Source organism: Zalophus californianus, chromosome 4 (assembly GCF_009762305.2).
Source record: "Zalophus californianus isolate mZalCal1 chromosome 4, mZalCal1.pri.v2, whole genome shotgun sequence".
Classification (NCBI taxonomy): domain Eukaryota; kingdom Metazoa; phylum Chordata; class Mammalia; order Carnivora; family Otariidae; genus Zalophus; species Zalophus californianus.
Genome location: NC_045598.1, coordinates 23,951,329 through 24,006,015, shown reverse-complemented (window position 1 = coordinate 24,006,015; position 54,687 = coordinate 23,951,329). Strand labels below are relative to the sequence as shown.

The 54,687-nt window shown below is 59.7% G+C and overlaps 1 protein-coding gene across 9 annotated transcripts; it reads left to right on the top strand.

The window, feature by feature from the left end:
* The first annotated feature begins 13,126 nt into the window (after positions 1-13,126).
* Positions 13,127-49,728, top strand: ADGRB2 (adhesion G protein-coupled receptor B2). Of its 9 annotated transcripts, none has more exons than XM_027582017.1 (30): positions 13,127-13,355; positions 20,100-20,916; positions 32,024-32,107; positions 32,368-32,532; positions 33,701-33,865; positions 34,471-34,635; positions 34,717-34,884; positions 34,960-35,061; positions 35,230-35,336; positions 36,129-36,323; positions 36,486-36,554; positions 36,632-36,740; positions 37,074-37,404; positions 37,752-37,857; positions 38,031-38,074; positions 38,322-38,448; positions 38,903-39,006; positions 39,101-39,203; positions 39,900-40,050; positions 40,233-40,302; positions 40,689-40,755; positions 40,908-40,993; positions 41,286-41,384; positions 43,489-43,660; positions 44,019-44,114; positions 44,482-44,521; positions 45,183-45,799; positions 48,116-48,151; positions 48,598-48,696; positions 49,263-49,728. In XM_027582017.1, exons 2-30 carry the CDS (start codon positions 20,115-20,117, stop codon positions 49,446-49,448), a joined length of 4,665 nt encoding a protein of 1,554 aa, XP_027437818.1. In that variant the 5' UTR covers positions 13,127-13,355; positions 20,100-20,114; the 3' UTR covers positions 49,449-49,728. The 9 variants fall into 9 exon arrangements, with proteins under 9 accessions (XP_027437818.1, XP_027437837.1, XP_027437845.1 ...); XM_027582023.1 differs by lacking the exon at positions 13,127-13,355 and adding an exon at positions 16,454-16,474; XM_027582036.1 differs by lacking the exon at positions 32,368-32,532.
* Positions 49,729-54,687: the final 4,959 nt, after the last annotated feature.

The following is a 54,687-nucleotide window of genomic DNA, read 5'->3' as shown; positions in this document are numbered from 1 at the left end:
TTCTCCTTAGGGTGATCATTTGGGGGCAAATACAGACGGGGGATGAGGGGCAGGAAAAGTGGGTTCCAGTGATGTTAAGAGGGGAGACTCGAGGGGACCCCATGGCGGCTGTAGGTGGGATGGGTGGTTGCTGGTGGCCCAAGGTCGGGACCCGGCATGAGTCTCCGCATAGTCTCCTCCTCCTCCCCTGAGCACCCAGGGGCTCCCAGGCCTCCAGGAGCATGCTTCATGGGCTGTAATGGCTTTCCCTGGCTGGCCTTACCCACCTCTACAGCCTCAGCCCTCCCACCCCCCTGCAGGAGCCTGTGTTCTCGTCTAACTGCTTTCTCCATGGGTCCTGAGCTCATATGAGCCGCTCAAGCTTCCACGCCTTTAGCCCGTGAACTCCCGTCCCTCATTCCTCCCCACTTCCTCAGTGAAGGTGGCCCTGTTTGCCTCAGCTCCTCTCTCCCTACTATCCACCCTTCCTCCCCCTCCTCTCTACTCTTCTCTTAGCAAAGGCCTGGGCAGACCCTGTCATCAACATAAACAGTGCTTAAAGATCCTTAAAGGGGAAAAAAAAAATCCTTAAAGGAGAACTGCAGACTTTGGCCCAGGTCTGGGGCGGAGAGCCCGCAGCTCCTGACCTCCGGGGCTCCAGCAGGGCCAGGCCGGGTGAACAGTCTTGTCTACAGCTGTCTTGCCTCGGCCAGTGGAACTGTCGTTATTGCTCCAAATTAGGCACCAATTTGCCCGTGTAATTGTTTGCTAATTGGCATGAAATCCTAATGTAATTAGTTGGGCCCCTTATCGGGGAGCCTGGGGAGCCAGAGGCGGTGGGGGGCCGCTGGAGCAGGGAGGGTCTAGGAGGCTGGGGAAATGTTCTGAGAGAGGAGGCCCCAAGTTGCCATCAGGGCTGAGATAAGGAATGATAGAAATGGCAGAATCTCACAGCTCGAAGGGCCTTTGGAGAGCCTGCGGTTGCTGCCTATCTCACAGATGGAGATACTGAAGACAGGTCAGGAGGGGCAAGCCCTGGGAGCTGGCGTCAGAGCAGGCCAGATACCCACGTGATCTGTCTATAATGACCGCAGCCACGGCCTGGCTGTGGGTCAGGGCGGCATAGCCCATGGCTGTCTGGCCTCGGTTTCCAAAAGAAAAGAGGGTCCCTCTGAGAGGGAGGCTGGAAAATGGGTGAGGGCTGTGGATACCAGTCCAGCTTTTGTAGGAGATGCAATGGGTAGAGGCCTAGGAAGGATGTCACATGGTTAAAGTCAGAGGAGCAATGGGGGCAGACCAGAGGCTCTGGCCTCTTCCTGGAGTAGAGAGGGAAGATGGGCGTAGCTAGAAAGCCCAGTTTTTTCCTGCCACTAGCACATACCCCCAAGCCCTGCCCAGACTTTTTGCCTCTCTTCCATCTCTCAGAAAAGTGTCTGGTAAAGGTGCTGAAACAGCTCATACCAGTTTATGAGAGTCCATTGTTAAATGGTTTGGAATTTGCCAGCCAGTTGACTTCACGTTAGTTGTTTAAATTGACCATCATGGGAGGATTTACACCATGGAAAGTGGCAAATGCTACAGATCAAGGCTATGCCTCCCCAGTCCCTCCCCAGAGCCAGTTGTTCAACAGTTAAAACACACCAACGAAACCATTTGAAATGTGATGAAAGAGCCTCAGAAATTCTGATCCTGGTAGGACCTGAAGGTCCTGCTAAGGCATTGTCCCTTCAAATCCCAACACAGGCGGAAACGGAGGCTCAGAAGCCACCTAGGACGTCTGTGGCCCTCTAGACTCTCAGTCCAGGCTCCCCTGCTCCCCAGGACTGAGTTACCTGAGGACTCATCCTTAGGTGAGAGGAAATAAGCTCTAAAGGTGGACAGGTTGGCTCTGGTGGCCAGGACAGCGGCAGAGGGAGCCCAGGGGACCTCCTTGTGGAAAGGGGCTCCTGTCAACACCCTCACCTGTTTCCTTGGCTCTCTCCCATGCAGCAGGGTAGACTGGCAAGTGAGGAGAGACTGTGGCCCCAGGGGCATGGGGAGGAGGGGAAGCTAGTACCAGGACCACTGTGGGGGGTGCCATTTTGGTCACATGGTCCCCATCCCTGCTACCCATCCCTAGCAGCCACTCTCCCCAAAATGGACTCCTCACACCGTGGGCTGCTCCCCATTCTCCTCCCTGCCTGCCATCTATCCTTAATCTCTCCTGCGGCAGCCGTGCCAGGGCTTCCATTCTCCCTCGTCTCTATCTTTACCCACATCTCTCCTATTTCCTGGGCCCTGTCCCTGGATGTCCTGAAGGCACCTCAATGCAGCTTGTCCAAAATAGAAATCATCGACTTCCCGGAAGTCTTTCCCCATGTGAGTGAATGGCGCACTCCTCCTCAAGACCTGTGCACTTACAACTGCCCCTGTATGGACTGCTCTTCCTCTACGTATCCCTCACCTCCTTCAGGTCTCTGCTCAGATAGTACCTTCTCAGAGACACCTTTCCTGACCACCTCGCCTAGAATCGCCCCCTGTTCTCCTCTAACACCCCTGCCTCCTTATCTAACGCTATTTCCCTTCTTTGAACTTATCAACACTAACGTTCCATGTATTTATGCTTTTGTGTCTGCCTCCCCTCCCCCACTAGAAGGTGAACCCCACATAAGCTCAGCAGTTAAGTGGTCAGGTTCTAGAAATTCCTTGAGGACCTAGATTGTATCCATTTTACCCCTTCTGTGCCGGACAGCTCTACGCCCAACGTGGGGCTTGAACTCACCACCCAGAGATCAAGAGTCACATGCTTCACCGACTGAGCCAGCCAGGCGCCCCAGTGCTAGACACTTTTAGTAAGCTCTCATATTTGTTGAATGAATAAATGAATGATTGAAAGAAAGAGTGAGCCTCTCACCATTCCTCTTCTCCAATCCTGGATTCCTCAAATCCACCTTCCAGTTGCCCAGCTGTTTCTCCTTACACAAACTTGACTATGATTCTTTCCTATCCAGAACGCTCCATAGAACTCTGTTGCTTTCAGAATAAAACCTACTTCTGGTTTAGCTTACAAGGCCCCCGGTGCTGTGCTTCCAGTCTCACCTCCAGCTTCCTGTGTGCTCCCCCCAAACATAAGTACACACGTGCGTGCTCACACACACGCACACAGAGCCGTGAGGAGAGCCTGGATATACTATTTCTGCCTCTGTATGGTGCTCTTTCAGCCCTTAAGTGGTCCTCCACATTCTCTGACTCATTTATTTCTTTTTTAAATTTAGTTAATAGTGTTTTTGGAGCAGTCCCTTGGTGCCAGGCCCCTTGCTGAGCCTTACTGGGAGGAGTCAGCCCCTACCCCTTCTCAAAATGCTCCCAATCCTGCAGAGAAGGAGAACCTGAAACCATCATCCCAACCCTAGTTCCTAATTTGTTGTCCTCTGGGCATCCTGACAGCACCTGGAGGACCTCCCGTGAGAAGGCAGCCACTGGCTCTTGCCTGCCTCCGGCTGTGGGATGGCACCCTATGGGAATGACCGGGAACAATTGGATTTGGGGTCTTTGTGCCTGTGCCTCCCCCAAGCTTCTGAGAGGTAGGATGCTGGGTGAGCCACCCCCGTCAGGGCCCAACCCAGAGCCCGACAGAGTAAAGGGAACACGAAGTGACTCAGGCTGCCCCTTTTCCCTAGGGGCTTCTGAGCTTCCCCCCTCTTCACCCCCAACAGGGTCCAAAACCCAGGGAGGGGGGTTTGTTCCAGTGAGTGCGAGATGTGCCCACGAACCTGCCTGTGTCTCTGGATGTGTGTGTGTGTGTGTGTGTGTGTGTGTGTGTGGGTGTGGGCACCCATATGCGTGCCTTCCTGGCTCTGCACCAGTGGGTCTGACCCCTGAGTTGGTGTCGGTGGCCTAGCCCACACTCCTGTGTGTGTTGAGTGTGCCCGGGAATGTGCCCCGGTGTGTCTGAGTTGGGGTCCGTGTGTGCCAGTGCCTGTTAGATGGCTCGGCCCGGGGCCCCCGGCGGTCCTTCCCAGCCTCTAGCTTGAGTCTCCAGTGCGGCCACAGGGCGGCAGCGATCTCTCAGCGGCGCAGGCCGGTCGCCCCGCAACGGAGGAGCTGCCCCCAGGCCCTCGGAGGAAGGAGAGCCTGAACCGAGCGCCGCTCCGCCCCTCGGGCTAACGGCCCATCCTCTCCGGCCACTGCCTCCCGAGAGCCCATTGAGCGCCCGCGGGTCGGCGAGCGGGGCCGCTGCAGGGGCGGGGGGGGGGGCGGGCGAGGGGGGGCGCCCTCCCTACTCCCCTACCCTCCTCCCCACTCCCCGGCTCCCCCACCCCTGCCCGGCGCCCGGCCGCCGCACACTCGCGCAGACACCCGCTCTCGGCGGCGCCAGCGCTGGAAGACACACGGAGACACAGACCCCCCGGCACGCGGACGCACGGACACACTCGCGGCCTCACGCAGGGGCTGGGACGCGGGCTCAGACGGACACGCGTTCCTACAGACAGACGCCCACACGGACTCACAGGGGCAAACGCGCCTCCACACGCGGGCACAGACACGCGGACACACCCTCGCAGCCCTGCGGACGTCCACTCCGTGACACAGACCCGAGCGCCCAAACGCGCGGCCACGCTCGCAGCCACACGCAGGTCCTGGAGCGCGGACACACACACGCGCGCGCGCGCACACACACACACACACACACACACACACACACACACACGGTGGTGCAGACTCGTCCTAAAAATACACACTCGCACATGCAACGCCGGCCCGCAAGCACGCAGACACGCCGCTGTGGACGATCACACGGTGACAGAGACCCCCCGGCTGCTCAGGCTCCCCGACACTCGCACTCGCAGCCCACGCGGGGGCTCGCACGCGCCTTTCAGAGGCACACTCACAAAACACGCTCACCAAGACACACGCCACACACGCAGGCGCGCCTGGGCCGACACACCAGCGCCGCACACACAATCGCACAACGCAGACGCACTTGGGCCCCAGCTGCCTTTGAAATTCAAATCCGCGCTCCCTTCCTCAGCTCGGCGACCCCGCGGCCCCGCACCTCGCCGCCGCCCTGCTGGCTCCAGCCTCATGACGGCCGCCCACCCCGAGCGGAAATTAAAATTCATTTCAGGGGAGACCAGGGCAGGGCGAGGGGAGCGCGGGGGCGGCCTCGCCGGTAGGGCCCTTTGTGAGAGAGGAGGGGTGCGGGGCGCCCTAGGAGAAAGAGCCCCTGCGCTTTCTGCCATGCGACCTTGACCCATGGCCGGCAGTTTCTGGGTTCCTTTAACCGCCCCCCCCCCCCCGCCCAACCCCTCTCGCCCCGCAAGGCAAGTGCAGAGCTGGCCGAGGTGATTGGGAGTGGAGAGCGTGGCCCGAGATCTCAGCCTTGGGGGAGGAGGAGGCTTCCTGGGAGGCATTCACGTAAAAAGTGCCCGAAGAGGAGAATAACAATGTCATCCATACAGATCTGCAGACACACAGTACACACCAATCTATACCCCTCATCTAGGCACATATAGAGGGAACCCAGGGTCACAACCACCCATAGTCACACACCAAATAGTAGTATTATCCACGATGCCTACCCCCCACACCACGGGAAGGCCTGCCGACACCCCCCAGTACATTCAGGGAGACACACCGCGGGGCTGGCACGGATGCCTTCCAAACACTGACACACAGAGACCTGAAAATGCCATATGCCCTGACTCATACCCCACCAAAAGGCACAGACACAGGCCTGAAAACACTTCCCCCACACATACACACACACACAGGCTCAGGCATGGAACACAAAGAAATACCACATACTGGTTGCACACAAACGCCAACAACGCTAATCCCAGCCCTGTCAACACACTCCACGTTCACCCAGACACCGAGCGGATACACAGACCCCGGCATCACATGCCTGTATGCACTATATGCCATACACATAAACAAACAGAAAAATTATGCATGAAACACCACACACCCTGTGTACAAAGACAAAGACACACAAACACACACAGAGCAGAGATCCCAGAGCCAGGCCCAGGCTTCTGACGTACAAGGCCTAGGCAGACACATACAAAACCTGCGCACAGGCACACCATATACACACACACAGACTCTCCCCACGCATTGACGCACACAACCACCCACACGTGTACCCGAGCTCAGCCCCACTCACTCCCACTCTGACATGCAGAACACCGGCTGGCGATGCACCCCGGGGCCTCTCCCCTCCAACCACAACACTCGGAGCCTTCTCCCCCAACCCCCTGCCCCATCCACAGGCCCGGCCCCCAGGCCTGGGACCCCCAGAGATCAGAGTTGTGTCAGGTTTGGCATTGAGATCGAAGGCCCACCCTCTCATCCAGTGGTGATGGTTTTGCTGCCAGCCTGAGATGATGTATGTTCTAGCAAAGGGGATGTCCTCCTGAGGTGTGTCAGCAAGGAGTGTGGCTGTGCCCACCAGGGAGGTGTGTATGAGTCAGTGGTCCTGTGAGATGTCCTTCCCAGCACCCTCAGCAACTCCGGTTGCCTCCCCCAAATCCAGGAGTCCTGCTTCAGCCTTTCCTCACAGGGACAGGCCCTGGGAGTCAGACCCCTTCAGATCTCTCATCCTGAGGGAGCTGGTTCTCCCTGGAAGATCAGCTGTAATCCTGAAATAAATTGTTTTCCACAGCCTGCGCTTGGTCTGTCCTCCAGCGGGGAGGGGGTGACGGGGGCGGGGGGACAAGGCAGAGGCAAAACTAAGGCAGGGCCTTTCTGAATGACGGGGGGTTGGGCTCTCTGCCTCCCTCTAAGCCATGTTCCTCATCTGGGAAATGGGGGTGACCATACCGGTGTCAGGGTTTGTTGTGACAATAAGTTAAAAGTAGCTGGCACAGCGTCAGGCCCACAGAGGGGCTCAACAAGGCGGGCTGGTCCCTCTAGACCGCTGGGTTGACCCTGCCCTTGCCTGTTACGCTCAGTGTGTCCTGCTTGGCACAAGCCCAGTCCAGCTGGATCCAGGTGGCACAGAGCCTGAGGAAGAGAACATGGGGCGTCCCTGCTGGTGGGAGCACACTGGCCCCCCACTGCCGGTGTGCCCCATGCCTGCCAAGTGTCCCAGACCGTCCTTGAGGTATTCCCCTTGCCTTTCCACCTGGGCAGGAAGCCGGGAGCAGCTCCTCTCAGGCACCTTTCCACCCTCTGCCTGTCCACCAGCCTGGGGGTGTGGGTACAGGGGATCGTGCTATCATTTCTGGGTGTCCAGAGTGCTTGCCAGGGCTCCTTGTCCTTAAGGCCTGCAGCAGGGGAGTGTGGAATTAGGCCTTAAGGAGAATTTACCAAGGAGGAAAGCCTAGGCTGCCTCCTGGCAACCTGGAGGGGTCGTGTCTAATAGCCTGGAGCAGGAGGTGACGGGACTCATAGATGAGCCAGACAGGTCCCCACTGGGCCAGAAAAATTGAGGGGGGTGTGTGTCCTGGGGTTTGTGTGTGTGTGGTTATTTATACACCTGCGTTTCCCAGGCACGTGTATGTCTGTGGGCCAGCGACTGTGTAAGTGTGTGGATATGAGTTTATCGGTACATGCATCAACGTGTGTGTGCATGTGTGTTTACACAGGGAAGACAGAAAAGGAAGGGAAGAAGGAGAGGAGGTGCTGCAGAGAAGTGGATTCGGACTCAGTTTCTCTGTGATCTGAGTGGATCACACACTCACATTGTCCTGCTCACTCCGGTGGTTTCCTTCACAGCAGTGATCTCAGCAGATAAGAACTCCTCTCTGCCTGGGTGGGAGGGAGGGGGCGCTAGGAAGGCCTCAAGGTCAGGGCCCCATTCTGAGTCATCTCCATGTCCCCAGAACCTGGAACAGCTGCAGCCCTCAGTAAGTCCCAAGAGGGGGCCACATTCCTGCCGATGACTCCTCCCTGTGTCTGGTGCTGCATGGAGGCCTTCATCTTTTATCATCTCTTGTGACTCCCAGCAGCTCTGCTAGGTTGGGATTATTTCCATCTTACAGAAGAGAAAATCGAGGCTCAGAGAGCATATGTGACCTGTCCAAGGTCACACAACCAGTGAGAGACAGAGGCAGAAGTCCTTTCTTATTCTTCACATGGAAAACTGCGAAACACTGTTTTATTGGACAAACATGGATCGAGGATGACAGACTGGAGGCTCTGTGAGGGCAGGGTCTTTACTTGCCCTTTGACCATTCGTGCCCTTGACAAAAACCTACCATATACCTGGCATAATGCTGTGTGCCAGGGGATCCAACCGTGAATGGAGGGACAAGGTCCCTGCCTTTACAGAACTCATAGTCCAGCAGGGGAAACAGATGACATGTGTAAATAGACAACATATTTTCAAATAATGATGCTGTGATGGAAATGCAAGGCCATGGTTTGGAGCGATTCGGGGTGGGTGGGTAGGGCTGCTTTAGAAGTGTAATCCCGGAGGCCTCCTAGAGGAGGTGATGTTGGAACTGAGACCTTCCTGGCGAACTGGGGCAAGGGCCAGGGGAAGAAGGATTTGGACTTTTTCAAGAAGATCCGTGTTCCTCCAATGTTGTGTGGGGATGGGGTGAAGGTGGGGTAGTGGAGATGGCTCTGGGGAGGCTGGTAAAGGCCAGATCATGTGGAGCTTGGAAGGTCATGGTGCTCAGTGCAGCAGGAAGACATTGGAGGGTTTAAGAAGAGGTGCTCTGATTTACATGTTAAAAAGAGGGCTCAGTGGCCTCCAGGAGAACAGATTGGGGCTGGGAGGTAGAAGTGGGAGCGTGGAGATTAAAGAAGGGAGGTCCAGGCACCAGATGTTGGTGGATTGGATTCCCGTGCTGGCAGTGGGGATGTGAAGAGTGAAGAGATTTGGGATATTCTGGGAGGTAGAAGCAACAGAACTTGCTGATGGCCTGGATCCCAGTGCCTAGAACACAGTAAACACTCAATAAATATTTGTTGAATGGGTGAGCAAAGGCACCTTCTAGGTGGCAGGCTCTTGCATGCACCCTCTGGTGTAAGGTGTGTGTGAGGATCACCCAGGACCCTAAAGATCTTTCCTGCCCCCTGCCCTGGGGGCCAGAGAATGCAGCACTGCCCAGAGGGCTGCATACGAACCAGATGTTAAACTTCTGGGAGGATCTGGCTAGAAAGCAACTAATCCTCCCTCCTCTCCTTGATCTACAGCACCAAGAAAATGACAAACACCCAGCCTGGGCTGCCCCAGGCTCCTAACCCATTTGGCATCTGCAGCAGGAAGAATGGAGGTTAGACATGCAGGACCTCTCACAGGCAGAGCGGGCCAGTCCACCTTTTCCAGGTACCCCTCCAGGATCCATGACATCTACAACAGTGAGGTATTTGTCACATGAGCTCCAGGACAGACCCTGGTAGAAGACTGTCACATGGATTTGGGTGTCTTTGGGAACATATTATGAGCTTCTGATCGGTATCTGGGGTGGGGTTGGGGGATTAAAAGGGGACCTTGGTACTCAGAGCTCTGGGCTGCCATGGGTGCCTGGCTGAGTGTCAGTGGAGAGTAGGGGCTGAGGGAGGGACACTCCTGGGTCCCACCGGCTGGAAGGAAACCTGACCAGGCTCTGGACCAAATAAATTAGTGGGAAGAGAAGAACATTTTCTCATCTGTTTATTTTATTTTATTTTTTAAATTTTTATTTATTTATTTGACAGAGACACAGCGAGAGAGGGAACACAAGCAGGGGGAGTGGGAGAGGGAGAAGCAGGCTTCCCGCCTAGCAGGGAGCCCGATGCGGGGCTCCATCCCAGGACCCTGGGATCATGACCTAAGCTGAAGGCAGATGCCCAACGACTGAGCCACCCAGGAGCCCCTCTCATCTGTTTAAAGGGCAATGAAGCATAGCAGTGGCTGGCCCAGTGGGAGGCAGGGCTGAGGCCAGGCCAGTGAGGCCAGGGTTGCGCCCCTCAGACCCACTATCCCCTCCTGAGCTGCCCTGTTGAGGGCTGTGCTGCCTCCAGAATGGATCACTGGTGGTTGTCATTGTTAACCAAAATACGAATTAACTGGTACTAAAACAATGATTTAAACAGGCGCCTTTTAGGAGCACAGCTCTTGCTACTCCATATCCCTTATGCCACTGGAAGCCGGGTGAGATCATTTATACCATTTCACAGATAAGGAAACAGAGGCTCTGAAAGCTGGAGGGATTTTCTCAAGATCACCTCGGGAGGCAACGTGAGAGCATGGTAGAGAGTCTGACTTCTAGTTGCCCTTGGGGGATGGGTCCCCCACCTCCCATCAGAGGTTCTAGAGGGAGCCCCAAATGGGGCTAAAGGGCTGGGGGTCATTGTCCTTTGCCCGGTCTTTGTGTTTCAGCGGAGGGGTGGGCGGGAGGTATCCCTTTCTTCTGCCTAAACCCTCCATGCTCAGGCTCTGACTGGGGCCCCTTCCCTTGCCCAGTCTTTGCCCTAGGCTCCCTAGAGGCCCTTCCTAGGGCTTAGACTTGTTCTTCCCACCCCCGCCTGGGCTGTCAGAGAAGTAATTTCTCTTCAACCAGCTGGATTGGAATATGGAAACAATCTGTAATTACTCCAAGTCCTCCCGGGCGGCATTATCACCAGAGTGAGTCTGGAAGGGCAGGGGCTCCTGGGAAAGGAGGTGGGGAAGCCCTGATGTGGGGAGGCACCTCCGGGAGAGCCTTCCAGAGGTTGGCCCTAATCTAGCCTGCTGCTGCACAACCCCTGGGAGGTCTGTTCTCTCTACCCAGCTCCTGCAGCCCTTGCTGCCTTGCTGACCTCGCCACCCTGCCCCGTGAGCTCCCAGGTATGGTGTACCATCTCTGTCAGTCCCTCACTCTGTCTGACCACCTGTCTTTCCCAGGGCATACATTTTTGTGGCTGAAAGAATGGGGTTGAGAAGTCAGAGGGCTACCAAGGAACACAGAAACAGACAAAAGGCTGCTGTCTCTCCAGAGCCAGCCCCTCCCATTACCCCTGCACCCAGCTGGATCCTGGGGGGAGAGGGAGGGCCTCAGGGATCCAGCTGCATTACATCTGCAAGAGACCTGCCTGGGTTTCTCTGGGCTCTGGGTCTCTAGTATGTTAATTCAATGAATACTCATAAAGAGGGAGGCAGGCTCCCTGTGGGAGTGGAAGGGGCTGGAGCGCTGGAGTACAGGGTCCTGGAAGCTTCTGAGGACCTGTCCTTACATCCTTGTGCTTACCTCATATCCTGACCACTCTCCCCACCTTTGCCCACCTCATTAAGGCCGAATTCCAACACCCCCCACTGCCCTTCGCAATGCCCAAGTAAGGAGGCCTGGGATCTCCCACTGCCCTTGGGGTGACTCTTGACACACTCTGTAGATGGCAAGGCCTGCCTTGGTTTTCACAGTAGCGGCTGAGCCTCCAAACCCAGAGACCCGGCTATGTTTGAGAGTGACAGCAAGAACCCAGGAGCCCTGCCTGCCAGTGCCAGGCGTAAGGCACAGGCTTCCTTGGGCTCCCGCTGGGAAAGGAAAGGTGCCAGCCCTCCTCCCTGTCTCATACAGCCTCGTAAATTCCCTTAAGGTGATAGATGAGATTCCTTCATCGCCCCTTATTACCTCCTTCCATTAAAGTCGATAATCTCTCACAATCACTCACAACAAATATCACGGAGGCTGCTGGGGGGGGGGGGGAAGAGACAGAGGGCGTGAACAGGGGGCTTTCTCTCTGCCTCTTCCTGGTACTGTCCCCAGGGGGACGTGGAGTCTTCTCGTCCTGCCCTGGTCTCCAGGGTGACGCAACTCAAGGGGCTTCAGTGGAGAGGTGGGGTTGGGATTGGGTGGACTGGGGACTTCCTTGCTTCCCAGGCTTAGCCCTCTCCTGGCCAGAGAACCTTCAAAAAGTAGGATTCCTGAAACCATCCCAACCCTCACTGCAAAGCTGCCCCCTGCTGGCTCCTCCTCTGATCAGAGCCATCTGATTAACCTACTTGTCTTTGGCCGAAGTGGTGTGTCCCTCGTCGGCCCACCTTCCTGGTGGCAACATGCCCCAGGCCACAAAACCACCGGACCAGGGCCCTGAGCCATAGGCATCTCCCTGGGAACCACCTTCACCATGTGGGCTCTGGCCCCACCCAACCGCACAGTGCCAGGCTGGGGAGGGGGCAGGTCCGTACATTCCGTCTGCTTCTACGCAAACAGATGCAACATGGGGGCGCCCCTGGCACAGGAAAAGGCACTTGTGGGAATAGACAGGCACTCAGGAAAACATGTAACACACTGCACACGTGTAGCATCCCCGTGCCTAGGGACATGCAACATTGCAGTTCACACTAGAGTATGCACCAAGCATACCACACTGCAGCGCACATATGTGGCTCCTACATACAAGTGACCCAGAGCATTCAGCACGTATGTGGCGCTTGTAAGCTTGAACATATATAGCATCTCTATCTATAGGAACAGCCAACATACATTCCAGACCTGAGCACATGTTAACACACTGTGTATGTGTGTCGCGATTGCATGCACACAGCCAGGCAACATTGCAGTGCACACATAGGGCACCTGTGTGCATAAGCATATGCAAAGTTCAGCGCACAGGAGTGGCACCTGCATGCACAGGGATATGCAATTTGCAATGCACACGGAGGAGGGTGGGGCAAATGTTTCAGCACCCCCCCCCCCGCCCCCGGGCCCCGGAGACCCTGGCTGCGCGAGCTGCCTTCCGCCTGGGGTATCGCTGGAGGGGCGTCGCGGATCGCCGCATCCTGCGGTCCAGGAGGCCGCGGGCGGGGCAGGGGCTTACCCGGGGCTTCTCCCGCGCCGGCGCCTGGGGCCCAGGGCGGGGAGGAGGAGGGTGCGCTTGGCTCGGCTGGCGCTGCTCCCCCTTTAACAGGAGGCGGCGCGCGTCGCCCCCGCCCCCCGCCCCCCGCCCCTTCTCCCGCGGCTCCTCGCGCCCGGCCTGGCGCGCGCCCCCTCCCGGGCCCAGCCCGCGCAGGCGCCGCGTCCCGCCTCGGCCGTCAGTCGGCCCGGCGCGCGCTGCGGGCAGCGGCCGGAGCGGCGGGAGGAACCGGGTTTGGCGGCGGCGGCGGCAGTGGCGGCGGCGGCGCTCGGAGACCGAGGATGCGGCGCCGGCTTTTGGAGCCCGGGGCTGCGGCCGCCGCCCGCGAATAGGAGGCGGCGCGCGGCGCGGGCGCTGCTCGGGGCGGGGGAGCGGGGGGGGGGGGCGGCGCGGCGAGGAGGCGGCGGCAGGAGCCCGCGCCCGGCCCGGCGCCCGCCCGCCCCACGCTGCTCCGCGGCGCCTTTTCTGCACCCGCCGCTCCGCGGAGCGGGAGCCTCGGCCCCTCCGCGCCGCTGCCGCGAGCTGCCCCGCATCCGGCCAGGCCCCCGCCTTAGGGATGGCAAACTTGCGCCCCGTGGCTGCCTCCGCCAGCGCCGGCCCCCGCTCCTGCTGCTGACGGCGCCCAGGTGAGTGCTCGGTCCCAGACCTCGACCCGGCCCTGCACCGAGCCCTCCTGGCGCGGTCCCGAGTTTCCGCACCGGCCCTGACTCGGGGGCGCTCCCCTGGCCCATCTCTGTTGAATCCTCCCCCTCCCGAACTGAGTTCTTTCTGCATCTACCCAATCCCATCTCTTTGGGAACTTCCAAGCCTGGGGCCGAGGCCCCTTTCATCTCTGGTGAGTCCCTTTTCTACCCCCTTCCCCTTACCCATTTTTGCTAAAGCCCTCCCCCACAATCCTGACCCCGACCTTACCCTCATTGCTGTCTCGAGTCTCTTCCTATCTTAGCCTGGATCCTGGCAGTGCGCCCCCCACCTTCTTTAGAGCCCCTTTCTCCAACCTGCAGCTCGACTGTGTATTTCCCCTTAATCGCCCCTCCTCGTCTGGATGCCGGACCCTGCTCCTCCCCTCCACTCATCTCTGCCCAGAGTCCTTCCTATGCCCATCCATGTCTGCCCATAGTTACTGCCTTTCCCCGCGCCAGTACCCCGACCATGCTTCCCTTCTTATTTCTGTCCCGATGCCTCCTCCCCCATATCTGCCTGGAGTCTCTATCCCTCGCCAATCTCTGCTGCAAGTCTCCTCCTCCTCAGCCTGGACTTGGGGCCGTGTCCCCCATGTCTGCTCCAAGCCCCCTCCTCTCCGGCCGGGTTCTCGACTGGCCCTGCATCCCTGGCTCCCGTGTCCATCTTTGGTCGGAGTCTGTCCATCCCCCATCCTTCTCTTCCCACCCCTGGGGCATAGAGCGGGGCACCAAACGCACCCTCCCGCAGCCCCGGGGTCTGGCATGATGGGGCGGGGGCAGGGGGGGTTGTAGGTTGTGAAGTTGGCGGCCACTCCCGCAGTCAGCTCGGTCCGAGGGAAGTCCTCTGCGCCGCGGCCGGTGCAGAGCGGGCGAAGAAGGGTCTGGTGCCCGCGGGGGGAGGGGCTCCCGGGCCGGAGATACTGCCCGCCTCACCAGCTGCCGGCCGGGCCCCTGGGCGTCCTCTGGCGCCCCCTGCCCGCCGCCCCGGACCCGCCGCCCCTTTTCCTCCCGCGGGGTAACCCAAGGTTTCCGCAGCCGGAGCAGCAGCGGTGGCTGCGGGACTGGCGCTGGGAAGTCCCTGGGGAAGAGGAGGTTGGCGGGCGAGGCCGGGTGCCCCCTCGTGCTAGCCGTGCGGAACAGTTCTGGTTGTCAGACCCTATGCTCTGGGGGCAGGGTGGGGTGGGGTGGGGTGGAGGGCTCATCCCAGCAGGGATTCAGAAGCCCTTTGAGCTATCAGGGACAGATCAGCAGGCTTGGCCTCTGGATTTGAGATGGTCTGGATGGGCTTGTTTGGGCTTGGGCAGGTGTCCCCAGGGAGCCTCTGTCTACCCCATGGCAGTCCCCACTAGGTGGTGGGTGGGGGCAAAGGTGGGCTCAGTCTGGTTTGGGCATGGCATAGGCAGGGGAGTCCACCTGGCCCTGGGACAGGGCAGGCACCTGGGGAGTGTCCCCCTTGCTGCCATAGGGGTCAGTGTGGACTCTGGATGGGGTATGCCTTGATGGTGGTGGTGGTGAGGCTTGAGGGACGGTCTTCCCTGGACTGAGACTGACAGATTTCCCCCCTCTTCTTCCCTTCTCTGCTCACCCCCATCACTCTTCAGAAAGGGAGAGGTCTAGCCTGGGGTGGTTGTGTGTCTGGTAGGCATTTCTGTAACTCAAAATGAGGTCTCAGATGGTCTCTGCACTCTTTTCTCCCTCCCAACGCCCAGGTAATGGAGCTGGGTAAGTAATTAGTAACTCAGCTTTTGGCCAGATGATCTGGGTTCAAAAGCTGTGTGACCTAGGCAGACTATATAACCTTTCTGAGCTTCATTTGGTCCTCTATAATATGGGTCAGTGATAAACGCCTCATATAGTCGCTGGGAGAATGAAATTAGATTGTACAGAGTGTTTGGCACCTAGTAATGCTCAACAATGATGGGTTTATTGGGCTGTCTTCAAGGCCAAGGTCAGGCCCCTCTCCACACTACTCCTATTCCCAGAGAAGTGCAGAACAGGTTCTAGTGACTTCACTCTAACCCCCAGGATAATAAAGCCAGAAACTACCCAGCTCCCAGAGTGGATCCAGGGAGCCTGTAACTGTCAGCCTATCCCCTCCCTCACCCATCCTTCACCATCTGGGTGCTCTGGATCTGCTGGACTGCTCTGGGATCAGCTCTGGCCAGAGGGGCATCAGTGAAAGCCAGGCCAAGGTCTCTGAGGTCCTGGTTCAAGTTGGGGAGGTAGGATAAATGCAGGGAAGAAACCCAAGTCAAGGTCCCCAAAAGTAGGCTTGCCTGTTAGGGGAGCCCACGTGGGAAATCCGCACCAGAGGAGCACATGGTGCTCAGAGGAACCTCTTACCTCTCCCCAGGGGGTCAGACGCCATCAGGAACTTTCCAGGACAGTTAGTGCTCCAGGTCAGAGTTAGGGGGCGACCCGGCCTGAGGGCCCCGAGTTTGAAGAAACCTGGCTTTGCCGGGAGTGGCTTGGTGAAGGGCGGGTAAGGGGGAGAGAGGCGCTCGAATCCGTGGCGTTCTGCTGCAGGAAGTCCTCTGGGCAGTGTGGCTGGGCCTGGGTCCCACCGGGGAGTGGCAGCCTCCCAGCCTCCAGTCTGCCCGGGCAGCCCTGACATTGGGGAACAAAAGCTTTCGGTTCCTGTAGCAACGGCGGCTCCAGCTGCTGCAAAGTTCCGGGGAGGCGGGCGGAGGGCGGCTGAGTCACCGCCCCCTCCCCCCGCCGCCCTCGCGGCCCCGCCCCCCGTCTGCCTCCCCGCGGTGGGCGGGAGGGCCCCTCCCGGGACCGAAAGACCCCTGAGCTAGAGGAGGAGCAGCCTTCTTGGCCGGGTGGAGAAGGCGGGGCCGCACTCGGGGGCGCCCCCTCCCCTCGGTCCTGCCCACCAGCTCCAGAAGCTGGATGGAGGTGTGCGCCCTCCTGGGTACCAGAGCTCTGGGAGAGGGGTCCTTGAGGACCCTGCCACCCGGCCAGTGCATGGGCAGGGGACCCGAAGGCCCCGAGTGGGGGGTCCCCGCCCGCGTGGCGGCCTGGACTCGGCCCTGCAGCGAGCGCCCGGGAGGCGGAGGGTGAGTGACGGGCCGGCGAATTGGAGCTGCCAGGTGGATAAACGCGACCGCGGTGCGCACCGCCGCGCCCCTCCCCCACCCCCGCCGCCCCTCTCCTGCCCGCGGCCGGGGCTGCCGGCGCTCCGCCACCCGGCGCCGCTGCTCCCAGCCCACAGGGCGCAAGGGGCTCGATCCCGGGAATCCCGGAGACCCAGCCCTTGCCCTGAGGTGCCCCCCGCCCCCCCTCTTGTCCCTGCCAGCTGCTGCGAAAGCCTCCGATTCCCTCACTGGGGCAGAAGGGCAAGCCCGAGACCGGGCGGGCCTGTGGGGTCTCAGTGTGCTCGGGCAGAGGGTGGGATTCTCGGGTGTGCGGGCGGGCGGCAGGCATGCGGGGGAGGTAGCCCGAGGAGCGGGGGAGCCCCCCCCCCCGCAGCGCACACATCTCAGCCCACTGAAGTCCTGAGGGAGGAGGCCTTTTGATTATCCTCTCCATTAACCTCCTGACCCAGGAAGTTCTTCCTCAGAGCTGAGTTCCATACCTGTCCTCTCCAGCTCTTGGGCACGTTTGTGATCTTACTGGGCTTGGAGGTGGCAAAGCCATTTCCGTGGTTCAGCCCAAAGGGCCTTTCCAGAGATACCGGTGGACCTCAGCGGGGAAGCAGGGAGAGTCTGTGAGGTTCTCAGGCAGAGGGGAGAAGGGGAAGGGACTGTGTGAGTGCTCTGCCTGGGCCAGGCTCTGTGCCGGGAACTCACTGGGAGGTTGAATGAGAAGGTGGACTCCATTGCACAGAGGGGGAAACTGAGACTCAGGGAGGGGGGATCACGGCTAATAACCACCTGCCCAGCCTGTGAGGTAAGGATCCTTCCAGGTCCCCTCCCAGAAGAGGCTCTCTCTGACTTAGCTTGGAATTGTGCTGTTTGCCTTATTTTATGGATGGGGAAGGATATTAAAATAAAGGGCCCCAGAGGTCTTATGTCACCACAGGAACCACGAGGGTCATACACACCCAGGGTGAAATTCCAGAATTGGTGTGAAGGGGGTGTCTGAAGGAGACTGATTGGAGGAGGGGGCTTGGGCAGGGTTTAGAGGTGGCTCAGTTGTACAGAAGCCAGGCTGTGTCTCCGAGGGTCTGGACATAGCACTTCTTGATGGGTCGGGGCTATGGAGGAGGGAGCAGCTGAGGACCAGGAGGTGGGATTGGGGGGTGGTATCTGAGCCCCCAGCTTCAAGAACACACAAAGGAAGGAGCAGCAAGTCAGATCCTGCCTGACACTTAGCTGGCATGTGCTAAGCCTCAAACAGCCAGCTACCTGTGTGTGTATTCACACGAGAGAGTACATTTGCATCTCTGTACAAGTGTACAAGTGGCTGGATCTTTACACCTTGTACATGTGAGTGCCTGTACCCTGGTGTGCGTATGAATTCACGCATCTGTGGCTTCACTGATCTGTGTGCGTGTCTGTGTGCGCATGTGTCTTCACATGCAGAATGCCTGGGAACACCTGTCTTTTCATGTGTCTGTGCATATGTGCTTTTGTGTGCATATCTGCATGGCACAGCAATGTTCCAGCTTCTGTGTGTGTGTGTGTGTAGATTCCTTACCCTGCTCTAAGTGGGGGAGGCAAGGCCAGTTATAATGAGCCCCCACCTTCCCTCTGCTGAGCTGCAGCTATGGCCTGAATTTTGCAGCCTGCTTAAAAATAATTGGGGGCAGCGGGGGGATTGGATGTCACTCATCATCAGCTCCCGGCTTCGCTGGTGCTGCAGCAGGCTGGGCGGGCTGGACAGTTTGGGACACGCATGATGTGGGGCAGGGAAGGCCAGGGCTCTTGTGTCCCTTTTTCAGTTCTGGCGGGAGGAGTGGAGACACAGCCTGTTCTGACTTCTGCCCAATAACTCCACATGGGTCTTTGGAGGAGGCTGGGGTGGCTCCTCCCCAGGAAATGAGCCTGCCTTGAGCTTGTCCCCCTATGCTCCCTTTCCCCCATGGCTGGGGAGGGGCAAGTGCAGGATCTGGGGCAGTGAGGAGTTCCACGGATGGTGCACAGGGATTGGAATTCTGGCTCCCACCCTCACCCCTCCAGCCACTGTTGAGGCTCCTAAAGAGCCAAGGGGAAATCTGTGCCTGGGGAGCCTCCGGGTCTTGGGAACATCTGGCCACACCTGTGAATTATCCTGTTTGTGACTCAGTTCCCAGGGCTAATGGCTTGTCCATCGGGCCTGAAGCCTGGGCAAGGAAGGGGACAGAGCAAGAGGCTATTGGTGGATGAGGGGGAACCCCAGGCTGGGGCTTCGGGTCCCGGCTTCCAATCCCAGCTGGATCACGCTTGTGTGATCTTGAGCAGGTCGCCTCCCCTTTTGGAGCCTCATCTTTTCTCCTCTAATGTGGAGCAACCAGGCTCTAGGGGCCCATCCAGGGCTGTGAGCTCTGCTGCCGGCATGGAGGAGGGAGGCAGTGGGGATCACCTCGGGGGCAGGGCTGGAAGCAGGACTGAGCCAGCCCAGGTGCCAGGCTCTGTTTTCTGGACAGCTAGGGTGGAGGCTGTGCAGGCTGTGGGCACTGGCCTGGCCCAGTGGGTGGGAGGGTGCCTGCAGGTGCCCTGCCCGCCAGGTTTTGTCCACTTGGGGCCTGACCGCCCTGTGTGTCTGTCAGGCTATGGCCTGAGCCCCTGGTTGCCTGCCCACACCTGGAGCACATTCACACCTGCTGGGGGTTCGGCTCAGCGCGGCACTTGGCGGGGAGGGAGAAATCAGTGAACTCTGCTCTCCACTCCTAGGAGCTTGAAGACTCCTGAGATGAACGAGCTAGCGCGGGGGAGACAACAGGGGATAGAGGTGCTGACTGGGGCTATGGGCTTGCAGGCAAGGGCTGCGGGAGCTGCGAGCTGCGCAATAGCTTGGTGGCCTTACTGGGGGTAGTGGGCCGTGAGCCAGGCCTTGGACGATAACCGCATGGCAGGAAGGGAAGAGGGGTTAAGGGGAATACTGCACCCATTTTGCAGGTGCCTCGCCCCGTTGTTTCCACCAGGAAATCCACCACAGCGGTACTCATGACGTTCATACTTGCGATGCCCTCCATGGGCATGGCTCAGGTGTGCGCAGCCCCTGGCACACCGCTGGTAACTCCTCCCCTTTCTCGCCCACTCAGTAAAAGCAAGCGAGTGAGAATGACATTGTTCCGGGAATAACCTTGAATTGCTCTGATTTATAAAAAAGCAAATCGTTGTCAAACATTGCTCCTTTGACAATTACCGCTGGATTACGCGTGACACGCCTCACAGCTGATCACGATACACTGCGACTGAGAACAAGGGTTCTGGAGAATTCCAGTTGGGTGGTGGGGATGGGGCTAGATCCAAGTGTCAGGCCGGATGCCTGTGGCGGGTGGGACTGACCGAGGAATCACAGGGTGACAGAGACAACAACGGATGTTTCTTAAGGGCTTCCAGAGTCAGGCACTCTCCCACGTGCCTACATTTTACAGGTAAGGGAACTGAAGCTCCAAGCAGTCGAGTCCCCTAAGACCACACAGGTGGATGTGGGTGACTTCAAAGTCTTCCCCCAGAGGCCCACCCCTGGCAGCGAGGAGGCCGCGGGAGACTGAGAGTAGTGCCTGGGACTGCTGACCGCCGTCTCTCTCCACAGGGCAAGGGACATAGGATGACCCCAGCCTGTCCCCTCTTACTATCTGTGATTCTGTCCCTGCGCCTGGCCGCCGCCTTCGACCCTGCCCCCAGCGCCTGCTCCGCCCTGGCCTCGGGCGTGCTCTACGGGGCCTTCTCACTGCAGGACCTCTTTCCCACCATCGCCTCTGGCTGCTCCTGGACCCTGGAGAACCCTGACCCCACCAAGTACTCCCTCTACCTGCGCTTCAATCGCCAGGAGCAGGTGTGCACTCACTTTGCCCCCCGTCTGCTGCCCCTGGACCACTACCTGGTCAACTTTACCTGCCTGCGGCCTAGCCCGGAGGAGGCGGTGGCCCAGGCGGAGGCAGAGGCGGGGCGGCCAGAGGAGGAGGAGGAGGCCGCAGCGGGGCTGGAACTGTGCGGTGGCTCGGGCCCCTTTACCTTCCTGCACTTCGACAAGAACTTCGTGCAGCTGTGCCTGTCGGCAGAGCCCTCGGAGGCCCCGCGCCTGCTGGCGCCTGCCGCCCTGGCCTTCCGCTTCGTTGAGGTCTTGCTCATCAACAACAACAACTCCAGCCAGTTCACCTGTGGTGTGCTCTGCCGCTGGAGTGAGGAGTGCGGCCGCGCCGCCGGCCGGGCCTGTGGCTTCGCCCAGCCGGGCTGCAGCTGCCCCGGGGAGGCGGGGGCCGGTCCAGCCACCACTACCACGCCTCCAGGCCCTCCGGCTGCCCACACTCTGTCCAATGCCCTGGTGCCTGGGGGCCCGGCCCCACCCGCTGAGGCCGATTTGCATTCAGGGAGCAGCAATGACCTGTTCACCACCGAGATGAGATATGGTGAGTCTGAGCAGGGCCCTGGTGGGGTTGGGTGTGCCCAGGGGGCCCTCTGGGGCCCGTCTTGGCAGATCCCCAGGCCATTCGTGTGGTCCTTCACCCGTGTCCCCTCTGTGTCTGTCCTTGTCCCGATGTTGGGGGACTTACTCTCGAAGAGTTTGCAGTCTAGGTGGGTGAATGAGGGGCAGAGATCGGCCAATGCGGTGTGGTGAACCCAGGGAGAGGACTCCACACACTGGGATCAGGGAAGTGTGCAATCAAGGAAGGCTTCCTGAAGGAAGTGATACAGGAGCAGAGATCTGAAGGACAAGTGGAAGCCAGCCAAGCCAAAGAAGCGGTGAGGGCATTCCGGGCAGAGGGAGCAGTGCCAACAAAGGCCCCAAGCTGGGAGTGACCGTGGCAGGTCCTGACACTGCAAGTTGACAAGTTTGCCTGGAGGCTGGAGAGTAGGCAGGGAGCAGGGATGTGTTCCTGTCCTCGCAGGTCAGTGATTTTTGGCAGTGGCCCCAGGGTCAGGGCAGAGGGCGGTGCCCGGGTGAAGAGGCCTGGGCTTCAAGGCTGCCTTGGAGGGCTGGGCTGGCTCAGCTCCCAGCATCCCCTCTCTCCCCCTCTGGGCCCATGTCTTCTGGGACCGAGGCTGCCAGCAGCTAGAGCTTCCTGCTGACTGGGCAAAAGCTCTGCGAGCCCTGAGTACCTACATGCTCTTGCTCCCGCCACAGCCACCTTCTGCCGGCCCTCCTTCCTGCAGCTTCAAGGCCCCTAGCCCCTCATCTGGATCCCGTGTGCCTGCTGCACAGTGCCAGGCCTGAGACTGGCCAGGGGGCCTGGCAGGGAGTGGGGTGGGGGGAGGCAGATCTGGGTTCTGGTCCTCAGCTCTGGTACTGAAAGGGAGTTCCCTTCCCTCTCCAGGCCTTGGTTTCCCCATTTGGGGTAACAGGTCCTGCAGGGCCTTACCAGCATGAGGATGTCATGCAGGGCTGGAAGTCAGAAGAGGCATCTAGATCTGCCTGAGAGTATTTACAGGGAGGCAAGGGGTCTTGTGTGAGGGCCACTAGGAGTGTTGGAGTATGACCTGTCCCCTCCCCTGCTTTGGAGGCCAGAGCCCTGGAGTTGGGCACTGCCTTTGACTGTTCCCTTGAGCGGATCCCACTTTTTGGCATCAGTTTCTTCATCTGTAAAATGGGGAGATATCTCTGAGTTAATTAGAGGGGCTAGTTATCATGACAGTGGCCTCTCCCAATGCAGTGTGGAGGGAGCTTTCAGCCTCCCCCAGGAAACATCTGGCACCATGCCTGTCCACGGCAAATGCCCAGTGGCCTTGCTCTGGCCTCTCCCCCTGGCCAGCTTGGCCTTTAACATTGGTCGATGAAGCCATCCGAGTGACAGCCGGGCCGTGGGCAGGTTACGGGCCCTGGAGGCCGGCCTGGGATTTAGTGCCTGCGGGAAGAAATTGAATTTCTCTTCTTTGTCGAACATCAGCGGAGAGCGCCAGGCGTTTATCAGGAGGTTTATGGCTCTTCCTGCCTGGTGGTCGCTGCCTATCACTCTGTGGGGGCCTCCCCCATTGTGCTCAGCAGAGGGCAGCCTCTTTTGTCTGGCTTTCCCTGTGGTCCCTTGGCCCAGTGGTCTGCAGTGGACGGAGCAATGCTTTACCCTCACGGGCGGGCACATCTGGGCAGGCTGCCATGTGGAGCACAGAGCCAGGAGCAGCCAGCTGGGCTTGGTGGAAGCCGGAAGCGGCAGTTGGTTGGTAGTTGGGGTGTCTTTGGGGGTCAGAGAGGGCTAGTGATGGGAAGGCCACCATGGTCCCCATCATCATCACAGCCTCTGCAGGGGCCTCTGAGACTGGGGATGGGTGGAGATTGGATGCTGCCTGTCCCTGGGCATGAGGCCTGGTATCATCTCTGAGCAGGGAGCCCCAGGCTCCCAGCTGTTCCACGTCTGACCTCAGCTCACGCCCCTTGTCCTGCTTGGCCTGTTTTCAGGCTCTTTGTGGGGGTTGCCTGCAGGGAGGGCCCTTGTGGGGAGTTGCCAGGGGGTGAGGTTACATCCGTCTTCCTAAGTGGGCTTGCACAGCACACTGCTGCCCAGACTTCCTTCCTCTCCCCTGGCAGGCAAGAGACTTTTCCCCTCTGCCATCTCCTCCCTTCTGCCCGATCTCTTAGAGGCAAGAGACAATGGACATATGGCTCAGGTCGTTCCATGTGGCAGGGGACGTCTGAGGGCCAGGGCATCATCAGGGCTCAGGGCACTTTGTGCCTGGTGGCAGCGCCGCCCCCAGCCCACCAGGCCGGCTGGACACAGGTACCAGCCACGGGAGAACCGGCTCACATGTGGAACTGCCAGATGGAGGACAAGATTGGTGGGGATGGGGGTGAGCAGGAAGAGGAGGACCCTTGTCCCAGCCCCTCTGCTAGGTACTGCAGCAGGGGAGTTGTGCTCCCCTTCCCTGGGACACCCGGAGTAGAGTCAGTGGCACAGCCAGGTGGAGTGGGGCTGGGTCGCTACTGGAAGAGCCCCGAGGCCGGGAGCTGGTGGGCTGCGCGGGAGTGCAGTGCCCGGACCCGCCTCAGAGCCGAGTGCGTTTGACAAGAGGGTACAGGCGCCTGTTAATTTCACGCAAACTGCCTTTGATAGATCTCTTGTTATTTTTGGTGAGTTGAGCCATAAATTTGTGCCATCTTGCTGCCGCAATCTGTTAAGTGGGGAGAGAGGAAGAAAGGGAAGGCAGGCAGGAAGGAGCTCGGCGGATGCTGGCTGAGGCCGGGGCAGGAATCGGGGGGAAGAGGTAGAGCTGTCACCCTGCAGTTCTTGCCCCACAGACCCTCCAGACCTGATGAGGCGCTGGCCGGGGGGTTCGCTGTGCTGAGTGATACCCGGGAGAGGGGTTCTTTCGCTCTGGCAGCCCTCCCCCTCCTCTCCCACACACCCTGCCCTCCCCAGAGCCACTGTCCCATCCTTGGCTGGTTGCTGCTCACCCACCTCCCCATCATCCAGGCTCCATTCCTGAGGCAAGAGTTCAAATCCCCACTCCGCCACTGCTGCTGGGTGACTTGGACAAGGGGGCTGCCCCTGGGGGCCTCAGGACCTCCCGTCATCTGTGCATCACTTCCCTGATCCAGCCCCCAGACTCCCCATCATGGCCCAGACTCTTTTTTTTCTTTTTCTTTTTTAAAGATTTTTATTTATTTATTCATGAGAGAGAGAGAGAGAGAGGCAGAGGGAGAAGCAGGCTCCCTAGGAGCAGGGAGCCCGATGCGGGACTTGATCCCAGGACTCTGGGATCATGACATGGCCCAGACTCTTGAGCCTGGCCTTCCAGCCCCACCCCAGACCCCGCTGCCCCCTGCTATTCAGCCTTCGCTCTGAATCTGTCCTGCCTTTGACCGGGGCTCCTCACTGGCTCCCCGAGCCCCTGCTTTCTGGACTCCCTGCCTTTGCTTGGGATGTTTCCCTCACCTGGATTGCCCTTTGCCCTTGGTTATCCAGATCTTCCCCATTCTTCCCAGCGCTGTTCAAGCCCTGTTTCCTCTGGGAAGCTACTTCCACCTGCCCAACCCAGTCCTCGATTGGTCCTTCTCCTCCCAGCGCTCAGGCCCTGCTGTCCTCTTTTGGCCAGCCTTGTCTGGTGGCAGGAAGTGCAGCCTTACCTTCTTGTTTGGGGCTCAGACATTGGGGAGGCTGGGCCTCTCTCAGGGCGGGAGACCCCTCCTGGGCAGGGAAACCTAGCATAGGCTGTACATTTCCTGGAAGGACCTTCCAGCCCCAATCTGTGCTGCTGGAGCTCTGTGTGCTACGTCACAGGATGGGGAGGGGGGCCCAGATTCCTGAGACATCTCAGCAGGGACCCAGTCGCAGCCCATCCAACATGCACATCTTCATGTCTTTATCAGGGTGGAGTTTGTGCCAGGCCTTGGGTTGGCTCTGAGTGAATGAGATCTGAGGTGAACCAGACACACCTCCTGCCCTCTGATGGGGGAGAGGGACCACTAGTGTACGGCTTTAAGGTCAAGGCCACAGGCCGAAGTCGCCCAGCCCTGGGTTCAGTTCCCAACCCCACTACTGACTAGCTGTGTGACTGTGGGCAAGTTTTTTCACCTCCATTTTATCACCTGTAAAATGGGGCTAGTAGAGCTATTCACAGAGTAATAGTGAAGATTCAGCAAGAGACTGTGGGTCAGTGCTTAGCACAGTGCCTGGCACATGGTAAATCCCTAATAAATCACTGCGTGTTGTCCTGATTTAGGGCAGTAGGTACGATGTACATGGGCCGGATGTCAAGGGAGCAGGAAGAGTGAGGGATTCAACCACAAAGGGGTGGGAAGGCTGTCTAAAGGAGGTGATTCTGAGTTGGGTTTTGAGGAAGGAATAGGAGTTCACTGGCCCGTGAAATATTTTTTAATTGAATCACTTTTAAAATTTAATATATTAGGAAGAAATTTCACATCATAAGTGGAAAAGGAGTATCACTTATTTGAAGTAGAAGATAACAGAAGAGACAACCATAGTGAAAACAAAGCGACGGTAGTAAATTCTCGCTAGCTGCTCGTCTCACCTCTCGATTTGTTAGAAAGAGAAATGAGCCCGTGCTGGGGACGTGTTGAAGGCTCGGACTGCACAGAGACTTTATCTTGCGTGCATTTGGAAGGATTAAAAGTAAAGCAACCGTATAATTTATCATCTAAACTGGGACATTTGTGAGGTTTTAAAGCAGGGGAAGGGGTCCTATTACTTGCATCAGGGCAGGCATGAACAAGACCGCCCCAGGCAGATAGATTGGCAGGAAGTCACCCTAATTAAAAAAGAGACCTGGAAGGGGGAACTGCCTCAGTCCATGATCCAGGGTTGTTTAATGGCACGTTTGTGAGCCTCCCCAAGTCATTTCCTACCACATGCTTTGGGCAACCCTGCAGGAGGGAGCAGCCCATGCAAGGACATGGAAGTGTGAGCGTGTGGGTACAGGGAGGTCTAGTAGACTGGCATTACTGGGCAGTAGCCCCGGTGGTGGGAAATGGGGTCAAGGCTCTGGGACCCTGCCCCCATTGGCCGAGGGCCTTAAGGCAGCAAGAAGTTGGGTGTCATGGGGGAGGCCAGATGAGGTCGGATGAGTCAGGTGTGGTCCCTGCTCTCCAGGAGCTCCTGGCCACACGGGGGAGGTGGCAGGGCCCCAGCTCACTCTGTTGGGAGGCTGGGCAGATAGGCCAGCAGCTTGGGGGAGGAAGTCATCGGCAGGGAACTGGCATTCTGGCTGGGCATCTGCTCTCATGGGGATACCCAGTTGCATTGGACTGCAGAGGTAGAGCTTGGGGTTTTCAAAGCCATCTCCCGGTACCCCCTCCCCGTGGGGTTCTGAGGCACTGCTGGGGGTGGGAAGCCGTGGAGAGACATGACAGAGCCCTGTTTCAAGGGGATCTGTTGGTGCCTACTCAGGGCCTCAGGGCCAGCCTCAGGGAGGATGTAGAGAGCCCTGGGAGGGAGGACTGCTTTGTAAATCGCACTGCTCTCCCCGTGGAAGTGATGATTATCGTGGTTATTTTTAACACATTCATGACAAAGGAGGCTGAGGGGGCTGCACTGTGTGGGGTTTGGGGGCAGGGTCTGCAGAGCATGGTGTAGCAGGTGTCTGTAGTCTGCTCAAATGGCAGAGAGCCTGAGCCCACCCTATCTGCCAGTGCCGGTGGGGAGGGGGGAAGCAAGAGTGGCTTCTGTATGACTGGGGTAGGGGAACGCTCAGGGATATCTGGCCCATGTTTGCTGAATGCCTGTCTTCTGTCTAGCTGCTCAGAGCTAGGCCCTCTGTGCAAGAGGAGCGAGGGACACTGAGACCCTCCCATAGTGGCCACAAGAGGGACGAGCCCAGGATACTCAGAGCTGCAGAGGGCGGCAGCCTAGGGTCTCAGCCACAGAAGGGACCAGCATAGCCAAACTCCTGTGTGGTCAGCCTAGGAAGGCTTTCTGGAGGAGGCAGCATTTAACATGTAGAGGATTTTGGCAGATTGAGGTGGAGGAGGGGCATTCCAAGGGAAGGAAACACCAAATGCAGAGAGGAAAGCACGTAGATAACAAGAAGAAGGTGGCATTCCCTTTCCATGGAGAGCTTATTGTATTCAGGCAGTCCATATCTCTTGGTTCATTTAATTCTGAACCTGTAGTAGGATATATCATTTCTATTTTCAGTTGGAGATGTTTAAGCTCCGAGAGGTGAGGCCACTTGCCCAAGGGCACACAGCAAGACTCTGGTGGAATTGGGAATCAAATCTGCATCTGTCTGGCTCTTAAAAGCTACGTCCTTCTCACAGGCCCACATGACCTTGCAGCGTGCTTGGCTGCCTGGTGGGGAGAGGAAAACAGGACTGGACAGGTCATCAGGGGCCAGCGCATGCTGGGCTCTGAGGTTTACACTGGTAGCAGTGGGGAGCTGCTGAAGGTTCCTCAGCAGGGGAGGCGGAGTGTGTGTGGTTTGAGCTGGGCTCCCAGGGGATCACTTTGGAGGCTACAGAAGAGAATCAGTCTCTCGGGTGGGGAGTGGGGAGTGGATATGCAAAGGAACAATTAGAAGGTGGTGTGAAAACAGGATAACAGTAGCAGGTGTGAGGGGCTTTCGGGGGGGGGGGGCGCGAGCAGGTGGGCGGAAATGACTCAAGGTCCCATGGGAATTAAGAAAGGCGTCTCTGAGGAGGTCCAAGTTGGACTGCATTTTGTTAGAGCCAGCGCCGTTCAGTAGGAAGAGCGTGGCCTCCGGAGGAGTCAGGCAGGCCTGGGTTCGAATGTCACTCAGCCTCTCTCGGGCAGGCGACCTCAGAGCCACTGTCCTCATTAGTAACACGGGAGAACCCATCCTCATGAGGATGAGATGAGGCGAGGTAGGGTGCACGGTGACTGGCAAGTAGGGGTTGTGTAGTAAATGTTACCTTATTCAAAACAAAACAGAGCAGTTAGGAGGTCAGCAGGGCTTGAGCAGGGAAGCGGGTTCCAGGCACTAGGTCTGACCCGCCCAGGGCGGGTTCCCGGGTGAAAAAGCCAATAGATTGCAGGACTGTGAGCATCCGAGCCCTGGGTCCTCCAAGCTCGTGCTGCTCCCTGGACAAGACACTTGGAAGTTCTAGGGGTGCTCACACCCCCTCCAACAGGACCCCCTCTTGTCCTGTTGGCTCAGCTGCCTCTTAGACTCCCCCAGTGGGGGCCCCGAGCCGGCTGGGGCCTGCACATGCTATATGCTGAATAAACGTGGTTTCAGTGGGTAACTCCTCTGGTCTTACCTGTGTTCCTCCCCTTCAGGCAGAACTGCCTTTCATCTGTGGGGGACATGAATTGCTGGCTTCCCTTCTGAGGGAAGTGGGATGGGAGTGGAAGAGGGGGCAGTCAGTGTCGGCACCGTGGCCTTGGCCTTGTCCCCACCCCCCATCTCTGGTCCAGCCCAGGAGGCCTGGAGAGGGACTCAAGAGCTGGGCCTGTGACGCGTTCTGATTTTCAAATCGGGTGGATTCTAGAAACCACCGACATCACCTCTGGTTCCATCTTGGGGCTGGCCAGCAAAGGGTTGGTGCACAGTTTGTAGAGGCCATGGAGACCACAGGAAGTGGTGGGCGTCTGCGGCGAGCGGGTCAGACGGCTCTCTCATCACGTCCAGGTTTGCTGGCCCTCCTGGATGCCAGGCTGACGGCTGGGGATTGCCACAGACACAGAGTGAGGGTCTAGATGCCAAGGCAGGAGCTAGTTGTTGGGATTCTCAGCTGGATTTGTGATAGGTTGGGCAGCGTCTGCAGAATGTTTACTAGGACCTGGGTGTCAGGATGGGGCCTGGTCTAGGTGGAGGACTGCTGGGCGGAGCTGATCCTCAAGATTTACAAGGGACCATATCCAGTGACCCCCGTGGGGTCGTGGGGTGGGGGAGCTAGGAGCTGCATGTTCGTTGGCGTTTATCGGTATGCCTCTGGGCCGGATCCAGGGCCAGTGTTCACTGTGCTCAGGAAGATGGCTTCCACGGCCTGCTTCCAAAGGGCCCACGGGCCCAGGGAGGTTCAGACGGTCGGAGGGTGGAATCCTCTGTGGCGACAGGGCACACAGAGGAGGGGACAGCTGACTCTGCCTGGGGGGGTGGGGGATGAGGAAGACTTCATAAATGAGAAGCCACGTGAGCTGGATTTTGAAAATCAGGTAGAAGTTCTCGAGGTGAAAAAGGTGGGAAACAAGCAGGTAGAGATTTGAGAAGAAATGGTGGTCCCATATTGGATGAGCTGACTTTGAGGGCCCCTCATCAGGAGACCTGTTCAGAAGGCAAGAGGCTACACAGGAGCGAAGCCCAGCGTGGGGTTGCTGTGGGTAATGCTTCGGGAGCAGCCATTCAGAGGGGCTAAATTAAACCTGGGGGTAGGGGGTGTGTGGGGGGGTGCAGTGGAAACCCGACAAAGCGTGGCTGCCCGGTGTGGGAAGCAGCAGGAAGATGGAGCAGTCGAGGAGACTGAGATGGAGGAGCCAGACAGGTAGGAGGAAAGCAGGAGAGTTGGGGAGGGGAGTGTTTCAAGGCGGGAAGAGTCAACAGGACCCCGTGCTGCCGAGGGGTCAAGTGGGACGAAGCTGCAAGCGGCCATAGGATTTAGCAATAAGGAGGGCGCTGATGACTTTGTCAAGAACAGTTTCAGCAGAAAGATGTGGTCAGAAGCCAGACTGCAGTGGATTACCAGGCGAGGTGACATTTGAGCCAGGATGTGAGCGGCAGGTGAGAAACTAGAGTGCCAGCTGTGGAACACTTATTGATGGGGAGGAGGAGCCGGGGGTGGGGGGACAGTAGCTGGAGGAGGAAGGAGGGCTCCCCCCAGAATGGAGGTCCATTCTTGGGTGGCCATGAGAAGACCATGCTGACCAAATGCTGAGCCAGAGGGTAGTGGGTGGGGCCCTCCTGGAAGGTGGGAGGGGGAGAAGCAGGGCCAGGGTGGGCAGGTGGGTGGGTGGGGAGGGGCTGGCCTTTGTAAGAGGGACTGCAGGGAATTTGGGAGTTGGATGTCTGGGACAAGAAGTCAGGGGTGAGGGTTGGGGGGGCTCCTATGTCACAGCGTTTGCTTTCTCTGTAAAGGAGCTCCTTGCAGAGCTCGAGGGAGCAGAGATGAGCTCAAGGAGAGAGGTCAAGGTCTGGCACGGCGAAGGTGGGGAATGGGGAAGGCAGGGAGCCGGGGAGTGCTGCTGAGAAGCCCCAGGCGCCCAGCGGATATGCAGCCCTGAATCTGTCCTGGTGCCAGTTGGCACAGCTGTGGATTTCTTCAGCAGCCTGGGGGTGGGCGTGGAGAAGGCGGCTTGTCACAAGGCTCCGGGGCTGGGGACTGGCTGAGCGGGTGTGGTGGAAGGGCTGGGTGAAGGGATTCAGGAATGGCCAAGCATGGCATGGGCACCTTCTCTGTGGTCCTGCTGGAGGCAGGGCCCAAAGTGAGGCCAGGAGGCGTTGCAGATGCCGTTTAAAGGGAGGAGGCCCCGGGGAGGGGGGCTGAAGGTTGGCAAGTGAGGGTGCACAAGAGGTGCAGGTTGTGAGGGGAGGAGGAGATGGTAAAAATAAGCCAGATGGGTCCTGCCTTCTGGAGCATTCACCACATGCCAAGCAGGGTGCCAAGGGCTTCATGGCCCCCCTCTCAGGGAGTCCTCAAGTCAGCCCTCAAGGGAGGGGGTATTCCGAGTACTGTTCTACAGAGGGGAAAACAGAGAGGCAGACACTTGCCCAAGGTCACACAGCTGGTCAGTGTCCGTGCCCCAGTTGGGACATGGGGCATGACTCCAGAGTTGTCCTGAGCTGGTGGAGAAGTTTTGGGGAGGATGTGGATTGAGTTCTGTGACTAGTGGCTGAAATGGAGGGAGGGGTCCTGGAGTTGAGACCGGAAGCTGGGCTGAGTGGCACTTCAGGGCCCCCTGCCCAGCAGGTTTGCTCAAGGTGGTCCTCTTGGCGCCTGGTTGGACAAAGCTTTCTCTCGGACTCAGAGCCTGGACTGGGCCGCAGGGGGGCAGGAAGAGCATAGCCCTCTTGGGTTCCTTCAAACACCGTGCCTGCCTGGTGCTGACCTGGCTTTCCGATATAGAAGAGGTCCTGGGGCTGGGGGCCAACACTACCTTCTAGTCTGGGGACAGCATGGGCTGAGTCCTGTCCCAAATGCTATTCCCACCTGCCCAGCAGCCCCTACATGGGCTGGGTCTTGCTCCTCTGTGCTCATGTCAGCTCCCATGCATGTTCCCTAGCCTGTGGGAGAGGGCCTGGATGAGCTCATGTCTGAGCAGGAGGGGCCAGCTTTGGAGAATGGGAGCTCCCAGCCCCTCCTCCAGCACTGGTGGTGCTTCCAAGGCCTAGACCAGACACATAAATCAGGATGGTCAGCTGAGAGCCTGCTGAGGCTGAGGCTGAGGCGGCAGCGGCCTCCGGGAGCACCTGCTGCTCTCCCAGCCACAGGGGCAGGGGGGAAGAGGGTCTGCGAGGTTGTAGGCACCTGCCCGAGGTCCTGGGGTCTTAGAGGAGCAGCATTCTGACCTGGGCTTCTAGGTCACAGTCCAGTGATGCATGGGGAGCAGAATCCAGGCCTGATACTCAGCCCCTGGCTTGGCATGAGTCACGTCCCGGAAGCAGGCATGGGGGGTGGTCTGTTTGTCAGCCTGAAGAGTCAGTCCCGTGAGGGGAAAGAGCCTGGGCCTCAGGCTTACCAGGCTGTGTGCTCTTGGACAAGTCACTTCCCCTCTCTGGTCCTCAGTGTCCTCATCTTTAAACAGAGACAGTGGTCCCTGCCTCCCAGAGGAGGATTGGAGGAGCTAGGTATGGATAGCCCATGGCCCAGAAGCCTCCTGGAGCCCGTCGATGTGAGCGGCCACTCCTCTCCAGTCTCCCTCAGTCCAGCTGAGGCAAAAGGAGAAGACGGTTGTAAGGCTGTGGGCGAGTCCTGTGTGGCCTTCTGAGCCTCAGTTTCCTTATCTGTGAAATGATAGTGGTGGGGCAGGGGCAAGGACTTGATGCTCACTCAGCATCGCCTGCAGTCGGTTCCAGACCGTCGGGCTGAGGAAGAGCAAGGCTGCCCTCTCTGCGCCACTCTGGCAGGACAGAGCTGGCCTTTGCTGAGCCCCCGCCACCACCTCCGTGTTCCAGGTGAGGAGCCGGAAGAGGAACCGAAGGTGAAAACCCAGTGGCCAAGGTCTGCAGATGAGCCTGGGCTATACATGGCGCAGACAGGTAACTCGGGCCCGCCTCCCTTCCTTTGTGGCGGGGGCCCGACGGTGTGGCGTCTGGTGGCATGTGTGCTTGGCGTGTGCCCGTCTGTGTCTGTGTCCTAGAGCTCAGTCACATCTCTGCCACGTGAGGCCTGTGGGCAGGGATGGGCGGGCTTGACAGGCTCTGAAGAGCCTGTCACTTGGGGTCAGGGTAGGAGGATCCCTAGGAGGCTGAGTGCTTGGGAGGTGCCCCCTGCCGCCGACGCTGTCCCTCTCTCGTAGGCGACCCGGCGGCTGAGGAGTGGTCCCCGTGGAGCGTGTGTTCTCTGACGTGTGGGCAGGGTCTGCAGGTGCGGACCCGCTCCTGCGTGTCCTCCCCCTATGGGACCCTGTGCAGCGGGCCCCTGCGGGAGACCCGGCCCTGCAACAATTCAGCCACCTGCCCAGGTATGCCCATCCTCCTGCCTGCTCTGCCTGCAGGGGTAGGTCCTGCCTGGGACTTGGGCAGGTTCATCTTCCAAAGATGGTGGGTTGCCTCCTTTTTTTATTCAGCAAACTTGACTGTCCCCCACACCATGCCCAGCCCCACACAGGGCACTGGGGACGCAGATGAATCAGACCAGGGCCCGCACCAGTGGGCTTGGTTCTGGGCCCAGCACTCCCTTGATGCCTGTGTCCCGGTAATCAAGGCTCATCTTTTTACCCCCATTGCCCTCTGTGTTCCCTACGCTCTGGCCATACCAGCGCCTCTTGCACTCTCCCATCCCCCTGCATTGGCTTATTCTTATCCTCTCCCCACCTTGGCTATTACAATTCAGCCTGCCCTTCAAGATCTAAGACAAATGACACGTCTTTTTTTTTTTTTTTAATGAAACCTTGCCTGACCATCCCCTCCCTCCTCTGATGCCCCATCCCAGTCCCCAGGGAGCCTCCTCAGTCCAGCATGGAGTACTGAGAATGTGCATGCGCCTGCCTGGGACAGGTGGTCTGCCATGGGGAGGTGGGGGGCCGCTTCAGCCAGTCCTGTTCCTTGTTCCCTGAGGGAGTGCAGCAGTGCCTAGACCATGACCAGCTCCTGGCCGTGGACTTAGAGTAGGGCTACCTGGGAAGGGGTCTTGGCACCCGGGGGTGTGGCAAGAGCTTGCAGAAGGCTGGGGCAAAGCTGTGTTCTGGAGTGTGAGCTCTCTGTGTCACTGTCCATGTAGAGGTTCATGTCTCTTTGTGTGTCCATGCGCTTGGGGTCGGGATGGGCACTACTCTTGCCCCAGGCCTGTCATGTTGGATTCTTGCTTTGGGTCTGGGGATCGGGAGGGCTCGGGCGGATTTTGAGCCCTTTCCTGGGCTTTCCTGTGCCCCCAGGAGAGGAGGAGCCCCGGCTCCCTTCCTGGGTCGGTCTTAGTCTCCCTGTCCTGGTGTCCACAGGAGGTATCCTGTGTGAGTTGGGACTAGAAGCCTGTGTCTTCCATTTCCTCCCCCCAAAGGGCGGAGTCCTGGGGCCCAGTGCAGAGCCAATGAGGAGCTGTTGCAGAGCTGCCGGAGCTCCTGATTGGTGGGCGGATGGGCAGTGGGCGGGGCCAAGGTGCCGCCCAGCCACCGGCCACGTGCTTCCTTGCAGTGCACGGCGTGTGGGAGGAGTGGGGGTCCTGGAGCCTGTGCTCCCGCAGCTGCGGGCGGGGGTCCCGGAGCCGGATGCGGACCTGCGTGCCCCCCCAGCACGGCGGCAAGGCCTGCGAGGGTCCCGAGCTGCAGACTAAGCTCTGCAGTATGGCCGCCTGCCCGGGTCAGTAGCGCCCGTGGGCTTCCAGGCGGGCGCTGCCCAGCCGGGTGGGGGTCGGGAGACCCAGGGGAGGCAGTCAGGTCCAGTGCCCTGCCCTTGGGGGCCCATGAACTTGAACCAAGCATGGGGAGACTGGCGAAGCGTACCTGCCAGCGTGGGAGGTGATGTGCCCCGGCCCTGACTTGGGGTTGGCACACAGTAACCCCTACAGAAGAAGGCTGCCCCTTCCCCTATGCCCTGTGATACCCTCGCTGTTCATTGCCCTTTGGTGCTCATGGCCAGCCTGGCTGTGAGGGGACACAAATCTGGGCTTAAGAGTGGGCAGAGATCCAGAGGTGTCCCTGGGGCCCATTTCCCTTACCAAGAGAGAGCAAGTGCCGCCTTGGTGCTGAGTGCAGAGGTATCCTGCGTTTCTGGAGCTGGTGACAGGCAGGCAGGACCAGGCCCAGGCACCACCTGCTCACTGCAGCCCCCCTTCATCCACCCCTCTCCCGTGGGTCTGGCCTCGTTCAAGTCTGAATGCCTAACAGGCTCTGCCATCTCCCTGCCCCCGCTGGTCCCCACAGCCCTTGCTCAACGGCCACCCCTGCTTGTGTCTCCCCATGCAGTGGAAGGCCAGTGGCTAGAGTGGGGTCCCTGGGGCCCGTGCTCCACATCCTGTGCCAACGGGACCCAGCAACGCAGCCGGAAGTGCAGTGTGGCGGGCCCAGCCTGGGCCACATGTACGGGGGCCCTCACAGACACCCGCGAGTGCAGCAACCTCGAGTGCCCGGGTGAGTACTCAGAGCCGGGGGGGCAGGTGGCAGCCCGGCCCCCGGGGGGCAGCTGGGGCCACTCACGCCCCCCTTCTGCAGCCGCAGATGGCAAGTGGGGGCCGTGGAACGCGTGGAGCCTGTGCTCCAAGACGTGTGACACAGGCTGGCAGCGCCGCTTCCGCATGTGCCAGGCCACGGGCGCACAGGGCTACCCCTGCGAGGGCACCGGAGAGGAGGTGAAGCCTTGCAGTGAGAAGAGGTGTCCAGGTATCGGCCACAGGACGCTAGGGGGTGGAGGGACAAGCCTGTGGGCCTAGCTGAGCCCCTCCACTGTCCCCACAGCCTTCCACGAGATGTGCAGGGACGAGTATGTGATGCTGATGACGTGGAAGAAGGCAGCTGCTGGCGAGATCATCTACAACAAGTGCCCCCCCAATGCCTCAGGTGAGCGGTGGGGTGGCTGTCCCCGAAGCCCCCACCCCCGCCTTTCCTGCTCACTCCCTTCTGCCCCCCCCCCCCACCTGTTTGAGCCTCCGTGCTCAGGTGTGGAGTGAAGCGAGTAGGAGTCCGGCCCCCACACCCAACCCCGTGGCCCGTCCTGTCCCCCTGCAGGGTCTGCCAGCCGCCGCTGTCTCCTCAGTGCCCAGGGCGTGGCCTACTGGGGTCTGCCCAGCTTTGCCCGCTGCATCTCCCACGAGTACCGCTACCTGTACCTGTCCGTGAGTGCGCCCCGCTGGGCTGGGGTGGCGCAGGATCTGTCCCAGGCTCGGGTAGGGGGTGGAGGGAGCTTGGCTTCCTGCTCTTGCCCGTGTGCCTCGGCATACGTATGCTGTGCCCACCTCTGCCTGCCTGTGTCTGTCCTTGCCCCACGCACTCCTACTCATCCCTCAGGGCCTGACTCTCGAGTGTCTTCCCTTGTTCCTGGCGCCTCCTTCTGTTGCTCCTCTGGTCCCCCGAGCCTCCCAGTTGTGAGGTGTAGTGAATGCTCATCGATATGTCTGTGTCCCGTTAGACTGGGAGCTCCTTAAAGGCAGAGGCGAAGTTGGATTTATTTCCGTGTCCGCAGTGCTCAGCCCAGGGCCTGCTGGGGATGCTAGGAATGTTGGCAGTGAATGTGGCCTGGGTGTCATGCGTGTCTGACTGTATTTGGTACTTGTGTGTTTGCACTCGGAGCTCGTGTTTGAAAGAGGGAGTGATAGTGAGGGTGCGTTACACTTCGGAGCGTGCATGACCCCTCTGGGATGGGGAGGTGCCTTGTCCCTGTACTGTGCTTGTCATCTTTTATGTACACATCTGAGCGCTTCCCTTCTCTAGCTGTTTCTATTTTGGTCTTTTTCAAGTATCTTTAGGTCTTTTTCTTGGACCCTGTCTCCTATGAGCCCCTTTGAGCAGCTCTCTCTGACCTGTTCCCCCTCTTGGATGCAAGCAGTGGGTGGACTGGAGTGGGATGGGCCCAAGGCCGGTCCCAGCTCCTGACCCCGTGGTGACAGCAGCCCACCTGTCGCCTGCAGCTTCGGGAGCACCTGGCCAAAGGGCAGCGCATGCTGGCAGGGGAGGGCATGTCCCAAGTGGTGCGCAGCCTGCAGGAGCTGCTGGCCCGGCGCACTTACTACAGTGGGGACCTGCTCTTCTCCGTGGACATTCTAAGGAATGTCACTGACACCTTCAAGAGGGCCACCTATGTGCCCTCGGCGGACGACGTGCAGGTACCGCCCTGCCCCACCAGAAGGAAGGAGGGCACCCTAGACTGCAGTGGGGGGTTGGGCCCCTGTGGTGGAGTCTACAGAGGTGACGTGTGTGATTATATGGGGGGGAAGCCACCATCCCTGGGGATGGGACCTCCTGACACCCACGGCTCTTGCCCCCAGCGCTTCTTCCAGGTGGTGAGCTTCATGGTGGATGCAGAGAACAAGGAAAAGTGGGATGATGCTCAGCAGGTGAGGGGCTGGACTTCCAGGCCTTTTTCCCCAGGACCCACCCCTGCCTCGGACCCTTATATACTCTCTGTCTCCAGGTATCCCCTGGCTCTGTGCACCTGCTGCGTGTTGTGGAGGACTTCATTCACCTGGTGGGCGATGCCCTCAAGGCCTTCCAGAGCTCTCTGATTGTCACAGACAACCTGGGTACCGGGAGGCAGGCTAGGGAGCGGGGGCTGGATCGGGTAGAACCCAGGCCGCTGTGGGGGAGGGGTGGTTTCTGAGGGCTCTTCCTATTTTTCTGTCTCTCTGGGTCCTCTCTTTCCCTCATTTAACCCCATCTTTGTATCTCTGTCCCTGTCTCTTCCCCACCCCACCCCCCGGGGTTGTTTCTCTGTGTGCGTGTCCCCCACCCGTGTGTTCGTACCAACCTCGCTGTCTGCGTCTGCCTTCCTGGTGTGTCTGTCTCTCCCGTTTCTGTTTCTTCCCCTGTGACTCTCCCGGCCGCCTCTGTCCCTCTGTCTCTGGTGCGGGTCGCAGTGATCAGCATTCAGCGCGAACCGGTCTCGGCCGTGTCCAGTGACATCACGTTCCCCATGCGCGGCCGCAGGGGCATGAAGGACTGGGTGCGGCACTCGGAGGACCGCCTCTTCCTACCCAAGGAGGTGCTCAGCCTCTCCTCCCCGGGGAAGCCAGCTGCCTCCGGCCCAGTGGGTAGCCCTGGCAGGGGGAGGGGCCCAGGAACCGTGCCCCCTGGCCCCGGCCACTCCCACCAGCGCCTCCTGCCGGCAGACCCCGAGGAGTCGTCCTCCTACTTTGTGATTGGTGCTGTGCTCTACCGCACGCTGGGCCTCATCCTGCCGCCCCCCAGGTGAGTCCCCGGGAAGAGTGGATGGGGCCGCCCGGGTGAGAGGAGGACTGAGCCCGTGCTGGCCGCGGGGAGCTCTCTCTGCAGCCTCTTGGACCTTGGGCCCTGTTGCCTGGCTAGGGACACAGGGGCTTCTCAAAGATGTCTGTGCAGCTCCTAGAGGCTTCCCGGAGACTGGGGCTGCTGGACTGAGCTCTAGACCTCACCTGAAGTCCCGGGCCCCGCTGAACTCTGGGCCTTTCCCGGGCCGTGGCTCCCTGGTAGCCCCCTGCCCCTGATCCAGAGCACCTTTGGGGTTCCTGGGTTCTGGGCACCACTGGCAGGAGCTGACCTCAGCACCTGTCCCCCAGACCCCCGCTGGCCGTCACATCCAGGGTGATGACAGTGACTGTGCGGCCCCCCACCCAGCCACCAGCTGAGCCCCTTATCACAGTGGAGCTCTCCTACATCATCAACGTGAGTGGGGACCCAGACAGTAACCCTGGGGTACCCCATTGTGGGCAGCCAAAGGCCTGTCTGATAGCCGGCTGCACCTCCGGCCTGTGTGGGGCCTGCTGCGGCAGGAGGGGTGGTGGTCCGGGGTGGTGCGCTCCCTGCCCCACGCTGCGCTCCTCGCTTCTGCTCCCCAGGGCACCACCGATCCCCACTGCGCCAGCTGGGACTACTCCAGAGCGTGAGTTGGGCTGGGGCTCTGTGTGTGGGGGGGTGCAGCGCTAGCACTTCTGTCGGGGGACTGTCTCACCTGGAAGGCGAGCGGGTTCCTTGGGGCTGTCCTCGGCCTGCCAGGTCCAGGGCACATCTGGGGGCTCCCAGCCACCGGGCCTCTTGGGTGTGGCCTTACCCTGGATTTCCTCTGGCACCAGGGGGTGGGGGGCCACGGAGCTGGGCTGGGTATCACTCCACCTCTCCCCTGACTCCAGAGATGCCAGCTCAGGGGACTGGGACACCGAGAGCTGCCAGACGCTAGAGACACAGGCGGCGCACACTCGCTGCCAGTGCCAGCACCTGTCCACCTTTGCTGTGCTGGCCCAGCCGCCCAAGGACCTGGTGAGTGGGAGGGAGGTGCCTGGGTTGGGTGGGTGGGGGGCGGGGGCGTGCTCCCTCCGGGGTTGCCAGGAGCCATCCGTGGTGGTGTCAGCAGGGACCCGGGTGATCCCACACGTGCGTCTGAGCGGGTGCACTTGGGGGCCTGCACACACAAGTCTGTGCCCCCGGGAGGGTGCTCACAGGGACGACGTGTGCCTAGAGATGTGTGGCGGGGGGGGGGGGACGACTGCATGCGTGTACACACACATGCGTGTCTGGTTGTGTGTAGTAAAGTGCAGGTGACCGAGCATAAATGCACGTGCACGTGTGGATGTGATAGTGAGTTCCCTCCCGTGTGTGAGTGTGGGGAAAAGTATAGGTGCCAGTTGGTGCCAGACAGGGAGTGGAGGGGGAGAAGGCACCCCTGCAGCTGCCGGGCCGGTGACCTGGTGGACCGCCTGCTCATCCTCCCTAGACCCTGGAGCTGGCAGGCTCCCCCTCGGTCCCCCTTGTGATCGGCTGTGCCGTGTCCTGCATGGCGCTGCTCACCCTCCTCGCCATCTACGCCGCGTTCTGGAGGTAGGTGGGGCGCTGGGCAGGGTGAGGCAGGGGGTGGCCAGCCAGCCCCGCTTGGGCAGGGCGGCTAGCTCCTCTGCCCGCCGTGCCCTCTCAGGTTCATAAAATCCGAGCGCTCCATCATCTTGTTGAACTTCTGCCTGTCCATCCTGGCGTCCAATGTCCTGATCCTCGTGGGCCAGTCACGGGTGCTGAGCAAGGCAGGTGCAGGTCACGGGCGCCAGGGTGAGAGAGGCGTGAAAGGGCTGAGGGCGGAGAGCGTTTGCCGGGGCCGGCGCGCGTGTCTGCACGTCTGTGCCCACGTGGCGGCTGTTTGTATACACCCGAGCCCTGGGTTGGGGGAGGGCGCGAGTGGGAAGGAGGGGTGTGTGTGTCCCCGAGTGGTGAGTGTCTGTGTGCCTCTGGGAACACGTATGTGAGCCGAGCTCGCGTGCGCATGCGTTGGGCGGCGGGCGTTTGTGGAGCCGGGGCCTCCTTGATTCTGTGGGAGCCGGAGCAGGGCCTCTCGAGCCGCTTGCCCGTGGATGCCCTCGGCTGGCCGTGCCCTCTGCCCCGTCGGCCGGCTCTGCGGTGCCAGCACTACGAAGTTCCAGGCGTGGGGCCCGCCTGGCCGTGACGCGACAGCCGCTCCGGTCTGTGCCCCTCCCTGCCAGCCCCGTCTGTGCGTGGGTGGACTGCCCGCCCGCCTCCCGGATGTCGGGTGCTGTGTGCGTGTCACCGGGCCCGTGTCGTGCTGTGTGTGGGTGCAGAAAGGCGGGGGTGCCTGACAGGGCTTTGGGGGGGGGCGGAGCTCTGGTGGGCGGCCGGGGCAGTGCCCAGTGGCGGGTGTGGGAAGCCTGGCACCTCCCACCCTGGTGGCTGCTCAGGGCCACTCCCTCCCTGCCATCTCCCTGCAGGGTGTATGCACCATGACTGCCGCCTTCTTGCACTTCTTCTTCCTCTCCTCCTTTTGCTGGGTGCTCACGGAGGCCTGGCAGTCCTACCTGGCTGTCATTGGACGGATGCGTACCCGCCTCGTTCGCAAGCGCTTCCTCTGCCTGGGCTGGGGTGAGCAGGGCCCTTGCTGGACTCTGTCGCTGGGCCTTGGGGGCAGGAGCCGCCGGACAGGGTCAGCTTTGGCCCTGGCCCCCACTCTCTGGGCCCGGGGTCAGCTGCGCTGGGGCTGGGAGGATGAGGGGACTCTGAGAACTCACAGCCATCTCACTGTGGCCCCCCCACTGCTCCTGCAGGTCTGCCGGCCCTGGTGGTGGCAGTGTCTGTCGGCTTTACCCGCACCAAAGGATACGGTACATCCAGCTAGTACGTGGGCCTCCCATGGTGGGCAGCAGGGGGATTAGTGGACCTGTTTGGGCATCCCACTGGGCATGGGGTCTACTCAGGCTACAGTCCTGGCCCGTGCCTGCCATGCTGTGGGCAAAATCTTCCGTGTCTCCGAGCCTCTGTTTCCCTGACTGTAAAAGGATGTGCTGGGATTGGGGATAATCTTTAAGCATCATTTAGCTCAGGGATCAGCCTTGTTCGACACCCACGGTGGGCTCAGGGCTGGGTCTTTGTTAGAGGGGAAACTGAGGCTCAGCAGGAGCCCCAGGCTCACTGTCACCCAGCTGGAGGCTCTGCCCCATTGACAGCCCAGGGGGCACTGAGCGGTGGTGTGTCTGATGCCCCCTCTTTTCCCTCCACCCCAGCTGCTGGCTCTCCCTGGAGGGCGGCCTGCTCTATGCCTTTGTGGGCCCTGCAGCTGTCATTGTCCTGGTATGTGCCCCTTTAGCATCCTGGGAAGGGTGTGGCCGTAGGGGCTCCACCTTCTCCCTGCACTCCAGCTCCCACTTGGGGGTTTCCCTGCCAGGAGGGCACCTGGTAATCCTGTCTCTCCCCCCCCACACACACACACACTGGGCCCCCAGGTGAATATGCTCATCGGGATCATCGTTTTCAACAAGCTCATGGCACGTGATGGCATCTCGGACAAGTCCAAGAAGCAGAGGGCCGGGTAAGGGGGATGTGACTTGGCCTTGTGGGAAATAGTGCAGGGAGGGAGGGCCGGGCCTCTTGGAGACTCAGGGCTTGCCAATGGGACCGGGGCTCCCTGACCTTGGTGCATCAAGGGTGCAGGCAAGGTGGGCACCTGGAGTGCTCCGCGGCAGCCCCTCGCCCACCCTAACCCACCTCTTTCTCTCTCGTCTGCCCTCCCCTCCCACCCCACTTGGGGCTCATGCTGCCCCGTCTCCTCCCGCTTCCCATGTGTCTCCCCCTCCTTCTCCCGTGTCTGTGCCGCCCCCGAGGTCGGAGCGGTGCCCCTGGGCCAGCCTGCTCCTCCCCTGCTCAGCGTGTGGAGCGGTCCCCAGCCCCCTGCTCAGCTCAGCCTCGGCCAGGAACGCCATGTTAGTTGTGCCCCCCGGGGGGGAGGGGGTGGGGGCGGGCGGGGGCAAAAGAATGGGGGGCAGTGCCCATGGTTGGGGGGAGGAGGGATATGAGCCCAGTGCCCTGGACAGCTTGCCCTGCCCTGCCAACTGCCACACACTCTCAAGGGCTTGGCATTGATGTGGCAAAGGGCAATGGGGAGTGAATGTCTGTGCCTCTCGGAAAATGCTGGGTTCCTGTGCCCACCCCTTGCTCCCACCCCTGCCCCCACTCCCAGCTTGTTTTATCCAGGCACAGCTGCAGAGCCCTCCTTACACCCCCCAACCTACAGAGGCTTTTAGAATCTTAGGCCCTTAGAATCTTTGAGCTCATAGAACCTTAGAATGATAGACTCTTAGAATAAAACAATCAGAAGCTACGAATGTTAGAATGAGTGAATCATAGTCTTATCATTTGTCATAGAATCTGAGATTTAGAATTTTAGAGGCATTGAATCTCACAATCATTTGGAGGGCAGAGAATCTCAGCGATTCACCACCATACCCCCCGGAAGCTAAGGATCCTAAACTCAGAGGCACGTAAGAGCAGAATGAGTGAATGAATGAATCCACAGGGTCCTTGGGCCCAGCCCAACTTCCCACCCAGGGCCAGAAACCCATCAGAGCCTCCCTGACCAGTGGGGGTCCAGCTTTGTCTTGCACACCTCCGGGGTCAGAGAGGCTCACTGCTCCTGGAGGCAGCCGGCACCGTCTCTGGGAAGCTGTGCGTGGTAGGAAGCTCCCTCTCCCTCGGGCAGCCGTCTGCCTCCCCGACCCAGTCTCTCAGAACTAGCAGTGAAAAGCCTGGGCTTTGGAGGCGGCCAGGCTGGGTCTGCATCCCAGCTCTCTCTCTCTTTCCCAGTTGGGCACACTCCAGTTTCCTCATCTGTAAATTGGGATAATAATCCCCATGCCTGTTTACTGGAGTTGTTTTGATCACAGTGTGAACTAATGTATGTAAATTGTTCAGTGTAGGGCCTGGCAGAGGATTGGTGGTTAATCAATGGCAGCTCTTATGACTGTGATTAGGCCCCTTTCTGAGTCTTGGCTGCGCCCCCGGGGGCTGTGGAGACCACTGTGCCCGCCCCCCCCCCCCGCCCCCCGCCAGGCTGAATAGCCCCCAGCTTCTCTTCCTAGGATGGGTCTTGGTCCCCTGCCCATCTCTCTGCCTTGTCCGGAGCCGTTCCCACCCCTGCCTGACTCTCCTACTGGGGTGCTCACAAGGCAGAGTAGGCTGGGCGTGGCATCTGGCCCAGTAGGGCAAGCCTGCCCTGCTCTACCCACGTGGGCCCTGGCTGGGGAGGGCGGTATGGCTCTGGGGCCTGGATGCCAGGGCCCGTCTGCCTCTTCCCTCGGGCGTCCCGAGTCAAGGAGGTGGGGGATGCGTGGGTTTGGTCATGACCCCAGCTTTTCCGGCCAGCCCCAGCTATGCTCTTTCCGCCCAGGGCTCTGAGTGGGCCCCCCAACACCCCCAGGAGCCTGGCACCACCTCCTTGGGGACCTGAGGGGGAAGAGGCTCTGCTGCACCGGGCCTGACCCCATGCCCAAAGATGTGTGCGCTCACGTCCTCCATGCTCTCTGACTGTTGGATCTGTGTGTCGGACTGTCTCATGCTCTCTCCCCGTGTCTGCCATCTCTCCTGTCCAGCCCCGTCCCGCCTCTCCTGGAATCTCTGGGGGTGCAGCCCAGGCCTGTGATTCCACGCAGATTGGGGCTGAAACCCACAGCATCTGCATCTGCCTCCCTCGCTGTCTTCTGTCCCACGGGCTCTTTCCACCTTCCCCGTCTCCGTCCCCTGACGCCGCCTCAGGCTCAGCCCCACCGTGTTGGCCCCTCCCACCTCTCCTGGTTCCCGCTCTGGCCCCGCCGCCGCTCTCCGCTCTCTGTCCCTGTTCTCTGTCTCTCTGCCTTTGGCTCCTCGGCCTCTGTCTGCTTGGGGACATTGCTGAGGTCTTGGAGTGTGGCGCCCTAGCCAGTCTTGGGCAGCTTAAGGGCCCCAGGCCTAGTGCAGGCCTGGATTCATCCCCCCACCACCCCCCAGCCCCCTGGAGTGTCACCCTGACGGGCCCTCTGCTGCCGTCCTCAGGGCCTCACTCTGGAGCTCCTGCGTCGTGCTGCCCCTGCTGGCGCTCACCTGGATGTCGGCCGTCCTGGCCATGACGGACCGGCGCTCCGTGCTCTTCCAGGCCCTCTTTGCCGTCTTCAACTCGGCGCAGGGCTTTGTGATCACCGCCGTGCACTGCTTCCTGCGCCGAGAGGTGGGGCCGGGCTTCTCCCGCCCCCTCCCGTCCCCCTCACCTGGCAGATGGGGAGGAGCCAAGCCCCTCCCGGCCCCCCCCCCCCCCCAGCTGGGTGTGGAAGCTGGCGGCCTGGGGCAGCCTTGGCCTTGGCCTTAGGGCCTCCTAGGACTCCTCCTCCCCCCTGACCTTCCCCCACGCCGCATGCATTTCTTTCCTTCCACACCCACCTGGATGCCTGGGGTGGGAGGCACAGCCAGCTGTGGCCGGGGGGGGGGGGGGGGGGGGGGGGGGGGCCCTGTGGTGGCCTCAGGCACAGCCAGCTGTGGCCGGGGGCCCTGTGGTGGCCTCAGGCCCAGCAGGCACCCGCTGCCCCCAGGTCCAGGATGTGGTGAAGTGCCAGATGGGTGTGTGCCGGGCCGATGAGAGTGAAGACTCCCCCGACTCCTGTAAGAACGGGCAGCTGCAGATCCTGGTGAGGAGGCCGAGGCAGGGTGTGGTTGGGTTCTGAGTGTGCCCCCCCCACCCCCAGTCCTCCTACCCCAGGCTTATCTTCCCATCCATGGAGGGGATGAGAGACAGGGAGGGGACAGAGCCCGGGTTTGATTCAGGCCCAGTCACTGACAGCTTGGTGGCATCGGGCAAGTCTTTTCCCCTTTCAGTGTTCCTACCTGTCGGGCGAGGCTGGACAAGACCCTATGTGGGGCCCCCCTGGGCTCCGTCGGGCAGTGTGCCAAAGGCAGCCCCTCTGGGTGGCTGGGGAGGGGCCTGAGCCCCCTCCCCCCCACCCTGATACATGGATCCTTTCTCTGCCCATCCGCTCTGTTCCTCTCTGCCTATAGTCAGACTTTGAAAAGGATGTGGATCTGGCTTGTCAGACAGGTGAGTCTGCCTGAGAGCCGAGAATGTTCCCCAGGGGTGGGCAAGAAGGGAAAGCCTCCAGCCCGATCATGGGAGGCCCTGTTAACGGTCTGGTTGTGGGGTTTAGCTGTAGAGTCAGAGAGCCCTAACTTGGAGTCGAAGTTGTGAACACTGCTTCCTGTGTGACTTTGGGCGAACGGCTTACTTGTCTGAGCCTTAAATGAATTAGGGGACATCAAATGCCTAGCAGGATGCTTGGCATAGAGTGGCTATCACATTATTATATCATTTCCATACTTCTTACCAGAATCTCTTTCCAGTTCTGGCTCCTGGGGAGGAGCTGCTGGAGGGGTGGGGGGAAGGGAGGAGCAAGGCCATTTTGACAGCCTTGGGGCTGTGGGGGTCAGAGGTCAGGACCTGCACCAGGCGCTGACCTGTGGGACCTGGCCCTTGGCTTCATCCCTTGCCCTGCCTTGCTATGGGCCTCTGGGCCGGTCTGACCCCTCTTCTTAGCCCATCTGGTGTGTGAGAGAGTGCCTCCCACCTAGCCATCTCTCCGGGACTCAGTTTCCTCTCCTTGGACTCAGTCCAAGCTCAGGGGCTTGGTACCTACCCAGCCTGGGCCAGGGCATCAGGGACTCTTCCTCCTCACGACTTACCTCTCTCCCACTCCTGCCCTCAGTTCTGTTCAAGGAGGTCAACACTTGCAACCCATCTACCATCACGGGCACACTGTCCCGCCTGTCCCTGGACGAGGACGAGGAGCCCAAGTCCTGCCTTGTGGGTCCCGAGGGCGGCCTCAGCTTCTCACCACTGCCCGGGAATATCCTGGTGCCCATGGCGGCCTCACCAGGGCTGGGGGAGCCACCGCCCCCCCAGGAGGCCAACCCCGTGTACATGTGTGGGGAAGGCGGCCTGCGGCAGCTGGACCTCACGTGGCTTCGGCCCGAGCCGGGCTCCGAGGGGGACTACATGGTGCTGCCCCGGCGGACTCTGAGCCTGCAGCCCGGCAGCGGGGGCGGGGCTGGCGAAGAGCCCCCAAGGGCCCGGCCCGAGGGCACCCCTCGGCGGGCTGCCAAGACACTCGCCCACCCTGAAGGCTACCCCAGCTTCCTGTCTGTGGACCACTCGGGCCTGGGGCTGGGCCCTGCCTATGGGTCTCTGCAGAACCCCTACGGGATGACCTTCCAGCCGCCCCCACCGACGCCCAGTGCCCGCCAAGTATCTGAGCCGGGGGAACGCAGCCGGACCATGCCCCGTACTGTGCCGGGCTCCACCATGAAGCTGGGCTCCCTGGAGGTGAGGGTCTGTAGGGCATGGGCTGGGGGTGGGAGGCCTGCCCCCCGTGCGCCCAAGGCGATGTCTGAGTCGCAGGCGGCAGCAGTGGCGGGGGTGGGGGGGGCGGGGGGGGCAGCCAGCAGTGCCCCGCCCCCTGCCCCGAGCGGCCCCTTTGTACGAAGTGGCTGGGAGTGTGTACACCGTGCCTTCCTTCCTCGGTGTGTGCTCCCGCCAACACAAGGGAATTCTGGCTTCTCCGAGCTCCTCAGATGGGCTGGGACTCAGTGCCCGCGTGCCTTCCCGCGTGCCTTCCCGCGTGCTTCAGGGCCTCCTTTGGGGTGACTGGTTAGAACGGGTCTTCCTTGAAGGGGCCTGGTGTTGGGTTGTGAGGAAAGCTACACTGGGGGCTGGGAGCCTGGGTCGCTGAGTCTGGCAGGTCTGAGTGTGGATCGGGCACTACTGATCAGCCGTGAGATCGCGAGCATCCTCTCTCTCTGAGCCTCAGTTTCCTCATTTGGGAAGAGGGCAGCCTCTTTGTAGAGTTGTTCCTAGGATTCATTGAGTGTTAGAAAACGTCTGTCTCTGTGTGCAGCCAGTGGAAAGTTCTAGGTAATTGGAAATTGATGCTGTTAACATCCCTGAAATCCGCCTTGGGCACTGCCGCTAGGCCTCTGGTCATTGACCCTCTCTTCCCGAGAAAACACGAGCCCCTTTGTCTCACTGCCTGTGTGTTTTCTGTGGATGTCCCACCTTCTCTCCGGCCTCCTCAGAGAATCACTGGGAACAGGCAGGTGACAAGCAGTAAGCCACTGTAGAACTCCAGAACACTCTAGAACTCTGGGAGGGATGATGGAAATGCGGATAAGGGCAGGGTCAGGAGTCACAGCTCAGACGCCATCAGCTGCTCATGTTTGGCCTCCGACACCTCTCCCCATCCTCCGCACAAAGGAAATTAAGTTAGCAGCTAGAGGTTTGCAAGTTTAGTTTCTCTCCCAAAAATGCTTCTTGAACATTTGGTGCCCGCTCCTGCTGCAGATGGCAGACACAGGAAGGCAGAACAAAGGCAAAATGACAGCCGCACCGGGGAGGGGCGCGGTCGGCGTCACGGCAGGTTTTGTTCTGTGGACACCTGCCCGGGGTTGGGCCACGGAGGAGGGGCCAGTTTGGGGCTCTGTGTGTGGGAGGTAGCAGTAAATGTGGCGGTGTCTTGAGGGGTCAAGGATGACGTCCAGAATTCTGGTGCAGGCAACTGCGGTGGAGTGGAGGCGGAGGAGTGGGTTTGGGGCGGGGAATTCGGAGTTTTTTTAGTTGGGCACAGCTGTGTATGTGGTGCCTGTGGGCATCAGGGGACGGGAAGAGATGTCCTGCTGCCTCCAGAAGGAGAGATGTGGCCAGAACAGGGAGGGCACACACATGTGCGTGGTCAAGGGCAGGAGAAGGTCTAGGGCTGAGCGTGGAGGGCCTGGTGCTGGGGAAGCCAGGGATGGTGGGGAGAAGGGGCAGGCAGGGAGGTGGGAGGACCAGGAGGGAGTGGCGTCATGGAGGCCAGTGGTGGTGACCATGTCTGCTGGGCCCAAGACTTAGAAGATCTTAGTTGGTGGTCTTAGCCTCCTCCCTGATGTTTCCCCAATGTAACCCAGGACAGTTGACTTTGCTCTCATGAGTGCTCCTGGTGCCAACATGCTAAGACTCTAAGGCCTCCTGCTTGAACAGCGCTGGATGCTGCATAGGTCAATGGGGCCTTGAATGTGCTCTTGGGCAAATGAGGGCCTGGAGGGGTGCAGAGGCCAGGGAGGCAAGACCTGGTTTGTCAACAAGGCAGGGTCAAAGGAAGGACTGGAAGCCCGACTCCTTGTGTTTGCAGGGCAAGTGGAAGGTTCCAAGGAGAGGGGAGCCTGTGGCTGGCAGAGGATGGGGCAGGATGGGGCGGACGGGCAGAGTCCGGGGCACAGAGGAAGGAGGGTCTGCTCTGTGATCCCATGCGGGAATCCATGTCTCTGTGACACTTGGCACCGCGGGCAGACACGTGTCTGTGGTGTGTCTGTGTGCGCGCACTCCCTGTGAGGGTCTGCCTGCAGGCTCGGGCATGTGTGGGCCTTGCAGGAGCGGCGGGAGTGTGGGCCTGTGGTGGGGTCACGCCTCAGCTCCTCCTCCCCCAGGCCTCTGCCCTGGTCCTCCAACCCCAGAGGGCTGCCCTTAAGGATTCCTGGCTCCTGGGCGCGGGCTGGCGGGGAGGTGCGAGGCAGATATTCGGTACCAGGGTTCCTGTCTCTAAAGCCCCCGCATGTGCTAAAAAACTTTTTTCTCCTTCACTGTTTCCCTGGTGCTCCCTCCCAGCGAAAGAAGTTACGATATTCAGACCTGGACTTTGAGGTAAGTGGGGTGTATGTGCGCGCGCACGCGTGTGTGTGTGTGTTGGGGAGCATCTGTCTGTGGTGTCTGTTCCCGGAGGGTCCACTGTGTGTGTGTGTGTGTGTGTACGTGTGTGTGTGCGCGCGTGTGTGTGTGTGTTGGGGAGCATCTGTCTGTGGTGTCTGTTCCCAGAGGGTCCACTCCTAACAGGAGCCAAAGCCCCATTGCAGAGCCTGACCCAAGGCCCTGAGCCTGTGGCTTCTGTGGGGTCTTCCCACCATCCCCCCAACCTGAGCCCAAGCCCAGAGCTGGGAAGTCGTGGGAGAGCCAGGCCTTGACCTAGGGGGCCAGCAGCAGGCAGAGATGCGGGGAGCCAGGATGCTGAGTGACGGGGGGGGCGGGGGGCAGGGGCTGGCTCACAGTGCCACCGGTGCGGTCTGCCTCCTCTCACCCCCTGTGGCCCCCAGAAGGTGATGCACACCCGGAAGCGGCACTCGGAACTCTACCACGAGCTCAACCAGAAATTCCACACTTTTGACCGGTACCATAGCCAGTCCACAGCCAAGGTGAGGGCTCCTCCCAAGTGCTCCCTGCCCACAACTCAGGGCCCAACCTGACAAGGGCCCCACAGAGTCGGACCCTGACCCATGGCCCCCGTTGCAGAGGGAGAAGTGGTGGAATGTGTCTTTGGGTGGGACAGCCGAACGGAGCGTGTCTAGTGTTAAGTCCCCCGCCTGGGCTGGGTCAGGGTTAGGTGGGCTCTGAGGGGCTTCTTCCCTCCCAGCCCTCCTCCCCTTCCTGGGCAACCTCACCCTGCCTCACCAAGGGCTACCCATGGCATAAGTGACAATTCTGGGGCTGCCTGGGAAAGGGGGGCAATGCCAGGGGCTCCGACAGGATCTTGAGGAGGGTGGGCACAGAGAAGGCACAACCCTAGGGGCCTCTCAGAGCACAGGGCTCAGGAACCCAGCTCTGGAGCCGGGCGGATCTGGGTTTGAACTCTGCTCAGGTGCCTGGGTGCTGGGTAACTTTGGGCTTCTCTGGCCCTCTCTGGGCCTCCTTAGCTTGTGCTGTACAATGAGCGAGGGGGTATTGGCCTATCTGCACGGGTCCTTCCCACTGCCTCCCACAGGAGAAGCCTAGCCCTGGGGAGCATCCTGGCTTGTCCCAACAGCGGAGACACCAGAGCTGGAGCACCTTCAAGTCTATGACGTTGGGCTCGCTGCCCCCCAAGCCCCGAGAACGGCTGGGCCTGCACCGAGCAGCCGCCTGGGAGCCCACAGAGCCACCTGATGGTGACTTCCAGACAGAGGTGTGAGTGCCACACCGGACTGCCCACTGCGTATAAATATATATATCTCTCTATTTTCACACTCCACTTTGGAACCACCCAGGAGCCGGCGCCCCCTCCCCTCTCCCGAGGGCTGGGCAGGGAGGCGCAGTGGACTCAGCCGGGCTGGGGGAGCCAGACACGGCATGGCCTGGGGGGCCAGGGCCCTTCCCTGTTTCTCAGAGGCCCCCCATCTTCACCCCAGCTATCTGTCCCTGTCCCGGGCTGGGGAGGGGGGAGGGAAACTTTGTCGGGAATAAACTTCACTCTGTGGATTTTGCTGCTGAACTGTTTGCTTCCCCCCGGGGGAAGGCCCAGCCCTAGGACCCCAACTTTGTTCCTCTGTCTCCTTGGTTCACCCCACTGGGTCTCATCAAACCGTATAATGAGGTCAGGCCTGCCCTGACTGGGAGGGGGCACCTGGGCTCTGACTCTATCTTGGCCCCTGACTCCCTGGATGACCTTGGGCATATCCTGTCTCCCATCCGGGCCTGGGTGCGATAAGCAGATTGGGAATGTGGAATGGGACCCCTGGCAGCTGGCCTTACCCCTTGGCTATGATGGTCATGGCTGCTATTCACTGGGACTCAGAGGCCAGACTGCCTGGGCTGGAGCCAAGGCAGAGCTTAGTGACCTTGGTCTGTGTGAAATAGGGCTGGTAATAGTACCTACCTCATAGGGTTAAGAGGATGAGACATGTTAGTATGTGCAAAGCGCTTAGCGAGGACCTGGCATGGAAGACACTTCTAAAGGTTTAGCTGTTATCACTTGGCACTTGGTCTCATGCTGTGCTCTGTGCTAGGAGCTTCGCACACACAATCCCTGATCCCTCAGAATAACCTGGAAGGTTTTAGGTCTGTGGATGGGAAAACGAGGCCAGAATTGGGAAGTGACTTGCTCAAGGTCGCTATCAGAGTCAGAGCTGGGATTTCAAGCCCAGGCTTGGTGGACGGTGGAGCCACCCCCCTTCATCTTTATCAGCCTCCCCTGATAGGACAGGAAGCTAGAGCTCAGTTCCCTGGGACCCGACCTTCCTGGCTGCTGGGCGCTGGGTGACAGTGGAGCCTCGGGGTCCAGGGCTCAGGGTGGGTGTAGAGAGGAAGGGGCCAGGCTGGCTTGGGGCCAGAGGGCTAGGGTGTGAGATTCATCCTGGGGTGTACTCCTCACACGCCCGAGTGGATGATGGCACCCGGGAAGAGGGGGTGTAGGATTGGCATGTGGAAATGTCTTGCGGTGTGTGCAGTGGTGCTCCTGTGGTCAGGCGGCATCGGGAGCGGGGGCCACAGGTGTGCCTGCTGGCCTGGTCATTCAGCAGCATGGGCACCCCTGGGCCGCTCCCCAGGGACTCAGACAGTCTTGGGGGGTGGCTGACCCATCAGAGGGAAGGGCTAGGTGCTCTGGGGGCCTGGATAGGGGAAAAGGGGGAAGGGACTGGCTGCTGTGGCAGGGGACACAGCTAAAAGCCCCCCTGGAGGAGGGGCTGGCCACAAGGTCCAGGCTCCCCCAGTCTTCTCTGAATCCTGCCTGCTGTGGGCCTGGTCAGAGGAGCTGGAGCAGAGTCCTCAGACCTGTGCCCCTAGACCCTGGGCTTTTCCAGGCCCCCTGCATTCCTGTGAGCCTTCCAGGCCTCCCCAGCCCCCCTCGGGCAGGCCAGGCATGTACTGTGCACAGGGCTCCCTCAGGCACAACCTCATTTGAGCCTTCAAGGTAGGTACTGTGACTCCCCCATCTGACAGATAAGGAAATCAGGGCTCACAGAGGGGGCATGACTTTCCCAAACTCCCACACCTTGTAAGTGACTATACTGGGGCTTGTGGCTGTGAGTGGCAGAATCTTGATCCTGGCCAGCCAGCCTGGGTAAAAGGGAACTTTGTTCACTCAGGAGTTGCAAGCTGCAGCGAGGACAGTGGTGGGCACGTGTGGCTGTCCGTAGGTGAGGGGACCCAGGGTCAGAGTGCCTCCAGATGTTCTGTCCCTTAAAGCTGTGTCAGCTTCATTCTTTTAGACAAGCTTCCTCACCTCCCCGCCGCCCCAGGCCTCCTTGCAGCTCCCATCACTGGCTTTGCCCCCAGAGAGGAAGAAACTTTCTCTTAAATTCCCATCAGAAACTCCCCAAGGAAGGGCTGTGATTGGCCCAGGCAGAGGTTGGGGTGCTATGATGGGCACGACTGGCACAACAAAGCTCCTGGCCGTGACCTTGTGCCAGTGGGTCCCCCCCGCCCCGCCTGCCAAACACCACGGGTCAGTTTTCCTTGGAGCTATCACCTAGAGCCTTCTCAGTATCTTTCCTGTATTCCTGTCTCCTTTCTTCCCGGCCCTGGGCTCCGCTGGCCACCACTGGGATCTCTGGGGCTGAGCTACCATGTGCTTACTCCCCCCACCCCTTGTGGTTTCTTGCTGTGCATCTGGTTTGAGGCAGCTTAGTATTCACCTTGTTGATTCTGCTCAAGCAGCAACCACAGCTGCAGCAGAGGCTCCTGAGGCGGGAGACTCACCACGTCTGTGGTCGGGGGCAGAGGCTCTGCGCCTCTCTGCCCCGTAGTCCTCACACCCCCAGGCACTGCCTTGGTGGGAGGTGTGACCTTGGACAGGCCCTATCAGCCTTGGGTTTCCTTATCTGTAGGCCTGATAGCCCTTCCATTACGGCTGATAGCGAACAACTTGTCATTTCTTTCCTGGACTTGAATTTCCCACGTCGTCGTCCTTACTCTCTCTGCCTCTTGTCTCCAGGCCTTTATCCACCTGGCCCAGCCACTGCCCTGCCCGGAAGCCTCCTAAGGATCCTAGAATTAGCCTAGAATGCAAGGGCCTTGGTGATGTGACCTTTGCCTACCTCTCCTGACCCCTCTCACCTCCGTGCGTAGGCACAGCCATTTCTCCCGCTTGGAACTCCCTCCTGCTCGCACGCACAAACCCCTTCACCCTTCCAGCGCCAGCCCAAGTGGCCCGTCTGTGAAGCAATCCCTGAACTCCCCATCTCAGCAGTCGGCACTCGCCGGGCTCCCTCAGCCCTGGCACACACTTTCACTGTCACACTGCTCGCAGAATTGGTGTCCTTCACGTCGACCTGGTTCAGGTTTGTGTGCTCAGTCGAGGGCCCCACACGGAGTAGGCATCAGTGGATCTTTACTGAGTGAACGGAGGGAATGCACAAACCGATACTGGTTTCCTTATGTGCAGAATGGGGATATCGATAATTCTTACCTAGCCTTCCTCACGGATATTGTTCATGGGGAGCGTTTTGCAGGTGACATCAACCCCTTTCCCAGTTATTCCTTCCTAGGCCTTGATGCTATCTCTACAAGGCACCAAGGGGGAGCCATGGTGCTCTCCAGGGTGCTGAAATGGACCTGGCGCCCCGCCCCCCCCCCCCAAGAGATGAGACAGCCCCAGAGGCTCACCCAAGCTCAGCAGCAGCTTCCCTTGCCTCCCAGCCGTGGCAGGGTCATGGGTGAGCCGACCAGCCCTACCGTTGTAAGACCAGACCCTGGGAGAATGTCCAACAAAAAAATGGAAAACTACATATGTAATTGTAAATTTCAAATTCTCTAGTAGCCATTTTTAAAAAGAGAAAGGTGAGGTTATTTATTTATTTATTTATAAATAAGATTTTATTACCTATTTGTCAGAAAGAGAGAGAGAGCACCAGCAGGGAGAGCGTCGGGCAGAAGGACAAGCAGGCTCCCCACTGAGCAGGGAGCCCGATGCAGGACTCGATCCCAGGACCCTGGGATCACGACCTGAGCCGAAGGCAGACGCTTAACCGACTGAGTAACCCAGGCATCCCAAGATTGTTTTTTAAATAATATATTTAGCCCAATATGTCAAAAACATCATTTCAACACATGATCCGTAAATTACAAATGAGGTACTTTATGTTCTTTCTCATACTAAGTCTTTGAAATCTAGTGTTTGTTTTACATGGACAGCACATCTCAATTCAGCATGGCGACATTCTGAGTGCTCAGTAACCATGTGTAGCTAGTGGCTACCATACTGGACGGCACAGCTCTAGACAGAATAAAGGCAGTGAACTTGGACAAGTCAGTTCAGTGTCACCTGTGGAAAGGAGGTGCAAGTACTACTTCCTCACTGGGTCGTGGTGAGGGTTCAAGAAGGCGACGCAGGGAAAATTCCCAGTACAGTGCCAGCACGAAGTAGGTCCTAAGTCAGTGTTCCTGGAATCTAGGTATTCAGGGGATACAGGTGGACAGGGAGGGGGTGTCCCGAGGAGACCGTCCCCCCACCCCACAGTCTGTCTTCCTTCTACCTGCAGCCCCAGACCCTGGGAGAAGGGAGGCAGGTTAGGACTGGCACTTGAACAGACACATTAAAACTCAATAGGGTTTAATTCACTTCCATTAGGCACCAATTACAAGGAAATTAGGTGACCAAGGAGGCCTGAGGGAGACCCTGGGTGCAGGATGTTGCCAACTTCTGCCTCTCTGGACTTATGTCCCTCAAGGCTTCTTGCCTACCCTGGCAATTTATGGGGTCCCACAGTTGCGGCTTTTTAGGGCCATCCCTAGCACCCCCTATTATTCCTCCCTGTACTTCTCCAAGGCCACCAACCCCAGGAAGACCCCTACCCTCTCAGGCCCTCAACATACATCCTAAGTGTCCAGGGCAGAGGAGCCTCCCATAAGGGCTTTGGCATGCAGGCTAGTAGGAAGTCAAGAAGGGTGTTGAGTCGGACACTGGCAGGATCAGATCTATATATTAACAGGGTTGCTCTGAGTGAATGGGAAATGGATGGGGTGGGTAATTAGTGAAGAGTAAGGATGGATGCAGAGACCAGTGAGGAGACCATCCATGAAGGGAAGTTTCAGTGGAGGGGGCATGGAATTGATGTGTATGTAGTGAGTGCGGTTGTCAGCCCCTGATATGGACAGTATGGGAAGGAGCCAAGGATGACTCATGGGCTTCTATCTTATGCACTTCGATGGACAACTGTGCCGTTAGATTTGGAGCACCAGAAGAGAACCAGCTTTGGGGGAGACACCTTATGACTTTGGCCTTGAGCGTGTTAACCTGGAAATACCTTGGAGATGGTCAAAGGGGAATTTCAAGTAGGAAGCACAAGTCTAACTGTGGTTAGACACACAGGAGTGGAACACAAAGAGCTGGACTAGGGTCTTGGGTATGGCAGGAGGCCGTATCGAAGTGGCCGTAGAGTAAGGGAGGTGAAGAAATGAAGACCGGATAGACAACTCTTGAACTGGGGCTG

Excerpts from the sequence above, each read along its gene's own strand:
- ADGRB2 (XM_027582017.1), top strand. The coding sequence starts at position 20,115 with ATGACCCCAGCCTGTCCCCTCTTACTATCTGTGATTCTGTCCCTGCGC. Across the intron at positions 33,866-34,470 it reads CAGTATGGCCGCCTGCCCGG|TGGAAGGCCAGTGGCTAGAG; the intron begins GTCAGTAGCGCC and ends CTCCCCATGCAG. Across the intron at positions 36,741-37,073 it reads GATTGTCACAGACAACCTGG|TGATCAGCATTCAGCGCGAA; the intron begins GTACCGGGAGGC and ends TGCGGGTCGCAG.